The 72,089-nt window shown below is 44.8% G+C and overlaps 3 protein-coding genes across 4 annotated transcripts in view; all 3 read right to left on the reverse strand.

Moving 5' to 3' along the window:
• Positions 1–211: 211 nt before the first annotated feature.
• On the reverse strand, positions 212–9,546 carry fam83c (family with sequence similarity 83 member C). The gene is made up of 4 exons (XM_066702042.1): positions 8,937–9,546; positions 7,357–7,524; positions 6,178–6,302; positions 212–3,117 (listed from the first exon to the last, which is right to left on the reverse strand). Exons 1-4 carry the CDS (start codon positions 9,447–9,449, stop codon positions 2,157–2,159), a joined length of 1,767 nt encoding a protein of 588 aa, XP_066558139.1. The 5' UTR covers positions 9,450–9,546; the 3' UTR covers positions 212–2,156.
• Positions 9,547–15,356: 5,810 nt separating this feature from the next.
• uqcc1 (ubiquinol-cytochrome c reductase complex assembly factor 1) lies at positions 15,357–30,580 on the reverse strand. 2 transcript variants are annotated; one of them, XM_066702045.1, is made up of 10 exons: positions 30,350–30,580; positions 29,251–29,358; positions 28,911–29,018; positions 28,004–28,076; positions 27,846–27,903; positions 25,780–25,888; positions 20,336–20,413; positions 19,684–19,797; positions 17,519–17,557; positions 17,288–17,374 (listed from the first exon to the last, which is right to left on the reverse strand). In XM_066702045.1, exons 1-9 carry the CDS (start codon positions 30,419–30,421, stop codon positions 17,549–17,551), a joined length of 729 nt encoding a protein of 242 aa, XP_066558142.1. In that variant the 5' UTR covers positions 30,422–30,580; the 3' UTR covers positions 17,288–17,374; positions 17,519–17,548. The 2 variants fall into 2 exon arrangements, with proteins under 2 accessions (XP_066558140.1, XP_066558142.1); XM_066702043.1 differs by lacking the exon at positions 17,519–17,557 and having other exon boundaries at positions 15,357–17,374; positions 30,350–30,579.
• Positions 30,581–64,719: 34,139 nt separating this feature from the next.
• gdf5 (growth differentiation factor 5) overlaps positions 64,720–72,089 on the reverse strand; it is a 7,590-nt gene continuing 220 nt past the window's right edge. Inside the window, exons 1-2 of the mRNA XM_066702046.1 lie at positions 71,188–72,089; positions 64,720–67,707 (exon numbers count right to left, since the gene is read on the reverse strand). The exon at positions 71,188–72,089 is cut by the window's right edge and continues 220 nt beyond it. Of these exons, the coding sequence (XP_066558143.1) occupies positions 66,845–67,707; positions 71,188–71,908 (1,584 nt within the window). The 5' untranslated portion in view covers positions 71,909–72,089 and the 3' untranslated portion in view covers positions 64,720–66,844. The remainder of the gene's footprint in view (positions 67,708–71,187) is intronic.

The following is a 72,089-nucleotide window of genomic DNA, read 5'->3' on the forward strand; positions in this document are numbered from 1 at the left end:
CTCAAATTGTAGAGCACTGCTCTGTATGGTCCCACAAATACACGTGCTACACAGAAAAAAATACACATCAAAACATGTACACATTTAGAACACGTTATTCTTTTAAAACTTTACACACATTCTGGAATGCAGTTCTCCAGCTGGGAGGGGAAGCGCAATCGACATAACCCTGATGAATTGGGTTGTACTTGAATCACAAAAGATTACAAGGTTCTCTTTTAGTTGACACGTTTATTTTTTGGTAACACTGTCATCAAATACTTCTTCCACAATTTTCCGATATGCATTTTCTGTCATGGTTGTTATTTGTAATGTTTAGAAAAATGAAAAAACTAATACAAAAGAAAGCATTAACAAAATACAAATTCTCTTATCATTATGTTTACATTGCTTGATCCTTTGGTAGAAAATTCACATTAAGAGAGACCAGTTGTGAAGGATTAAATCAAGAGGTTTCCATTCCTTAAAACAATCTAGCAGTGACATCAGATCAAACACTGTCAGGACACCCAGGAACACAGCCAAGCGGTTTCTGAATTCAGTTTCAACCCTAAAGCTGAAGGGACACCAATGTACATTTTATTAGATAATGCAGAATGAAACCTGTTGCTTCTACTTTCAGGAGACACCAGTCTACATTTTGTAGAGAATGTAGCCAGAATGTTTATGGGTAGCCAATTACATTAATAATTAAATATTGAATATATGCATTACAGATTTCATATCAATATTTTTCATTATTATATAATTGTTTATTATAATTAGAGCATATACACATGATAATGAACCTAAATAGGAAGTTTAGTCACAAGAAGCAGGTAGTCACATGATCAAATTATTCTATTATGTATTTTTTCTTCTACAAAATCTAAACTCATCTGATAATGTTGCAAACAACAAAGCTGCTTGAAAATGTAGCATCACAATTTCTAAAACCAAAGAAATGCACTTTTTAATAAAAATGTTAGCAACATGTAGACTGGTGTCCCCTCCACTTTACAGACTCAGTCCTATAAAGGTCTATGCCTACAATTCCTAGAGGGAAAAGTAGACAATCGTGGTGCTCAGACAACAGGCAGTTGAATTCAAGGCCAACCGTAGAGGATGCATGTAGCGCCACGGCATCCAGTGACCTGTCCTGGTTACAGCATTATGGAAAGACACGCTACCAATAAATACTTCACTGTAAACCAAGGTGAGGTACTGAGAAGGACAGGGTAACCCAGTAAATCGGGGGGGGGGGGACCTAAAGCTACAGTAGATAAATCACAGATCATACAACACTGAAAACCGACACCTCACAAACAATATAATTCCGTTGCATTACATATTTTACAGTGCACTTATTTTGTAAACACACAAACATTCATGTATTTTTTTTCCAACCCCTTAGATTTATATACATCTACAGCACAGAATACTCCCACTAGAAACCCACCTTCCACTGCTCTGCATCCCTGTACAGACTTTGGTAGACTCTTACATTTTTTCTCCAAGAAATGTTAAGTTCAGATAAAACTGAATAAATACACAGAACTTTCCCTTAAATACCTATACAATATAGCATGTGTCCGACAATTGAGTGAATGCTTTGCGAAGTCCATCATGTGGTATCTATGGGATTGCATGTTAAACAAACTAAAACATGAAGCATCTCTCGACACACGCATGTGCTCTGACTCTGTGCGGTCTGGGAGCACATCCACAGCAACAAAGTGGGAGCTGATCTGAGGCAGTTGGCCACCTGTTCTACATAAAACAGATGAGTACAAATAAGAGGTAAAATGTTACCTGAGGGACGTTATTACATTCCTTCTGGTTCAGTCTGTTAAGCATATACATTTAATTTTTGTATGTATTATGCTGACAGGTGTTTCTGCACAATAAAATAACTTACAACACAATGGTAACATCTATAGAAAAGAAACTGTCTGGATTCCCTCTATGGGCATTTACAGAAAGAAAATTAAGAGTCCCTTCATTGTAAGCATCTTCACTGTAGCCACACCTAGGAGCTGACGACCATGAGAACAGAAGAAAGGAAGGTCAGGAGAAAGGTGCGGTTACAGCTGACAGCTCCTGTCTGCTTGGCCCGTCGCTGTGCAGCCCTCTGCCCTCCGCTGCTGCTGGGTTCGCTGGACTCTGCCCAGTGCTGCTCAGTTGTTGTTGCCATTGTTGTTTTTCAGCTCAAACCTGCTGTACACCTGCTTGGACTTCATCTTGTTGTAATGGTTAACCAGGTCCAGCTTGCTGTGTCCCAGCGTCATCCTCTTCTCATCGCTGCGGACCAGCTGCCTGTCCTTGGGATGCAACTCCACAGCAATGGGTGCAGGGGGCTGCGGGGGCCTGCACTCCGGCTCAGTCTGGGACAGGTCCGGCCCCCCGAAGGCCATGCTGTGAGGGGGAGACTTCTGAAATGCCCCAGCATCTCTGTCCTTAGCAGAGGGGGAGAAGAAATCGGAGATCTTGCTGAGGAGAGGAGTGGCGGAGCTCTTCTGCTTCCCAGCCAAACCGGATTCCAGCTGTGGAGGGCTCTTGGACATGTGTGTGAAGTTGGGCTTAGACTCAAACAGGCCCAGACCCTGCATCTTGGAGGACAAAGCCATGTTCCTGGACATGACATCAGGGGTTCCAGATTTGGACCACTCTGCACCAGATGTGGAATTAGCGCCCAAGTGGGACCAGTCCACAGTGGGCATGTGGCCATTGTGGGAACCCTTCTTGCCCAAGCTACTCTGGGTATGCGACAGCTGGCTTTGCCCCCTGGGGTAGCTGTTGTTTGGCTCCTTCGTATCATAGTTCACTTTGTAGGTGGGGGTGGGCATACCTGGCGACTTCTTGATGCTGGAGATGCTGTTGTTGGAAAGGGTGCTGGAGTTGTCCGAGCACACACGCTCCTGCTCGTGCTGGCGCTCCTGGTTATGGCTCACAGCCCAGTGGGGGGCCGGCGGACCAAAGGAGTAGTGGGCAAGTCCCTCCTCATCAGGGTTGTGGAAACGGTCAATGATCTGGGAGTCCGCGTAGAGACACCGGAACTCGTGGTCAAAGCTCTCCGCTATCTTGCCAGAGAAGTGCAACACCATGTTGCTGTGCACCTGCGAGGACAGCCAGGTGAAGCTGTGGACACAGGGGAGGGAGAACAATGTCAGAGGAACTGGGCTGTAATTACTGCAGGAAACTCTGAACCAAATAGTTTCTATCATGGCAGCGGAGAATATGGAGACATTAATCTTAATATAAAAAGAAAGCTACACTGGAGTACAAATAAGTAAGTAATGTAAGTCATTGAAAAAGTAATCTAGTAAAGTATATAAAATACAGCTCTGGAAAAAATTAAGAGACCACTGCAAATTGTTTTTAAATCAGCATCTCTACATGTATGGAAGCCATTCCATTCATATTTGTATTCGGAAGTTTGGAGAAATGTGGTCAGTGGTTTATAGAATAAAAGAAAAATGTTCATTCTACCCAAACACATACCTATAAATAGTAAAACCAGAGAGACTGATAATTTTGCAGTGGTCTCAATATTTTTTCCCAGAGCTGTATATAAAAATTTCCCTTCAGCTTCTAAACATTTTTTACAACATGCACAATACTGCAATAACAGTTTAACCACCACCACTGCTTTTTTTATTTGCAGTAATTCACAAGTTGGAAAGTCTACATTAAGCAACTAATTTTACCACGACATTTCCTAATTTTGAAATGCTTTGAGCATAGCATGGGTCCCACAGTTCATTTTGTATCACCAACAATATCTAAGACACAGCTGAGGCAACTTTGAATTTTATTTGAATAATCACCTTGATTATTCACAGCAGAAAGCTTCCTATTACTCCTCTTTTAGATTCCCATCTCTCTCACAGAAGTTCAGAGCCAAGGTACATATTTACTTTGTTTGCATCACCATCCATTCATCATTAATTGATTCAGTGTCATGAGTGAGTCAATAATATAATGTTGGTCATACATCAATAGGTTACCAAAGCTTGTTTTAACCTCAACCATACCAACACCTAAGTTTAAAGCTATACCCATACAAATCTACACAGAACTGTTAACTCTGAAAATATGCAATCCTAGTTCACTGGGGAAGCTAAGAACCCTATGCCAGACCAAAATGTAACTAATTTGAAAGCCAAACTTCATTGTAGTGAACAAATGACTCCCAACAATACCCTGAAAACAAACCAAATGTTAGTGTAATATCATTTCTACCTTCCTCTGTATCACGAAGTGAAATTTACCACTGCCAAGTTTTATTATTTTTAAACATGAGGAGAAATGAGACATTTTTGCATTACAAAACTACAAATGTCTTTTGGAAGTTTCCTGGACTCAACGGTGGAACTCTTTCAAACTTTTTATTGGTTGCAGGGCACATCATTCAAACTGTTCTCCAATCACAGGGTGATATTACAGAAGGAAATAAAGTGATAACCCTCTTTTGGTGAGATTTACACCATTGATCACATACCACTTCCTTGACTTATTTCAAAGCACAAGAAATTGATTGAATCACAATTTGTTGTGCAAGCCATAAAGAAAAAAAAGCATTGTAATTCTAGCTTTGTCATCTATAATATACTGCCCATCCTGGCTTAACATAGAAGGAAGTGCTTTATTAAAATCGACTTCTGCCATCTTGCCCCTGAGGGCACTATACAAAGTGGAAGTGTATCTGGTCCAGCAGGCTGGCAGGACTGTACACACGCCCATCTAGAGCTCTGCACAACACTTCAGTGGCAATGTATAAGTTGAGGGTACGATCCTGCTCTTCAGGCAAGACATTCAAAACACAGCCACGGAATAAACAAGCCATTTCTGCAGTTCAATATCTTAGCAATGACATGAAGTGAAGAAATGTACATCGGTAGGATTCTGAATCTCTCATGTCAAATAGCCGGTATTGCAGCAGGTTTTCCCTTTTGAGCTAGAGCTGCCGTAACAACCCTGCCGTTGTTATGAAGTGTTAATAACATGCAAATATCCTGCTCTTATTGTTACAGCTTCCTCATCAGTGTAAAACCATTACACTCTAAACAGGTTTTTCATATATGTCATGATTTAAATAAAATACCTTCAGCCTGCATACAGTCCACAAATATTTTCATAACAAATGTGTTGCGTTGTTTTCAATGTGCAGTGCGAAGTATGTACATGTGCACTAAGCCATGACGGCAGTCTAAGCCTCACATATGAACAAGCCAGCTCGCCAACAGCACGAGAGACTGTTTGCACAGTCACACTGCAGAGAAAACCAGTGGCCCTGCAGCGATCCCCTCCCAGAAACAAAACACAATCCCAGAACACATCTGGCACTCTCTGGGGTGAAGGAGTAGAGTAGCTGATTAGGCACCTATAACATTTACCAATGAATCATAATGGTACGCTGCAGCTGAGTTCATAAACACTTCTGCCACCTGAGCCCCCTGAACCTTCATTGCTTGGGGAGCTCAGCACACACACACGTTATGTGAGGAAATGAACAGCAGACATCTCCTTTCCAAGGTGCTTTTCTGAGAAAATACCACCAGAAGTGCAGGTCAGCAAGGAGGAAAGATGCAGTCTAGAGATGCACTAAGGGCATACAGGACAAAGCCATGTCAGTCAATTATCAAATCTGAATGAAATACCCCTTGGTGGTGGAGTGCTCCTGTCCAATGTATCACAGCACAAACTTTGAGAGGTTTATTATAAAGTATTATAGTGTAATATATTAATCTTGCTGTAAAAGGTCAGGTTTTATTTCACTGCATTTATGCTGTACTGCTCAGACACTGCATTGTGTGGGATCCTATGATCAGCAACACTGCTGTTTTATAATCCTGTCCCACAGACACGACGGGAATACAAGGGCAATTCATTCACAGGAATCTCTCCACACAGATCATCCATTTAAGTAAATGTATGGCCTTCAAAGATTTGACTTTCAAAATGGCAACAATCCATCATGTAAAAACTTCCACAGGAGCCTTCAGCCACAGTGAAAGCTTTATTAAGAAAGGACACACAAAGAAAAGCTGTAGAATTGGCAGCATTTGTCTGGTCTCCTGCCTGATTTTAAAATTATGATTTATTTACATGAATCTAAAGCCAACAAAAATACAGAGTCAGGTAGCCTGTAATTTGGAAGGATGGTCAGTTAACCTTCAGTAAAAAGTTGCTCCTTACCTGTAAGAGCCAGCGATCACATCCTGACAGTCTATAATCAGAAACTTCTCCTGAACCTGCCCTGTAAACTTCTTTCCAGACTTGGTGCAGTAAGTGTCTCCACAGACACTACGGATTCGCATGTTCTGGAAAGACAAGTAATAAATAAATATTAATGCATAAAGGAAAATGTAATCTTTAATCTTTAAACAACTTTGCTACAAAGGTGGTGTGTGAGGTGGAGGAGGGATGCAAAGCAATGAATGCTGGGAAAGCACAGATACTTATGCTTGGGAGGGCAGAAGTCAGGTACAATATTTGGGGTTGTCTTGCTCCCGAACCTCAGTTTATAATCTATATTTAAAATGATTGGTTCAGACTTTTTTTTTTGTGGATTAACAAAAGGCAGAAAGGCAAGGCATTCATAAAGACACAGGCATTCAAAGAGACAAAAGGCATTTGTGTTCCACGAATGCAAGAAAAATGTGATAAATTATAAGCATTTCTGTTATTCTTACGTATGCAAGAGTCTGTCTAAAACAATTTAGTAGCTCCTGGCAAAATCTTGACAAACTGGACTGACTGCTGCACAAAGATGCAGAGGTACTTCTTTGGAAGTTTCATTTGTGCACAACATAAGGTTACACTCTAGTCCCCCTAGGACATCTGCAGCACTGTAACCTTGATCTTTCAGAGAAAAACAGCAATTTATTAGAATAATCATCAAATTGTACAAATCTTTTCTAAAAATGTAAAAGTTTTATGTCATTAAATGACACACCAAGATAAAAAAAAACATCCAATAAGTATTTGACAAAAGAACTCTCCAGCTTTCAATATTCAGATTGATAAGGATTGCCCACAATATACAGCGGTTACAAAATGAGGACTGGATCATTTAGAAACCCTACAAATCACTATCCTCAACAGTGGAAATGGATACTTAAGTGATCTTCACAAGTGGAAAAATCCCTGTGATTCAAAACAACAGCATAAGACTGTTTTAACACTACCAGCCTGTGTGTAGATAACACTTACTGCACTACATCACCAAACTGAGGTGAACGTGAGTGCAGTAGTCCATATGATAATGTTATTCAAAGCATTAGTGTGCATTTAGATAATGTTCACTGTATGAGAATTGAGCTGGCGTGCAGCATGAGCCCAGAGTCTCCTCGCCACTTGTGCAGCTCTGCTTACACCGAGGTGTGTGTTGCGAATTTCCAGGGCGCTGCACATATCGAGGAAATACTTCAGGTTCTTCTCATCCAGCAGGATGTACACTGGAACCTTGCGCTTGTTCGAGGCTTCCATCAGGTCACAGAACAGGTCGACATCGGTGAAGAGATCCATTACCAACGCAATGACCTGCAACACAGATTAATACATTCATGCTTGAAAAGTCTGTATATACCAGGGTAGAACCATCAGCTATGGTTAGAGGGAGTTTATTTGCTGAAAACAAATAGAAAATATTATAATTTAATACTACTGATGTCTTGATAAGAATATAACTGATGTTAAATTGAAACGTCAATTAAAAAGGTCCTATTTGAAAAACGCACTCCCTCGTAACCATCTGAACACCCTAATCTTGAGTCACTGTGTATATGGCCTCTTTCTGCAGTTCCTGGAACAGTCAGACCCAGCACAACATGTTGCAGCATGTCCTTCCTAAAGCACACAGAGCAACACAGATTTCAGTTGAGAAAGTATAGCAATCCAACACAAACCCCTGTCAGAAATGCTACTCACTTAACTTGTTAGTCCTGAAGTGTAAACAACAGTTGTGTGCTAATCAAACAGACTCTTAGGGGTTCAAGACTGGGAGAATCTGAGGCACTTCTTTACACCACACTGTAGTTTGTGAAAATAATAAAGCTGCCATGTGTGTTTAAAGAATTACAAGTCCCATTGCAGTTTCTCAGTGCAATAACTCAACAGGCTGGTGCAAAACCCCACACTGCTTTGAAACTACACACCCAGCCTATGACTTAAAGGGTTTGTATTAGTGCACACGTGAAGAAGAAAAGAAAGTTCAATAATGAATGGAGATAATGTACATCTATGTATAAATCAATGTTGCATCTACAATACTTTTAAGTAAAAGCAAAAGTTAGATGTGCACGGGACATCCACTTAAATGGATATAAATATAACAGCTGAATTGTCTAAATACTTTTGTGTATCTAATACAAACTATTTTGCATTCAGGATGATTGTCCATAATGACTCAAAGTCATATTAAACAAAGGTGTGCTGCGTTTCCTCTAAATAATGGAACAAAATAAAACTCCAGCAGTGTGGATTAGTGGCCAGGGCTTTGGACTCTGGAGTGGTTCAGTCTCAGTTGGGGGACAGTGCTGTTGTGCCCTTGAGCAAGGTATTTTAATTACATTGCTCCAGTAAAAAAAAAAAAAAACATGTTTAAATGGGTAGTTGTACATAAAAATAAAGTGATATATTGTAATAAATAAAAGTCGCCTGAATTAAGAGCATCTGGTAATTAATAATTTCTGAAAGACAAAAACAGCCCACTGGTCAAAGTGGTAATGTCCACCTTTTCCTGGAACCACCAGCCTGCACTGCAGAAAACCAATGTGTGGTTTATTGTATTTTAGTAAACCATTAATGGGTAGTCATAGGCTACTCCTTTGTAGCATTCACAGATCAACTCGTTTATGTCAATAAGTTCTAGAGATCTAGTCAAATTGTTAAAATATAAATTGGATACATGTGTTAATTCCAAGAAACCGATATACCGCTCGGGTCACTCTTACCCGCCTGGATTTGCTAATGAGGGAGCGGATCAGGTCCTTCACGTTGTGCGACTTGTCTCTCTGGAAGTAGATCTGCGTCTCGGAGGGGCCGTATCGGGACTGCGGCTCGGGCCAGCCCAGCTCCAGCACAGGCGGATCCTCGTCGGACATCATGGGGAAGTACGTCCCGGAGGTGAGCTCCGACACAGTGTCCCCCTCCACGTAGGAGTCCCTGTCCGAGCCGTTGGCGCAGCCGTCGGCCATGCTGCTCTTGGAGCAGTTCTGGGTGATGTAGGCGATCTCCGCGGCGGACAGGAAGGACAGCTCCCTCTCCTCCGACAGGACGCGGTGGTACTCCTTCTCCCCGGCCTCCAGCAGCGCGTCCGTGGCCAGCCGGGCCGCCTCGCTGTGGCTCAGCTCCAGAGTGGAGCCCTGGCGCCACGGGTTCTTCACCTCCTCCACCCGGGCGGCCAGCTTCCCCAGCGGCTTCCGCCCCGGGTTCGAGGCCGGTCGCAGGGCGTCCGAATGGATCATGTCGTGGTGACTGGGTCCGAGCCGGCGCGCTGCTGTTACACGGTGAACACAGAGCACCGCGGTGAGGCGCACAGCGGGCGGGTGCGCTGTTAGTGCCGCACCTCACCTGCACAGGCCACGCCCCGCGCCTCACCTGGACTGACCACGCCCCGCGCCTCACCTGGACTGACCACGCCCCCCGCGCATCACCTGGACTGACCACGCCCCCGCACCTCATCTGAACTGACCACGCCCCCCGCGCATCACCTGCACAGGCCACGCTACCGCGCATCACCTGGCGAGGTAAACCGGAAACAGCGCAGTCGCTACATGCCGTCTTCTTTCAAGTCTTTGCATCAGCCTGATTAGCGGCTATAGTATTGGTTAATTGATTGAAATGATGTTTGGATAAACAGATAAACAAAGTCATATTGTAGAGGTGTTACAACTGCAGCACTTATAGATCAGGATAATACCCCCCCTTGCCCCATGCCCCCTGCCCCCACACACACACACACACACCATTAACAGAAACTGCACTTCCTCATCTTCTCGCCAGTAACCATCTGCCAGCTCATTACCATGTGTCACATGATTGCTCTTGACAATAACACTGCAATTCACTGTATAATCACCACGGGGTACTGCCAGTGAGAACATCAAATAAATATCAGCATCCCTGACTAAGCACTTCTCACTGAATTCCAAGGATCACTTGTTGCGGTTGGTTACACACACCAGTCTCAGGTTCATCACGTAAAACAAAACAAAATATACAAAAGATCGGATTGATGATTTGATTTCTTTTGAACAAAGCTTTATTTGAATTAATATAAATGCACCCCAGTAGTGAAGACAGCTAGTAGAATGATGGTAATAATAAACAAAATCATAACAATAATAATAATAAACCCTTTATTGTCAGTCCAGGCCATATCAGTTCCACTGAGCACAAGGAAGCTCAGGACAAAGTTCGTTTTGCATATCTCTATTGCCACAGCGTAATTCACAGTGTTACAGGAATATTACAGTGAGCTGTGAAGGTCAGGAGGTGTGAAGTGATTACCAGGAGAGAAGTGCTAAACCACATTCCTTTGCAGACTCTTGCAGTTTAAATCTCAAGATGCACCAGTGTCACAAAATCCTTGTTTAGTTCTTTAACGCAGCACTCAGAAGGCAGACCCCATAATCCTGCTGGTGGAGGGTGAGAAGACCGCCCAGGGTCACAGTGAGGTGTTAAAGCAGTTTAATCTCCGCAAAGACTCTCAGCGATCGAGACTGGGGACAAGCAGACAAAAAGATTGAATTAACACCCCTTCCACAACACAGAGATGCCAGAAACTTGCAGAAAAACATTTAGCACGTGGCGTTTGAGGTGTTCAGCTCTGGTTCAGCTAGTTTTCATTACTGTCTGTGGAGAACTTGGGGGCATCACTCTCCAGCGAGTCTCCACAGAGCACATACAGTGGCACTCAAAAGTATTCACCCCCCTTTGACTTTTCCATCTATCATTGTGTTACAACATGAAATCAGAATGGATGTAATCAGGAGTTTTTGACACTGATCAACTCAGAAAATATCCATAATGTCAATTTTCAACATATTTTGACATATTCTCAATTGGATTGAGGCAAATGGCTTTGACTGGCCACTCCAGGACATGGACCTTTTGGTTTTTAAGCTACTCGTGTGGCTTTGGCTGTATGTTTGGGGTCATTGTCCTGCTGGAAGATGTCCCCAAACATACATACTTTTCTACATCCATTTTGCCCTCTATCTTTACAAGGTTTCCAGGCCCTGACACAGAGAAGCTCCCCATAGCATGATGCTGCCACCACCATGCTTCACGGTAGGGATGGTGTTCTCAGGATGATGTGTAATTGAAATAAACCCTCACTGTAACTTCAAAAACCATTTCCCTGTTCCATTGAAAGCCCAACACAGACAGATTTAAAGTGTGAATGCTGAGAGAAAATTGCTTTCTTTACAACTTACTGATTTACATGCTTAAGTTTTAAGTATCTACATTTTGCAAATATTTACTGACACTATGTCAAAAATGAATTTGCATTTCATGGGTTCACTGACAATGTGCTCTGCACCCTCACGTATGACTGGCAGACCTAGTAATAATTTAACATTTTGACAATACAAAGACACACCCTGTTCTCTTCATTCACGGCAGACGGCTGCAAACATACAAAGATAATTCCTCATTTGTACACAATGTTAAGCTTGAGTTGCAGTCCTTCATTGGAATTTACCTTATGATAGAACAAACATGATTGCAGAAACCTAATCTTGTGACCTGTAATTATGCATCACCTGCCTCAAGTAATAGCACACATATTGCATCCAAATAACCCTGAGACTAATTACATAAAACCTCTCAGAGAATGAGGGAACCTGAGCTCAACGCAAACAGCTGCCTGACAGTTTAAGATGATTTGTTAGAGAGAGTCAAACACTTTTGTTTTTGAAATCAGTATTTTATGAATTTGTTAAAATAATGTTTGGGCTCAGACTGTGTACACAGATGAGAGTCTTTACTCAAGAGCAAACTATTAAACTATTTTGATGCTATTTTTGTTGTGCTGTTGCTTCACATTGTACTTTAATAACAAAAAGTAATTGAATATAGAAGAATCCTCCGGTTGGTCCTACAATCATGTGACTCTGTTTTAATACAATCTCCCACAATGAGAATATTATCCTGGCAGCTGATCTGACCTGTGAGGTCTTACTGGCCCAACATCAATACACAGCGCTGCGTGTGTCGCTGTCCTCAAACGATTCAGGAACTCCCAGCAGCGTGTTAATCTGTGATGGAGCTCTCCTGGAAGAAAAGCTGCACAGTGTCAGATAGGTTTTTGACAAGATTGCTTGTGAAGGGTAGAGCTAATAAGCGCTCATGTAACGTTAGAGTTTCTTCGGTGCTGTTGTTAATTCTCATGACAGAATGGGCCCTGCAGGAGGGGCAAGTACAGCTCCCATCTCAGATTGTGGTGAACGTGTGGAGCCTAACCAGCCCTGGCAAGCAGGACAGCCCTGCAGGAACACCAGGGCAGAGTTATCAAGAATTTTCCACACGTTGTAATTCATTCCTTTACAAAGGAAAACCGAGTCTGTTTATTTTAAAACTTAGGAAATGTCAAATTAGTTGTCCTTTGCAGTTTAAAAGGTAATCCTTCAATCTGTTTGTTAAACAGTTTTCCTTTCCCTTTCAGAACGCGAGCCCAGATTGCACTCCGTTTCTAAAGACCTTCGTAACTCTGGCCCCGAGTCTGGAAAAATATTGATTCAAGGAAAGAGGAAATAAAAAAATGAAGCTCAAAGCAAGTGCTGTTCTGCTACGAAGGTCATCTTTGTAATTGCTACCAGCCTTGGAGAAATTGCTGCGACAGGAAAATCACAAACAAATGCCCACTTATCAAATTGACATACTTAGATATGGCCTCAGCAGGTGGGCAGACTGGTCATAGATACGGTGATGGAAGGAAACTGCTATTATGGAAAGAAAGCTCCTGAGTTTTATAACAATGAAGAACACAGACTGAAAACATACAGATCTTAATACAGTTCTTAATACAGAACTTAGGCAAAGCTGTATAGAGTTGTTGTTTCTCCCTCATCTCCTCATCTGCAGACGTTAGCTCTGGTTGTCAGCATATAAAGATAGCTGTCGCAGAATCAGCTGCACACCTGAGGCACGGCTTTCGATTGGTCAGATCTCCATTGTGTCTCTACAGGAAACGCTGGTCGTGGACGGTAAGTCCAGAACAAGCTGCTGGCAAAACCACAGAGCTCTCACAATGTCATGCCATCCTGTACAGGACCTCACTGCCCTCAGTGCTCCTGACAATGTAAAGGCAATTTGTGTGATGCTGTTTTATATTATTGTACAGACCTCTGCTGTGGATTGTGGAGCATACAAAGCTTATAAAGTCCCCAGCTGAGGAGGATGGGTACGGCTCACCAGCTCTCTTGTATTCAAAACAAACCCACAATTCAATCTGATGTCACATTACCTACTGGCACGTGAAACATTGCAGAACTCTGTGCATTTCCTGTTGCTGAAAGACATGCATATTTACTGGACTAAAGTCTATTTATATACATTAGGAAATCAGTCCCTTACACACCCACTGTTACACAGAAACCTTTGTAGATGAATCCAACTGCCTGGGGAAATAATGGAAGATGAAGTGAGACTCAATTGCCTCTGTCCATTCTGGGGGGTAAAAACAAATGAACACCACACCGTCCAGAGTAATTATACAAATATAAATAAACCTTTTCTTGTTTTTCTTTCCAAACACAATTGAAATTTCTTGGAAAAGACAGCACAGTCGCCAGTGTTTTGTTGTTTGTTTGCTTGTTTTCCCTGATTGTGTTACTGTGTTACTATGGATTGCTGGGATTCCAACACATTTCCAACCTGTTCATTTGGCGAGTGTGTCAGACTGTTTTTCTTATTTTAAAATACTGCTGTAATCCCAGTTATAAAGCCCAGCCGGCATTATCTTGTTAAACAAGTCTCTCATAATTACGTTGCAGAGTCGGTGATTTATGGCAGGGGAGAAACGCTGGCTTGGGCTCAACAAACACTGGAGCAGTCTGTGGAGCCCTCACAGTCCTGGAATCAACCTGTTATGAAAGAGCAACCATTAACAATCATTCTATGCCATATTTGATATGTTGTTTCATTTGTTTCCCTGCAAGCTGGGGGCTGAGCCTCCTGGACAGCCAGACCCAGACACCCCCACATTGCACCCTGCCCGAGGACCACCGACACCACTCAGCCTGCCCCAGCCTCTGAAGCCTGAGGTTTCAGAACGAATTTTACAGCAGCTTATAACAAGAACAATACTACATACTTTTCATCTAATTCCAAAGACATATTTTAACCGCATCCATCAATCACAGCTTGTCAAGATGGTAATCGGTACACCACTCAGTACAGCACAACCTTTCATATTCTCACGTCAAGGCTTCTCTCCCCACAACCAGGCTGCTTAACCCATTCAGTGAGTGGTATGTAGATCCTCCATCACCTCTCGAACAGGGTGTGTCTATAGGAAACAGGTTCCCAGTATGAAAAGAGCTCAACTCCAATCACAGCTGACAGATTCAGAAGTAAATGAGAGGCGTTACTGTCCAAGCAACAGGCAGGCATCTTAATTTGCTCTGCTTCAGCTGTAATATTTCCTGCAGTCTGTGCTCTGTGCTGTTAGAGCGAGGGTGGTGTGCGCAGGGAATCCGTAAATCAACACAAAAACATCTGATGGAGAACCGGGCTGACCACAGACTGAATTAATAGAGATCGTGTACCTGGAAATTTTCTGAAAGCGTGCTTTATGTAGATTCAGTCCGATCCAGATGCTGTTTGCCTAATTCTACAGTAGTAAATATGTGCTTTTAATTTCAAACGAAGATAAACCCAGTTGACCGGGCTCTCCCGGTGGCCGATGGGAAATGTGTCGTGTTTTCTCACCATTTAATAAGGGCGGGACTCGCTGTGATTACTTGGATGTTATGAGTCGTGTGCGTCAGCGTTGAACACAGCCAAACTCCACTACTGTGCATTTCTCCACCTGAACAATCTCTGGGTGCTGTGGTTCTGACCTGCCCTTAACCTCGTGCCTTCATATAAAAACGATTTTTTACTTTTTTATTTTTATTTTAATGTGAGAAACATTGTGAAGCAGTAGACAGAATGAGAGTGAATCGATTTTGTGTGCGCAAGGTAAGAAAAAAATAACTCCCCCAAAGGTACGGTGGTATCTGCAGGGCGCCTCTGCCGTCCGCACAGTGTAACAGCAAGGCCAGACCCTTGGTGCACAGTGCCAGCGCGGTCCAGAAGGGTGACACCCCAGTGCTCAGGATTGCACACACAGCAGCACACCCTCAACAACACAGGACACAGCGAACTGGGAACACAACTTTATTTGCCACTAGGAAACCTTCAATTAAATCATTATAAAAAGAACAACAAGAAACAGTATTTCATACAATACTGATAATGTGAGAACATTAAACAAATAGGCAGCTATCCATCTATCCCAATAACAAAATAATTCTCTACCAACAATAGAAGTAAACAGAGCCCCCTGCTGCCTGATCTAGGCTAACACATTGGAGTCGCTCACTCACTTACTTGAAAAACAGTTTATTTTAAGCAATTTTAAGTTTAAAATTACTCTAGAACTCTTAAAACTCTGTCTGTGCTCCATACACCTGCAGGTCAGTCCTCCTCAGCCTGCAGGAGGATACAAAGCACCAGACTCAAGCAACGTCTGTAGCGAAACCATGCACTGTTCTCACTTATCAATAACATTTATTGACTTAAGAAGTTATAAATAAATTTGTACTGGTCGGTTTAAGTGTCTTGGCACTTCCACAGTAACTGATTCTATAAGCACAGGTGGGAAGGAAGGTACTGTGCATTGCAAAAAAAGAAAAGCTTATCAAATCAAGTAAACCAACCAACCCAACAGAACTAAACCCCTGCAGCAATAACTTATCAATGTCAAATATCAATCCATGGGACAATACATGAATACTCTATGGTCTGTGAAAACTAAATCCTAGAACAGTGTTGTGGTGTTTCAGGCAGGTCAGAGGGACACTGGGCTGTTCGAGTGTCTGATTGGTTTCTCCGCAGATCGCCTCCCTGCAGCCGGGCTGACCGCAGATACAGAGAGGAAAATGTGCCTTTGCTGAATTGACAACTTTCAGAAACGTTTGGGGGATTTTACACAGTTCAGATGCACACAGACAATCAAAATAAAACATGGCTTGTATTCATAAATATTTTAATTTTGAGAAAATATTTGTATTTATATTAAAAAATGATTGAGGAAACTTTGGTAACTGAATTAGAGGCCTTGTAATTCTTATTCAATACGTTTTTCTTTAGTTATTTTTAATAAAAGCTCCTGTGGGAGAAGCACTTTGGTGTGTGTTTACTGGGCCTCTGCGAGTGTGATGGTTGGTTCGGGTTGTTCAGAGGGTTAGGGCTTCTGGGGCAGAACTGATTTCCTCCACGCATGGGATGCAGTTGTGAGGTAAGAGTAAAAAATTTGCAAAAAGGATAGTTCAAACAACATATATATATATATATATATATATATATTTAGTTTCTAATCAACGGCTGCGGATCACACTGAACGCTGCAGTCTTGCTCTTGGAAGCACTGTGCCGTAACCCAACACCACGCACCCCCGCTGACCCCGGCTCCGCACAGGCTGGAACACTGCGCACTCCAGCTTTCACACTATTCACCTGCCACCGAGCCACATGACATCATCGCTGGATCATTCGTTCAATTCAACCGATACGTTTTCCCTGGAACTGCTTGAGGAAGCACCTTCAGCTCCACGTGAAACAAAGCAGAATTTACTGTCAGTGAAATAGTATTTATACTTTTACAAAATATTTTATTCGTTACCATAAAAAGAAGATCCATTCACCTCGAGACGGTGTTGCACGTCCCAGAAAACACTTAGAAGCACAGAAAAATAAGTGTGCAAACAAAATGTGCACCAGAGGGCGTCCACTGCATCCCTACGAGTGTGCAAGTATGGTAGGTGTACATTACAGCATCTTTTCAAAAGTAAAATCCCTCGTTTCAGAAACAAATGTGCAAATGTCCACAAATAAACCCACGGACTTTCTCAGGGTTCTCTCAGAATGACTTTCCCTGCTCGTCATGAGTGGAGGGGGCAGGGGTTTAAGTAGGAGTGAAGGTAAGTGGGTCTCTGTGGTCTATACTGTCTACAGAGCTGCACACTGCCTGGGGGGGGCAGGGATCACAAGCCAGCATCATTGTAGGTCGGAGAGACAGGCTTCAGGATGCTCTGTGCGTTCTCTTCCACCAGGGGGCGCCATTTCACCTCACCAGTCAGCAGCAGGTCCTCTCCATCCAGGGAGTCGATGTACTGCATCTGAGGGAGAGGGGAGAGCAGCAGGGCAGTCACTCAGAGAGGCAGGGGTTCGGAGGGCAGTAATGACTACAATATATTCTTGTGTATGAAACCACTCTCTACATCAACAGCGGCACACACTTTGGTATTACGAACGATTCCTACATTCTCAGTGTCGTCTCACTCGAGAGCCAGTCAGTGAAGCTGTGGGGCACAGAAAGGGGAAATCACCATCAAACCCAGCTGTATGCAAAGATACAACAATGAAACAAAGACAATAACGCAAGGATTGGGGTGACACAGAGAAGATCTTAAACAGAGAAACCGCCTCAGTGAGCGTCTAAAACAGAGCCCAAGAGTCAGGGCTCTCCTGCCAGACTCCCAGGCAGTGACAATGTCAGTGATGTCATCAAGCTGCACAGGGCAGCTCCGCTCAGGCCTATGGGAGCCCTGCACTTTTAATTAAAGACGTTATATTAGCTCATGGAAGGAGTGTTTGATGAGAGTAATTAGCATGAGTAACGATGCGGAGTGGTGCCAGCTCTGCGGCCTCTGTACGTGATTTCAGTGTGGCGGAGGGGCCGCAGTTTCCTCCTCTGCGCTGTGTCATCAGGCACTGCGCTGGTTTATGTGCTGCAGCTGCACTATAGCAGGCCGAACCGGCATCAAAATGCTGCTGGGTCCGTTTCTCCCTCTGTCTCTCTCGAATTAAGGCCCCTGGAACACTGAAAACGCATTTTTTTTTATTTTCTTCTTCTAAGCACTTGCTGGCCACGCATATCTCGTTAATAATAATGTCTGTTCTGGTTGGGCCTGCAAGCCCGTGATCCCCGGCTCTGTCAATACCGAGGGACTCAATCCATCGCCCTGCCTGGGTGTGGACAGCAGCTCGGCCTGTGTCGCTCACTGGCTCTGCTCCCCTTCTGTACGCGTGCAGGAACGTCCAGTACCTGAGCCTGTCTGACAGACCTGCATCCTGCAGCTTGCTTTGTTTTCATGTTGTGTTCTTTAAAAATCAAAACAAGCGGAGAGCTGGACTCCTCAGCAGGTGAAGTTTCCCAGCCATGACAGTTAAAGCACACATTTATCCTCCTCCTTAATGAGCCAGTTATAAATCACCCACTCTCAGCGCCTGTGCCCCCACAGCCTGGGCTCCCCGCTTCCCGGCCTGACAGCCTGCCACTCAGCGCTCGCTGCTCAGTGAGCCTGGTCTGCTCAGGTTTCCCAGAGATTAAATTAATCCTGAATTTAAATCTTTAGACTTTCCTCTGCTGCTCTGGCACTGTTTGGGAGCCCTGTACCAAATGCATATGATAGCTAGAGAATTAATCACCCCTGTCGTGCTGGGCGGCTCGTCAGGGCCCAGGCGGCGATGGTTGGTGGCGTGTTTCGGGTGACGTGTGCGTCTCTCGGAGGGAGAAGGGCTCCTGGAAAGCTTTCCTGTGGAATCTTTAGTAACATGTGGCACAGGCTCACGCAGCCTGCAGGTGTTTCTGTAGCTCTGATGTTTTCAATCAAACAGAACAAGAACATATACAACATAAAGGGGACTTCTTCTGGGAGCTGTGGAAATTAACAGAGATCTGTCCCAGGGGAGGAGAGGCCAGCCAGCTCTGGCTCTCAAGTTACCCCCCCCAGGTGTGAGAGCAGGAGCTCCGGCCCGCAGCCGGCCCGCAGCCGGCCCGCAGCCGGCCAGGCACGCTACGCCTTACTGAAAGACCTGGAAACAGGAACAAGCACTCAGAAAGCTGTGCTCAGGACCCAGGGCTGCAGAAGTGGAGATGTTTACTGTTGGGATCCGGGTGACCCTTTCCCCTCCACAGTGAGCACCCTGTGACCTCACACTACCACCCTGTGAGCCACATGGTACAAATGAACGCACAGGGGACTGCCCATAAAAACCATTCCCACCACTGGGAAGCACTGGACTGCTGCTGAATACTTTGAGGCTTCTTCTCTCCGGGTCGCCCTTAGCAACCAAAGCAACAAACAGCACATTTGGGTTTTCTGTCCGCAGTGGGATGGCTACGTAAGCCGGCTTCATTCCTATATACAAGTGCTGAGTTTTTGGTGTGAGGCACCTAGCTGGATAGCGTGGGGATCACAGGTAATCCATATGCATTTCACTCTGCCGTTTGGCAGCCTACATGAAACCGAAAGACATGCAAGCACTGCAGCGTCGGCACCCAGTCTCAGTCTGGTCCTGTTGCCGTCTTTATTAAAACATGTGGCACATAGCATGAACACATTGATGGGTGCAGGCAGTATGCAGCCGGGGGAAGAGCGTGCCAGTGTGGGAGAGTGTCAGGGGTCAGGCGCGGTGACCTCACCTGCTTGCGGACATACGCCACCATGAGCTCCAGCTGCTGCGGGTCCTCGCACTGCTGGTTGAAGAGATTCCTCCACAGCGAGGCGGCCAGCACTCGATCATCGGACAGGATCCCCTGTGAGCACACCGACATTGCAGAGCTCGCCCTGGATAGCGTGTGCATCTGTGTGCATGTGTGTTTCTGGACCCAATCAAATTTTCTGGCCAAGAAGACTAACGGAGCAGATTGATCTATTGGCATAACACTTCACTTGACTGGATGTATAGCAAGATATTGATGAAAACAGGCACCTCCACATTCCTACGTCAGCAAATGCCCCACTTCAGACGAGGCAAAGAGCTCGCAAATTGACACCTGTGTGCAGAGTCGTCATGAAGAAGGAGAAAAACTAAAAGACGCTCTTCTGCTTGCCAGGGTTCCAGTGATTTAATATAATTATATATTTCTTCTTCTTATACATTTCTTCTTAAACCCCCGTCTGCTGAACATGACACACTAATAACTGCTCTCCACAGGGCACATATCCTTGATTAGGTTTATTTCTTTTCCCCCCAAATATGAATTGTACTTAAATAAATATTTTTTATTTCCAAACTAGTAACGCATTGTATTTACAATACCTTGATGCAAACAAGATAACTTGCATACTTACCTCATCGTACCCAAAAATAGCAGCATAGAAATTCTCCGTCATGGCCCTCATGCTTTCCTTCAAGGCAAAGGAATTAATCTGGAAGAGAGGAAAGAGCCGGTCACTCGGTGGGCTGCAGCCCCGGGCCGGCGGGCACGAGCGCAAGCGGCTGCAGTGCGGGCCGTGTGTTGGTTACACCACTGTTTCGAATAAACAGATGAAGACTCCTGCTTTGCTGCTCACTTTTAATCATATTTTCCACATCAAATACATGCTTTTTTGTGGTAAAATAAACACCATTCTCCAGGCTGGTGTTTAGCATCATTTCCTGTGCAGTGGTGCTCTAGGCACAGACTAAACCGGCTGGCGAGGTCGATCACAATGCCAGTGCTGGGCTTCACCAGGCTGTTTATTATCCCTGGCACTGTCCGCGTGATTGACAGCTTGCACTGAGGGTTACATTCTTGCCATTATTATCATTATTAATTTAATATTTTACTTATTTATTTGTATTGCCCTGTGGTATTGAGGTCCCAGCGGGCAGCAGCCCTAGCGCATGCAGTAATGGAGATGGAGCGGAGAGGGCAGCCTGTCCCTCACTGCAGTGCCAGCATCAGCACCCATACTGGGAGGAAGTCACCCTCCTGCTGCTGAAGCTTTAAAATCCTATTTTAAAGATCTTGATGTGCGGAGAGCAGACCTCGTCCCAGCACAGATTCACCAGCAGGAGGAGCTCCTCTTGGGCTCAGGCTTCTGCTGTGTGCCGTCTGCCCAGACTGAGCGGCTGTGGAGGGTGCTGCAGGTACCAGGCTGAGGGGCCAAAACTGTCCGACAGCCCCCATCACCCTTCCAATTACTGACCGTGCACAGTGTGCCATGCTGGAGACTTCACTGCACTGCGTGTGTCTGTGCACTGAGGGCTTGGTTTGCCCAGAGTCACGTTGAGGACTCCAGCCCTGAATCAAAATTTAAATCTGTTTCAATCCGTTTCAATCCAGTTTAAATCCAAGTTACTTCTCAGGATAAATCCACTATGCCTTCTGCTATTTTCTTAAAATGGTTTTCGTGTGTGTGTGTGCATGCGTGTGTGAAAGAGAATTCGCAGGGGTTGCCGTTTCTGTCATGCTCCGCTCTCTGACAACGTCCAGAAAATATTAAGCTGGCTGACGCAACTTTTGGCTGTAAAAAATTAAAACAGAGACTAAGAAGATAGCGAGTAAATCTGATTACACTTAAAAGCTTAATCCCAATCAAAACAGAAGTGAGACGCAGACGAGTGGAACCCCCTTGGTCTTTTGATTATTTTTGAAAATCAGTTTGTTTATTCAAAATCAGTTAGGGTCTTTACTACAGGACTGCATTCGATATCTCCTGAAAGCACCTGTGCGTAATTAGAGACCTGTACGTAATTAGCCACATGTGGCAGCACTTCGCCCCGAGTACGGCTGACACAGCTCTGCCCAGCGAGATATTTAATATGCTTCACCGATCACACAGAAAATGTATGAAAGACAGAATATTGCCCTTTCACTTGCAATTAGCATCATATCTCGCTTCTGTTATTTTACAAACATAATAACCCCCTGTGCAAACTACCTGGAACAGCTTTCCCACGCCACACTGAGTCTGCACATGTGAAAACCTGGCAGATCCCACTTCAACTGACAAGTGTTTTATTTTTCTGCTCAGTTAATAAAAATATATTAAACACAAAACCGAAAAGCTACTCTGACTGCAATTGCTACGCTCCTGTGAAGCCTCGTGTAGGAGTCAGAAGTCTGAGGCCGGGCCGTGTTCAGCAGAATAAGATGTTCGCAGAGAGATTTTGAAGGCGCAATGGGCCCAAAGTGCATCAACAAGAGCTCTGCGCCACATGTGGAAAGTGAAATCTGATCTTGGGCAAGTTGACTAGAAATCACCACAGCCTTGCAATTAAATTAGGTCAGATCCAACATACGAAAACAACGCATTATGTGCGAAATGACATTTTTATAATGATTAAAAACTTGGTCTATAAATGATGACACTTCCAGACAGGCTGACAGAGGACCTTGCATTCACAACCTGAGACGCAGTAATGGCAGAACTTTCATCTCGGGCACATGAAGTAACGCGAGGCCTGCACTTCAGGACAAGCTGTAGAAACCCTTGCCCATCATATTTTTCATAATAATAATCATCATCATTGTCTTCGTCTGCCCCGCCAGAGGACTGATGGCTAAGATCTTTAAGTGCCAAACTCTTTAATAGCTCTGGAGGCTTTAAATTACGGGTAAAATAAACAATGGTGGAGCTGTGAAAACTGCTGCCTGCCATGTCCTCTCATGCTAACAAGGGTCTCTTTATTACAGTAACCTCTTCGAAGTCAGACAAATTATAGGCTTGCCCTGGTTGTGCCCTCAGGCAAAACGGGTGGAGGGCTGGAAAATTAGGCAAGCTGTAACGCTGCAACACTGCCAGAAAGCAGCTGCCCAGCACAGCGACTGCGGCTCTCACAGCAGAGACCCCGGCCCTGACCTCTGCCTGGCCATTGGGGGACTGCGACTACACACAGAGAAGGGCAAGAATCATGACACCGGCAGGGGTATCAGAGCCCCACACAGAGACGATGCACACATCAGCAGTAAGCATTTTGAGATGGAGAATTTGTTAATTATTGCTCTTGTGATACATTTCACACTGCATTTCCAATGCCACATTAAATACCTCTATTATGTATATATTTTAAAAATATTTAATTCAGGGTTCATACCGCTTTTATGTCAAATTCCAGCACTTTCAAGGTGCATTGTCAAAGATTTTCCAGCACCTCTCAACTTTGGTAAACTAAACCTTCTTGTCTAAAATTCACTTTTCTGCACTGAACTAAGCACATTAAATTATAATTTCACCACATTAGATTAGAGGTTATTGTGCTGGCGCTGTAACAGCCAAAATGTTCCATGAAAGACTTGGAATTGTGTTATGTTACCTGGATTAGGCCAATATAGATCAGTCACGCAATCAGTCAAAATCAGTGAACAGTACACAGTAACTTCAGTTTCAATTAAATCTTTAGTGACTTGTTTTAAACATGCAACAAATAAATGTTTATTGTAAAACAATTTACGTGGAGAAAAAAAAAAAAATGTATGATGGGAATTGTCCATGTAGCCGGTGCGGTCGGAGCTCCCCACTCGGGATTTGATCTGCGCACCACATGCGCCCCTCCGAGCAGCACCTTCAGCGCAGTAGAGTGTCAAGCCCGTTATACCAAAAGACTGGGTCTCCTGACATGGAAGGCTTAACACTGTACTGTTTTTTAGAGGGGTTACACTACTTGTAACATGCTCATTTTTACCTAATGAGCCCTGTTACATACGCAGGGAAAAAAAAAAAATACATGCGAAAAAAATGTAATCTACTTCCAAGCAGTTTATTCAAAATTCAAGCACTTTCACACCCTTGAAAATACAGCATTACAATTCATGCATTTTCAAGGATTTCAAGCACCTGTATGAACCCTGTTATTTTAATATTTTGCAAAGCGAGATGCATTCAATCTCCAGACAAGCAAGTAATTTTTTTCTGCAAGATTCAAGTCAGATGTGGGGAGAGGTTTACAGTGACCTGTGACCCATTAATGCATAAGCTGGAGGCTGTAGCACTCAGAGGTTTCGCGGTGTCACCAACTAGGAAATAGAAATTCCTAATACAAAAACTGCAACTTTAATTCCAATCTGTGGTCCCCGGGAGTTCCCCCGTTTGGCTCGGGTCAATATTACACCATGGAAAAAGACGGACCATGGCACTGACGCACTGGTGACTTCACTGCCTCGCTCAGCTGCCTGCACTGCTTTCAAACCCTGATTAATCCAATTAAAATTAAAATCATAAAACAATCGTGGTGACAGGGCAGGTCAACCATTCTAACAAGGCCTATAATTAAATGGTTAAATAAAAAATAAAAAAGCTATACACTGAAGGTTTTAAAATTCATACTAACACAACAGACATGGGCTGGCGTTGGGGGCAGGCAACACAGGGGCTGTCTAAGGCCCGATCCAAAGGGGGTGCTTTTCTTATACAAAGACCATAAATATAAAAAATGCGTGCCCTGTAATAGGGGCGCGTCATGTATATTTTTGATAATATATAACTATTATTAACGGGAGCATCACAGTTGCATCTTTCAACAGAAATTATGCTATACCCAGACCTAGATAACTATGCACCACAATCCCCGCCGGTGTAACGCAGTTGGAGAGAAGGCAGCACGGTGCGCAGTGAGCGAGAGAGAAAAAACGATAACTCTAAAAACAAAAACCGCCTTAAAATAGGTAATAAATGAGCTACGAGCTTAGAGAAAGATGAGCAGATAAGGACAGATGAGATGAAGGCTTAACAGGTATATTTATGGGCAGTATATGAACAGTCTGAGGCCAGATGATGGCAGCAGCTGCCCATGAGGAAACCAACTGCAGGCCTAGTTGTCGTACTGAGTGTCAGCAACCCACACACACACGGCAACACAAAATTGAGCATCAACAACGGCATGACACGGCAGAACCTCATATAGCTCCTTAACGGGTGAGTGACCCTGCAAACTGGCCCAGAATACCTTCGCCCTAGATTATTAACAATAATTTCTTATAGTAATTTGCAGTTGTTCTGCACTGTCATTCTGCCGGCGATGCATGTCTAAGGTGTAAGACACGTCCTCCGCTGCCCTGCTGTTCTCTACGGACTCTGTGGAATAACAACAGAGCTACAGCCTGGGAACGATGCTCAGCCGGAGACACGGCGCCCCAGAAATACCTAGCGGAATCCCGAGAGATTCAGTGCAGGGAAAGCTCAGGCCCGTCATTCCTGATGTGTTCCCGAGGCCGGGTCAGGAAAGGTGAACAGTCCGGGAGAGGGGCGTCTGGGCCGGAGGAGTGGAGCTGGGGCCTGTTTTCACAGCTGTGTCAACGCTGCCGTCCACACTCCCTGCGCTGGGGAGCAGCCTTGCCCAGCCCTCACCACACTCCCCACTTCAAACACGCCTCGGCGATCTGTTCATAAAACAGCCACTTCAATAAGAAAATACTGAGGGATGTTGTGTTTTAAGGGGGGGGGGGAACTCTCTCTCCAACTGGGAATGTAACCAAAAAGAAAAGAGCTGCCCTTTATTTTTCAGGAGAATGCCAACGTACAAGAACTGAAGTTCCGGTACCTTCTGGCCAGGTCCTTACCTGACCTCTTCAGAGCTCTTCCTTCCCTCACAGTCACTCAAGAGTCTCGTGAGCAGTGCTTGGCTGCTATCAGTACTAATTTGTTGCTTGGTTACAGGAGATCACTCATAAGCAGATTTCCTTATATCAGATACAGCACAAAAGCCACTACTGCAACCTGCTTGTGACCGCAGGGGGTTTCAGTGTAGGCATGGTGACCCTTTCCTCTGACCTGGGTGGGAAGCACGGCCCTTCCAGTTGGCACAGACTCACCCCCATGATTTTCCCGCGTTGCTCCACGTCCTCCCACATGGAGTGCACGATGTATCGACACATGTACTTCCCCGCACGGCCCTCCTGCCTCATCCGCACCAGGCACATCCTGCAGGGGACAGCAGACACAGCGTCACAGCAGCCCAGGCCCGATTAATCCCTGACACAGGTTATCCTTGACATGACCCCTCTGCCCTCTCTCTCCATAGCACAGACATCCACCTTCACAGACCTGAAGGAGCCAGCACAGAGGACAGAGAAAGCAGGGCTCCCGAACCTCCACAGTGAGGTCAGATATAACCCAGTGCATGTGCTGAGGATCACTTGTTGTTGCGCACTTTAACTGTCAAATACCGGTCCGTCATTTAGATATGTCTTTACTGCACACACTGTGCTCCGAGTGAACCGGTGTGTTTTTGCAGCATAGTGACGTGGTGAGAAAGAGGAGATTGAGGAGAGATGTACCGAGAGCAGCAGGTCAGCAGGCTCTGGGAAGGCCTTTCGGTTCTCATGCAGCCTTCCCAAAAAAAGCCTGTCAGAGCAGGCAGCGGGGCCGGCCCCTCAGGAAGCTGCGCTGGTTTGATGTATAGCACTGCGGTAGACCAATTTATCAAATAACACCATGAGGTAATGGACTCACACTCTATTCAAAACAATAAGAGGGAGAAAATAAGTGTAATATTTTTTTTAACTGTCACCTGAATATTAACACAAATCGATTAATTAAAAAATATAATTACAACATTTAACAGTATTAAAGCAAACCATAATCAAATCCAAAACTGAAAAATCCAATGATACTTATCTTGGCTGTGACTGCCAGAATGAAGGACTGCATTCAAATTCAAATTTACATACATACCCATTTACATCTACATCTAAATATATATGCACACATACATATACACATAGTGAAATATAGCATGTGAATGAGACCTTTCCTCATTCTACATGCTGTTGTGCATTCCCACAATTTTCTCCCACTAATCTTCTGAAATATATATCTTCTGATATATACACACACAGAACAGGTTTGGGGAAACCCTGAAATTACCTATTGCATCCTGACGTTTCATGAACGTGTGCAGACTGCGGCCCAGGCCTGCCAAGGAGCACAGGTTGAGAATAAAGGGGTTTTTCTCCTGCAGTGAGAGGCAGTGGGGCCTGTGTGTGTTGGCAGCAGCAGGTTTGAAATGGGAACCTGTGTGTAGTTTGGCAGCAGCTGCACGGCAGCAGCTAGAAAGTACCGCCGGAGAGGGGGAGGGCGTAGCGCTGCAGCCCTGAGGTCCCCGCCCGCGCAGGAGGAGAACAGGGGAGCATTGAGGCTGGCCGGGCCGGGGAGGCACTTCCACACTCAAGGACAAACACTAACACACTCTAACACAGCAGCTGCACCGGGAGATTACTGCAGCTGTCAGCTAAAATCACTCAAAACCGCTTTACGCAAATGTCACGCAGAGGAAAACCGAAGCACGAGCCCACAGCGGCTCCTTAACAGCAGAGACGAGAGTGTCACCTGGCCTGCGGGTTGGGGCGGGGGGCACGACAGACATGCTCGTGAAAGCTGATCAAGAAACGAACACGGTGTGGCATTGTCAGACTTTTCAAGCTTCATTTGGTTAGTAATTCCACCACAGGAGCCTGGAACTACTTAAAGCATCAACTGCAAAACACTGAAAGACTCCATGATAGGTCATAGTCCGCAGGGGAGCGTTTCTGTATCTGGATCCTGACAGCAAGCCACGCAAACACTGCACACACCTGACAACCCCTGGAAACATGAAACTGAAATCTAGAATGGCAAGAACTGATCTGTATGCAGGCAGCAACAAAAGTAATGATGTTGTCGTACTTTTTTATAAAGCATGATGCATGACATATATTGCTCCAACTACCATTGAAATGACTACAACTATTAATAATAATAGTAAAGTAGTAGTAATAGAGAACCCAGGAGCATCTTCAAGGCTGTACTGATAGCCTTATCAAAGCTCTCCAGTGTATTGAGGTGTCAGTGGTGCAATGTGTGTGTGTGTCCTTACTGCACCGATCGGTTCTTTACTCACCAGACGTGTAGCTGGGCCACCAGGAACCAGGAGTTGAGTGTGTCTGGGAGGGAGCACTCTGCAGGGAGAACACAGGCCTCAGGCAAGCTGTACGGTTTCCTCAGAGTTTAAACATCTTGCAAACAAGCACTTCGCACCGCTGCGCACTGTGTACTCACTTTCAAAAAAGTCGTCGTAGTTGATCCTCTCCACGCAGCAGGTGTACATGCGCAGTGCTGCGATCTTAATTTTCTGTTCAATAACAACAGCAAAAACAAAAATAAATATTTTAAACAAAACCAGCGAAACGAGTTTCTGTAGAGCATTAATCTCTAAAACTGGGAACAGCCAGGAGCAAGAATGGGTCTCTGCACCTTGTGTAATAAACACATTGGCTCATCCTCATGACACACATCGGACTAAAACCAGCTGAAGTTTAACACTTCTGAGAGTATGGCCCTTTTGATGTCACCTCTGTTACATTTCGAGTATTACGAACACATAACTCAAATTCACACCTTATAAAAAGCAGAGGTTTTGGCCTACACAGACAATGTCATAATGAAGGAGGAATGTGCATCATGGATAAATCACACTTCAGGCCAATGGGCAAACAACTGGCTTGGCTGCTCGTCTGTGAGCTCAGACCCAGCTGCACTGGATGAGGTTATTTCAGGAACTTGTGCAACTTGGAACCTGTGAACCGGCCGCCGCCCGTCCTGCTGCAGGGGGGTGCGAGCAGGGGTGGCCGGAGCAGGTGGCCAGGCTGGGGAGACTGTGATCAATACCTGTGCCTGAAACCTAGAACGTTGACCCTTACCGCTCAGAAATTAAGGGATAACTGGGGGCACATGCTGTCTGAAACCCCAATATTAACCCTCAGCCAGCTCTCAACCACCCTCACTTCCCATAACACAATGGTCTGCTACCTTACAGCAGAGAAAATCTAACAAACAAAAGACAAATTGTCCCAGCTATACAGACACCACTCCTGCCCTCTACTGAGCCTCACTCCACAGGCTCTGTACAGCCACTGCTGTCTGTACACTTCCAGACGGTGTAATAAAGAGCTGTATGGTCATTTACCCATTTGTTATATTTGAGGGGTCCTGTGAATCCCATGGCTTCTATTAGTCTGGTGAAGGCTCCCACTTCTTCCTCGGACGCCTGTGGTGTTTCTTTTACTGTGAACAGCTGTGGAGAGAGAGCATGTAGGCTGGAGTGGATACAATGACTGAAGAGAGCAGTTACCCACATCACAATTACACCTTAAACACTGCTCCTTACATAACTTATTACAACCCAGTGGAGACTGTACACAAACATTTATTTTCAATTCTACAGTCCTGCCCATCACTTGCTATATTTCGTTTTACTTGTCTGACTAATTATAATATCGATGGTCGAGATGCCCGTTTGCCATTACCTCTCTGGTGGAGTGTAGAGCTCTGCTCTGTGATGGCGAGCTGGAGGGCAGCCCTGTCCTTGAGCACATGACCAGGGCTCTGGAGATACAGGCTCCCGCCTCCCGTCTCTGCAAGGCAAAGGAGAAGTGAGCATTTCTGAAAGACCTCTTGCAGCCACATCCCAGGACTGCAAGGGAACTGTCTGTGTATTTCTAGAGCACTTCTTTCCTAATAAAGTGCACAGTGCTGTCACAGCTGGCGTCCTGCTTAAGGAATCCCATTCAAGCGATTAAAATCTAAACACAGCGCTAATGTTCTGTGCTCCACTGAATCATCTGTGTACAACATGACAGGATCTTGACAACCCAGTGTGCAGTGCATGCTGGGGGATGTAGTCCGTCAGGATACTCTGAGACACTGTCATATTAGAGAGAAATACACCTCTTCATTTCTAGACACACAGGATCAGCTGACAGAATTTCACAATGGTAAGACACCACAGAAGGAAGCTTATAATTCTCCAGGCCGGTCCAAACTCCAAAGCCAAGCCATCGAAAACTGTGCAGTTACGTCACAAATATGCACCAAACCACTGTAATCAATTATAGACTTGTTGCAAATATCGTTGGGGTGGTGGGGGATTTTGTTATTATGAATCAATACAACATATTCCCTGGAGAAACTATAATATATATGTGTATAAACAAAGATGTCAAAGAAATTAAAGAGAATCTCATAGTGTCGGAATCAAAAGGATATGTCCCACAAGATATTACTGCACATTCCTGCTCCACTGCACTGCACGACTGTTTCATTGTCTGGCTGTGCAAATCTGTGCAAACAACCCGTGTCGAAAAAGCCAAGACATTGTGTAGTTGTTACGGAATTGTATCGAAGCAGCTGTAATGTGATGTCAAATGTCTAAGTTAACAACAGTTCGTTTCCACAAATGACGACAGTACAAGCTACACTACAGACAGTAAGCGTGCGTGTTTTTGCAATAGTTTTCACAGTGCTGCCGATTTTTTGACCCCAACGCCAAACCCGGTGCATGAGTGTTTATATACTTCAGAAACTGTCACAAGGCACTGCTATCACCTCCCCGGCCTGAGGGATTACCTTCATAGCCGTCCCGGAGGCTGAAAGAGTCGCGCCGCTCCTCAGGGCACACTGCGCCGCTCGCCGGTACATCTTACCGGATCGGAAAAGTCGTACAAGAGGGAAAAAGAAAAGGAAAACCAACGCTTAAAGTAACTATTTTAAATGTAAGATTAAAATATGCACGTTTTGTAACACTGTGTCCCCGCCTCCTGCAATGTCAAAGGAACCCGTCCCACCGCGATCTGTGTCCGGGTTGCACATTTTCTGAGTAGTTTGTGTCCGGCTTCACTGAACACATCACAGACACACTTTCATGTCAGGTAACCCGTCAGTGGCAATGAGACTGTTCCCCACCGTAATCAGAAATAATAATTAGATTATACACACACAACAAGCTCAGGTTCCTCAGTAAAATTGTTCGTTTTTAATTAGTTGTGTTAAGACATTATGACTTTGTCTTAAAGACATTGGAAACACTGCTTTATAGCCAGATCCCATAATCTCCCCTCCCCACTGACATGCTCCTGTAAATCCCTGTTCTGTTAAATGGGGTAAAGGTGCAAAAGGTATTCCTCCATTCTTGTACATTAGATTGTGGCACAATTTATAAGGCATGTGAGCTAGAGTGAGAGAGAGGGAGAGAGTGAACATGACAGGCTGTTTTCTCTTTTGATCCCTGCTGCTGAGGGGGAAAGAAGGGTGGCCTGCTTTCTCTGCTCACTGAGCCCTGTTAAGCAGTGGAAACACGCCTGGGTCAGACCTGACATTTCAACACAACTCCACCACCTCCACCCCCCACCCCGAGCTCCTTCATTGAGTGGTTGACAGGCCTCGTTTGCAGGAGTAGCGAGTGACAGGCCAGGTAGAGAAGCCCCGAGCTGCTGGAGGGCTGATGCAATGCAGAGACCTCCTGTTATAGTCTGAGCTCACGGCAGCGTGGAAAATATGAGACGTGTGCATGACAGGCAGCAGGTCCGGCTTCAGTGGCCCTACATGAGCAGAGCAGCCTCAGAGTACAGCTGCTGTGTGACTTAGTGCTCTCAGAACCTAACATCACCGCTTCTCTTTTCTCATAATAAACTAGCTCTTACATTTCAAGACATAACCCAGTCTCCTGGCTGTAGAAACTGATTGAATGAATGAATGAATAGCTGAAATAAGAAAGAAAAACATATGCAAGTTCAATGCAAAGTACTTTATTCCTTCTGTGAATAAAACTATGCTCTCTAACAACTCCCTGCTGTGCTCACAGTTTCTGAATCTTATAGATGTGAGTCGATAGGAACAGCTTTTGAATGAATCGAGGTTATGTTTGTTGTAAGCCCGTGTGACATGCATGGAGTTCTCCTCGCCTGTGGATTTTCTGTTCCTAGCTGTACCTCTCTGGCCTCTCACCCGGTCCCTAATGGGACTGTGTTGCTAGCTTCATCCTAAGTGGTCTTGGAAACATTTTTGATGTATTGTCATTTACTGAAAATTAGGCACCTGAAAAAGCAAAGTAGTTAACTGTCTGTACAGATAGGAGGGTGTTAAATACATGATGTCATGTTTCCATACTGCTCAACTTCCCCCCCCCCCCCAGAAGGCAGCAGGATTACTCCACCACTTTGATTTAACTATGTTTATTTTCTCTTACCCTTAAACTCCTAAATCACTATATTCCCTACATAATCATTATGTTTTGCTACTCAGAAGTTCGGTAGGCTTACTTCATTTCGTGTTCAGTTACCGTCTGTCTTCATGTTCTCTGCTTTTGAAAACAAACACAGTTTCCGTTTCTCATGGCATGGCACAGCACCTCTCAGGCCTTGCTTTGTCAGACATCTGAAGACCGTTTCTGTGTTAATGCACCAGGCACAATGGCTAGTATTCCATTTTTTAAATCTCTTGAATTACAGAAACTATTTGCAGATAAATAATTCTGTGTTTTCTACTGAGACAGCCCTTTGGCCGTCCTCTGTGTGTCCATAGTCATTCCTAGAACTCACAGCACTTGGCTACACACCAGTATGGCCCCATAATTCTCTATGGATTGACAAACAAGAAAGTTGTTTATGTGGTTTGAAGTAGAATAAACACACACACACACGGACACAATACTGTTTCTCCTCAAGCCAGACTGTGCACTGAGAAGAATGCAGACTGTGCTTCTCACTAGGGGCCAGGCTCTGTCATCGCTGCTTCTGTCTCCTACACTGTGGAAAACATTTTATAAAAACGTCTGCTCGGATTATGCCTCCGTTCTTCTTGAAAGTTCTTGAAAAGTGAGCTGGAATTCTCTTTCACTACATTAATCATTGTCTTCCCTTTGCTCTCAGATATAAAAACTCTGCATTTCAACAAAAGCCTTTCAGAAGTTCTGCTCACTGCTCCCACCAAGACACACACTCACACACATACGCACAAACACACACGCACATGCACACGCGCACACACGCACACACAGAACATTCACAGATGGAGAGATTCTGCATTCTTACACTGAGGAAATAAGCACTGCCCTAGAAAAACCCTAACATTGCTGAAGAATGATAACTACTGTGAAAAAGAAATTTAAGTAGTTTTTTTCACCTGCAAACTTAAAGGACAATTATGACCGTTAAAAGTCACACTTCAACCACAGTTCTTTATTTTAATACAATGGCATGGTGCATCATACACCTATGGTTCAGAGGGGAATCTGCCCCCTACTACCACTTCAGTAGTACTGCATTCTCACCGAGAACAGAGAGGACTCTGGGTACTAAAGCTCAGCTCACTGGTCAGTCACCATCCTGAAACTTTCTATTCAAGGCTGTGACATTCACTTCATGAGCATCAATCCAGTCAGAGGAACCATTTGTCATTCAGACTGTGGCCTCTGTTTAGGTTTCACCAGCTGCAAACCAGAGCTGTTTAACACAGCCGTACCAACATTGATGTTAATATGCAAATTAAAAAAATAAAACATGTAACTGACAACTAGCTGGCAGGGCTCTGGTATGAGATTAATGTTGGATAAGTACCTGATTTCACAGCTCCCAAGATGTAAAGTAAGCAAGGCCACGCATCGCTGCGTCTACAAATTGTTCAAAGGCATCCAAGCATCGGGCGGTTTCCTGCCCAGCCTCGTTCCAAAAATCACAAAATATGTAACGCACTTCTGCATGAAAGACCGAGAAAAATAATACATAAACCCCACAGTATACACACGTAAAAGTACCGAAAACACTTGGCACTTTGAAGTGGGGATGTTTTCACAGAGGGGAGTGGATGAGGTAATGTTTGAGTTGTCTGTGAGTTGCTCTCGAAAGGCTGTTTATGGTAGGTGAGAAATTTCCTCCATGTTGTTGATTTTCTTTTGATTCCCCAACTCCCATGTTTTCTGTTTAAATTCAGGGAGAAGGTGAAGCTTGGGCTTGTGGAGCAGCAGTGTCTGACGTCCTCAGCAGTTCAGAGACACGCGGCACAGTGGAGTGAGGCAAGAAACACAGGTGCTGCTCAGGCAACAGATTTGATTCAAATGACTGCTATCGCTGGTCCTGCCATGTGTATTTTAATTAATATTTAGATGGATACAATTCTTCAGATCTTTAAAAAGAGATTCCAAGATTCTTCAGTTCTTCAGATTTTGTATTGATAAAACAAGAACAAAACATGTATAACCATCTTTTGACTAATTTCCATGTATCCCAGGAGAAGCAGGGTTTGGGCATCGTCTGCAGTGGCACAGTAGGTGTTTGGATGAGATGGAAGACAGAGGTCAGTGACTCTGTGGCTCTCTGTATGATGCTTTGAATAAATCCTTTGCTTTGAGGACCATTTGTAATGATTACTCTTCTGGAGGGATCATCGGTTTCCTCTTCCTATTCTCTTGGGGGTCTCTCTCAGGCCTCTTCCCACCTGTGTCTGATGTAGCCCTGCCCCACGCAGACTGAGGCGAGCTCACCTGCTGGCACTGATCCACCCACTCATCCATCACCGGGCCCCCGAGAGAAGGGCCATCGAGCCGTCCACAGCCCCGTCAACGCTCTCCTCCACAGCTCTGAGCCAGGCTGCTGGAGGTGGCTGAGCGGGATCATGGAGAGGAAGACTACAATGGGATCAAGGCCTGTCTGGAAGAAAAGGTTTTCAATGATGAATAGAAGCTAATAAATTAATATGTTGCTGATGACATAAAGCAGAATAAAGCAACGGTAAATAATGATAGTACTGTGAAAGTGAGCTGCACCCCTGGGATCCCCTCACTGATTTTGCAAGCATGCTATGCTCTTTTGATTAATTTATCATCCAGTGCAGGGCTGTCTTGTATATTTACCAAAGCATTACTTTAGATAAGCTGTTTACTTAATCGTGGTATTCACTAAAAATACTATTACTCATCCTTTTACTGGGATTTGCTGCAATTCAGAAAAATGTTGATGATATTTACCACAGTGGAAGATTTGTTTTTAAGGCAGTCAATATACAGTAGGCATTTCATACATTCTTGTGAGTTCAAGGGTATCAACACAAGACTGAGACAGATAGGTTAACATATTCAAGATTTAATGTACTTTATCTAAAACAGAATGTGTTTTTGAATCCATGTTTTGTACTGGCTATTAAACATAAGAGGTGCATGTAGAATAAATGGTAATAATTCAAATCACAAGAGTTTGGGGTGCATCAATATTGAGACTGAGACTGATCTTTATCTGTAAGTCTGTTCCTCATGCACTGATATGTTGTGCAGCAGACAGTGGCAGCCAGGTCTAGGAGGAGATTTCAAGCCCAGACTCTCAGCTGAGTAGAGCGACCTTGGCAGAGGGAGAGGAACAGCTTTATTACAGCACACGCGGCTGATAGATGTTGTGCAGGTGTCAGGGAACCCAGAAACCATTAGCAAGGTGAGGGGTCATCCACCAGTGATGGGAGCTGTGTAGTCCTGTTAACACTGGTGCCCAAAGCAAAGCCAAATTCTGTGTTAATACAGCATTGTACTTGTGCCAGAGAGCTGCTCGGAGCCCACTGTATCCGGCACTTCGTTCTGTTTGTCAGAGCTGTCAGAAAATAAATGCTGTAAGATTGCTCATGGAGAAAGGGGTGCAGAAAGAGACTAACGGCAAAGCCAGGAATTCAAAACAAATGAAGGGAGAATCCTCAAGAGGTAAAAACAGAAAAGAAAAGAAGAAGAAGAAAAAAGCAGTCAGTTCTAGAAATCTGTGTTATATTTCAGCAGCACAAAGACTCTGTCTGGAAACAATAAACGTGAACATTCAACTGTATTGTCGTTCATCATTTCATCATCGGCTACAGGTGTATCCAGAAGGATTTAGCGTTCAACACAGTGCCGCCAGGCCTGGATCTCGCTGGGAAAGGACAGAGACTGGAGGACTCTCAAAATACTAACAGCAAGATCAATTTCAGGGAAAAGAGACTCCAACGCACTGTATCCAGAAATATTCACAACAATCTCATAGTATTTAATTTTCAGGTTTTAGATACTTTATGTATACTATTCCAAGTTGTTTTGGAAGGCAGGGACTGGTTGAAATTCCAACAATCAAAGTTATTTTAAGCAAAGTTTCCTGGAACACAAATAAGCATAACATGTAGAAAAGAGAAAGACAGTGTGAAAAAGATTAGTTCTTCAAGTGAAAAAATGATAGGTTTCGAATGCAACCCCAGTTATCTAAAAAGGAAGCACTGCCCAAGGGGGAGGGGTTCTGTGCACTTCCATAGGAACCCGATTGAAAACATCACTCTATATACACCACGGGGTGCAGGAACCAACTCATGCGCCACTCGCGGAACACAGGAGAGAGTTGACGCCTGCTGATTAGAGCAGCTAACGCAGGGCAACATTAGCTCTACTGTGCTGACAAATGAACGATGTACACAGTGGAACACGAGAGCCCGCTCAAGTGCTTACTGCTGAGGACAGCAGCAGTGGTCTCTTGCTCTATGGCACACAGCCAGAGCGGGCCACAGACCTGCTGACAAAGGAACTATATACACAGCGAGAACAACTTGAGCGCCATCAGCTGGGAACAGTGGCAGTGAGATCCAATCTACACAAGCTAGAACGGAGCCACAGTCCTGCTGTTTACTTGTTATATATATATATAGTGGGGTATAAGCCAGACGCATGTACCACTGCAACACAATGCAATAATGAACAAATTATATACAGGGTGGCCTCATAAGGCAACATACATGTAGGCTACATGACAGACCCTGGGAACAAATCGAAAGGTTGTCAGAAAGTCCAGGAGCAGCTCGCGTGGGTGTTCGACTGGAAGGCATAGACCGGTGGAAGGGAAAGACATGGTTCAAATAGCTCCATCCCTGTGGGCTACTGGGGCTCGATTGGAGCCAACACCGGATTGCCAATTGAAGGGACTGGTCCCATCACATCCAACCTGTAGAAACAGACAAATGTAAGCGGCGAAGCCCAAGCTGCAGCCGCACAAATGTCTGCCAAGTGGGTGCCTTGAAAAAGGGTCCTGGTGGACTCGTAGGCCATGGTAATAGTGACGCTGCTTTGAAAGTGCCTGGCCCTGTGTCCGCACTCCATGAGACACAAACAGTTGGTCCAAGCACCGAATGTCCTTAGTGCATTCCAAATAGCACCTGAGGGCCCACACAGGGCAGAGCAGGTGAAGCTGACTCTCTTGCTCCGAAGCAAAAGGAGGAGGATGAAAGCCATCAACTCAATAGGCCTGTTGACATGAAATGGAGACAGCACTTTCGTGAGGAATGCAGAGACCCTGGAACCATCTCCCACAAAATGGACACACAATGGGTGTACGGACAGTAACTTGCTTACGCATTTTGCAGAGGGAAAGTGCGTCCAGCACTACATCAAGGTGCCATGTGGGCAGTGAAGGGGTGCGAGGAGGCCGTAGCCGTTGAGTTCCTTTCAGAAACTGCACAGCCAGGAAATAAGACCCAGGATACATTCTGAGCATGGACGGGGACTTACCCTGGTCCAGCAGCTCTTGTAAAAATTGTAATATGACCCCAATGTGACAATTAATTGGGTCTTGACCGCTGTCTTGGGACCAGGTGCTAAACATCCGCCAGCGGTAGGAATACTGTGACCTTGTAGAGGGAGCTCTCGCCGACTGAATAGTAGCTACTACCACGTCTGATAGACCCCAGGCAATCAAACGTTCCTGCTCAAGGGCCAGGCCCAGAGCTGGAGGAGGCCCGGATTGGGGTGCCAAAGCATGCCCTGCACCTGGGACAACAAGTCCGTTCTCATTGGGAGTTGCCAAGGATCTCCTTTGAGGAGGGTGATCAGGTCTGCAAACCAGAATCTGCGAGGCCACCGTGGGGCTATCAGCAGAACTATCACTCATTCTCTCCTGACCTTCTCCAGGACCACTGGGAGAAGGGGGAATGGTGGGGACGTGTAAAGGAGACAGTGCGGTCACACTGTCACGTCAATCCCTAGGGTTCCTGAGCGGTCTTGGATGGAGAACCATAGTGGGCAGTGTGTGGACCCTGCTGAGGCAAAGAGATCCACTTCCGCTCTGCCAAACTGGCTTCACAGTTGTTGTATCAGAAGTGTGTGGAGGTGCTATTCCGATACCAGGGGGCCTCCCCAAGAGAGGAGGTCCGCCGCCGTGTTGGATGGAGCTCGCCCACAGAAGCAGACGGCGTGCTAGACAGTACAGTCTGCACAACTCTTTCTTTTTTTAATTGAAGACGTGGACCCCCTGGCAACACAAGGGGGAGGAACATGATGTCCATGCACTTAGAAAAAGGCCAAAGGGGAGAACAGCAACTGGACTTTCAGATCCACCGTAATGAACCAGTTGCCGGGCTTGATGGCTTGGGAGATGGTGTGCAGGTTGAGCGTGCTGAGGTGGCGGTTCAGGTGTCTCCAATCCAAGATAGGGTGGAAACCACCATTTTTTCTTGGTTACTGGGAAGCGTGGGGATTAGAATCCCCCGTGCTGCCCCAGTGGGTGTGCTTCGCAAATTGCTCGCTTCTCCAGGAGAGCGCCGATCTTGACGTGACGCAAAGTGCCACACACTGCAACAGGTCCCTCACTGACATCCACACTATGCCTCAGAAGTGGGGTGGACAGGCCTGAAACTACAGGGAGTAGTCAACTGTTATAGTTTGGAGTTGCTGGGAGGTGTATGGGAGGGCCAGAGACAGCTGGAATGCCGAAGCGCAGGAGGGGAAGGGGGCGGAGGTCTGCCAGCCGTCCTCCTGACCCATGCCATGCCGGATCGCCAGGGGCCAGGACGTAAGGCCTGGGACTGGGCTGCTGTGGGGGGCTCCTGTCTGCCAGTTTGAAGATCGGCAGGGGGGCGGAACTGCTGCCTGGGCTGCTGCCTGAGAGCCGAGGTCGGAAGACGTTGAGCTCCTGAAGGCTGCCTGCTAAGCTGGGCCGAGGGTATAACAGGGTAGACCCTGACTAGCTGCAAGGACTGTTCCCTCTCCTGGGGAGTGCGCATCAGAATCTCCTTCATGGAGGGGCCGAAAGTAAAGCCCGGCAATATGGGTGCATCTATGAGGCGGCATGCACCATGGGCACGTCAGGCAGGGGGGGTGCAGCTGCTGTGGGGGAAGAAGCGGGTGCGGGAGGCGTGGCTGTCTTCGAAGTTGCATGTCTGGAGACGGAGGGGCTCGGGGAGAGGCGGAGGTCCAGAGCCACCAAACCCCTACTGTCACTCACTGGAGTGGGAGATTACCTGGCGATTGCAGTGGCGCCCGGTGGGAGTCTGGTGCCCAGACAGACAGGGCAGAGGACCTTACCATTCAGCGTCGGTTGCAAGCGGCACAATGGTGGGGGCAAGAGGAGCTCATCGTCGAGCGCACACCCGTGTGACCAGGGAAACGTGCACCACAACAACAGGGGGTGCACAACAACTGAAACGCTGCCGCAACAAGTGGTGCATCTACCGGGTGCTGGACAGAACACTGTATATTCCAAACACCAGGTGCAGGATACAAGCGCCTCGTAGGCCTGTAGGCTTAACCACACCGTGTGTGCCAGGGTTTCCGGGGACACTGGGTGACACGGGGTCCGGGGTCCAGGGGGCCGAGGGTAGTAGGTCACCAGCCAAAGCGGGGCCTAGAACTGAGGCCGCACCTGTGGACAGTGGAGTGCAGCAGAGCTCGATCCAAGCAATCTGAGAGAGCGAGATCTCCTACAGCCGCAGTTGCGGCGGAGGAGCACCTCTTGCAGGCAAGATCTCTTATGACAGACCAAGGCTTAGGCCGGGCAGCCGGGCCTCGGATTTTACTGCCACTGCTAGCGCTCCTGCTGTGGAGGAAAAAGCCCTGTGGACAAAATACCAACACAGCAAGCAATCGGATAATATATGGCACTATATTAACACGATTATTATTTTTAAATGCTCTATTTGTGAACCAAAACCACAAGTGCAGCTGGAGCTCTGGTGCGCGGACGGACAGAATCAAAATTAGCTATAAATACAACTGATAAGACACACAACAGAGACAGAGATGTAGTGAAACCGTGGTGAACAACACTATTAGTGAAGCCAGGCAGCCAAAATATGCAGTTTTTAAGGTCTAATGCAACACACAGACTCAGAGAGCTCATTTTCTCAGGTCCAGCAAAATGGCAAAAGAGGACGAACCTGCGCCAACCTCACGTTTTATAACAGGAAGTGGGAAGGGACCTGTTCTGAGTGACAAGCGCAGGGGCCAATGGCAGCTTTGATAGAGTGATGTTTTTGATCAGGTTCTTACGGAAGTGTGCAGAACCCCCTCCCCCTTTGGCAGTGCTTCCGACTTGAAAGATAAATGTAATTTGTATGAAAGATAACTGATGAATAACTATTGAGCTTAACCAGGAACAGCCAACAACTTAAATATTCTCTCTCCTAATTTAAAGTGCAGTACAGAAGCTGCAGGAATGAATTCCTCTGTGTCCACACAATGTGTTTTACTTGTTGTACCAAGATTTAATAATTGAAAACTTAAAAAATCATAGCCAAATAAAATGTCTTTCTCAGGAAACTAACTACCCACATCCTTTCCCTTGTGCGAAACATGCTATCGCTTTTCACCGGGGGCTGATTAATAAAGAGTGATTAATGAAGACAAGAGAGGAAACGTCAGCTTCCCAGCTCCGCTCCCGTTTCTGTGAGAAAGGGCTGGGAAAGAAAGCAGCCATAAATTATGGCGGCACTGCAGTCTGGGGAGTGCTGTGCCCCCGGCGCACAGTGGAATTTGGCGGGCTGTCCAGGGGCTCTGAGGCTCACACTGCACCAGGGCTGCCGAACAATAGGCAACAAAAACACCAGCGACGCAAAACAAACCCCCTCTTAGAGTTGCCGGGCACCGCCTGCACACACACTGACTGACAGACCCGTCTCACCATACAACCTTGTGACAGCAGCGTCGGAGCTGGGGGCTAGAGCATTTCACAGGCTGACACTCTGGACAACGAAACAATAAACCTGCTGGTAATCTGATTCTAATTATATAGAATGTCTACAGTGCTTTCCCATAGAAAAATAAACATGTTCACTTGAATGTGTAAATGGAGAAGGGACAGGTTTAATGTCAGAAGGGAGAAGGCTCTTTAGCTGGGCTGCATTATGAATTACACACCCTCCTGACACACTGTACAGCGGAAAGGAATCGGACGTGTGTGTGTGCCCCAGCTGGAAGGTCACAGGCCCAGGGTTCATTCTAGATTCCTCTGATGTAATGAGTTTAGAGGGGTCCTGGGGGTGCGGATGGAAACAGCGAACAGGAGACGCCAGGATGTGTCAGTTTGTGAGGCTGGAGGACTGTGGGGAATGAACGGGCAGAGCAAGACACTCCGCCTCTTGGTTTGTCTTAACACAGATGTTGCAACATTTGTATCCTGCAGAAATCACCTTAATGAATTAAAGAGGAAATAAATAATTGACAATTGGAGATGTTCATTACATTTGTAACTCTGCCCTCACTCTGCCCTGCCCTGGCTGCCCCCTGCAGGTGAGAGTAAACAGTGTAATCCTGGTCAGCTGTCTGAACATGTGAACATGTGACCTGAAGCAACATTCTCAATGCCAAAGTCTCAGCAGTATCACATCTGCATCGTCTTCTGCCCGTGTCTCTCCTCCTCCCTTCTCTCTTCTTTCCCCCCAATTCTCCGCTCCCCTTGGGCCCCTTCTCCTCTTCCTCTCAGCTCCTGCTCACAGCCGCAAGATCCTTCAGCAGCCATGGTGCTGACACCCAGCCTCAGCCAAAAGGAAAAAGTTAAAGAACAAAGAAAGAAGGAAAGGTATAAAGAAATAAAGTTTCCATGGTAGCCAGCTGGACTGTGGGACAGCCTGTGTCTGCAGTCCAAAAATATAATATAATAATAGAGAAAGAGGGAGAGCCTGATGGTTGTACAGCCTGCACAACCATCCGAGAGCAGTGTCTCCTCACCCCGCCACTCACGGCTGTCTTCTCTCTCTTCTTCTGCTGCAGGAACGAACCCACGGGAGACAGACTGAAAGGTCTTACGCAGCACAGGGACCCGATTCACCCCTAGTCAGGACCAGTCTTATAAACATAGAAAAACCTGGAAACTAAAACTAATACAACAATTAAAAGAACTCTATACAGGAACCGATCAAAGCCTAATGACTGATTAGGATAATTAAATGTGATGAAATTCAATACAGGGTTTACACCAGTTACTAATGGGAGCAAATTTGCAGAACATTAAGGCTATACTGCTGTGTGTGTTATTTTTTTGTGAAGTTGTTTCCACATTTATTTATTTTTTAACAGCTTGCCATTTGTAGAAATGTCAAATATTTTAATTTAATTTAAATAATATCAGTCTTCTGATAGGCAACACCTGCCAACACTAACCTGTGCTGGCCTACCATTAACTGCAGCCCTGCAGCCTCCGCAAGGCTAAACGCTCTGACATCAGGCTCAAAGTCTCAATTTTTGTGGGATTCTCGCAAATTGCTGACACTGATGATCTTTAACAAGGTTCTGACAGCGGGGGCGCGGACAGGCCCCGGGCCGTGTTTTCTTTTCTTATAATAGTGAAAGGCTGTGTAAGGTGGAGGGGTTTAGCGGGAGGCTGGATCTGGAAGACGCATAATAGATTTCTGTAAAATTGTTGCTCTGACCTTTACTGGTACATGGCGATCAGCGGATACCTGATCCTATATGAACATTTACTTTAAGAGCCTTCGGCAGGCTGCAGCGAGCAGCCAGTAATTGCAGAAACAGAAATTACACATTTTTTTTTTTAACGTGGAAGAAACCCAGCAACTTTATTAGGACTGAGAAACACAGGGGTTAGGAAAGACTGGATGACACATTTCACTCAGGGTTTCAGGTGAAAGGAAAGTCTCTAGTGCCTCCTGTGAAGTGATTCAGGTGGGTTATTTCTGAGTGCTCCTGCTCTCTGTACTGCAGACCCTGTCTGCTGTGGCAGGGTACTCCCTGGGCTCTTACACAATGTTCTTCTCTGGAGGTTGATCTATAGTCTGTAGGAATGTAAAGGTATCTCCTGTTTTGTATGAACTCTTTTTCTGCGTAGCTTTCATATTATCTTCCAATTTTGCATATTTCAAGTAGAAAGGAATCCTTTGACAGCAGTAATCTGGTGATAATGTTGTGGTTGTGTTGCCCAGTGGTGCAGAAGCCATTTTTAAGGTGTGTGTGTGTGATGTACTATAGCACAAGCACAGGGAAGTGTAGTAAAGCACAGTGAGAATATGATGGAGGGTAACGTGTTATGGTAAACCATGGTACAAACAATGTGAAACCTTGACAGGGCCAATCTAATGCAGTGTAACAGCACAGGACGAACGAGGGACCCTATAGAGTCTCTCCACATTGACAGAACACAACACACAGGCCTGTATTCTAGCCCAAGATGTCTCCTGTAAGGATACACTGTTTAACAGCACTCAAACAGGGCCTTAGGCTTAATTGTTGCTTTCTGCAGAGTAACTCTGGTTGGGTTTGTGATTCAGTCTTTTGTCGGGTGGGTTTCATTAAATGTGAGCGCAGTGTGTAATGTGCCGTTTCTGTGTATTTATCTAGATTATTGAGTGAGGTGTAATCAAAATGCTTCTTGAGCCAAGGTGTGAAAAAGAGGCCCAGCTGCAGGGAAGCACTCAATGTTTATGAGTGTTTTAAACAGGCCGCAATGGGGACCCCGGCCTGCTGGCTTGAGTTTCAGCATGTTTGCATCATTGGGGTCAAGGGGGACTGTATACCGAGCTCGGCTGTGCATCGAAAAGATAGCAGCATGAGTTACACTAAGCTGAGGTACAGATTTAAAAACTTGAACAAAAAAATAAAACTAAAAATGTTAGAGCTCAGGCTGCGGAAGGAGCACCTTGAGAAGCAGTTTTCAGTAGCGCTGTTGCTCTCCTCCTCTTCCTCCCGCTCTGCCAGGCTGTGCTGAGGCACCGGCCTGAACTCGGGTTGTGAGGGAGTTGTTGTTTGGCTCGCTCAGGAGGCTGATAGATTGTTGTCTGGTTAGGTAAGCAGACAGGGGCTGCAGTAATTACTGGGAGAAAGTATGAGTCATTGGTTCATGCGATGCCCGCCCCACTCGCTCACACACTGGCATGGCCATCAGGCTGCGGCATGACGGGTTCCTCCAAGCCACTCCGCATTTGTTCAGCGTTTCCTCGGCAGGGCTGGGACGGGTCGCGGCCAGGGGAAACTATGACAGGACGAGCAGCACAGACATGGCTTACGACAACACACACAGGGCCATCACGGGCCCCCAGCAACCAGCCACGCCCAACTATACAATTCCACTGGGCTTTATAGTTCAGGACCCTCCGTGATGTGCATAACGAAAGTCAACACTACAGCCTGACTGGTTTATTCGTATGTTGCTCTTAATGTGCAGTGACTGTGCCGATCACAGAAATCAGAAAGGAGCAGGTCATGAGCACAGAGCTGTGTCCATGTGGGTCAGGTCCAGGACGTGCTGGACCTAGCACCGGGTGCCTGAGCCACGAGCATGTGCCCCTCTGCCTGAGGCAATGCAGAATGGGAGGGGGTGGGGGAGGTGGGGGCATGGTGTTTGTATTGGCACACAGCTCTGGACCAACACGCAATATGCACTGGTGACATCATATCTTTAAAGTTTCTGGCGAGGTCTAATCACTCCCTGAAGTGCAGCGCCCCCCGAACACCCCCATGTTCCAGTTCAGAGAGAGCCGCTGGAAAGCATTCCCAGATAATGACCTACTGTTATTAAATACCGCATTTCAGTACCGTGCAGGATTTGCAAAGTGTCTTCATGTTCCTGACAGATCGCTTTGGCGTTTTTTTCACAAGTAACTGCTGACCTTCAGGTGTGCAACTGTGAAACCATAAAAATACATTTGAAATCCATCACGTGAATTTAAGCAAAAAGCAATAGCGCTATACTTTAGTTTTTTTATGGTGTGAACCTCAGTTGCATGTTACATCCCAACAAATTGAACTGCCTCATAACCCTGAGAGGCAATTACCCTGGAAAGTCTATGTGGTGATTTTGCTTATGGTTGCTCTCCTGTGTTTTACTCCTTTTATTACCAGGACCGAGTGGTTCTAACTGCATTCTCACTGGGCTGGAGAAGTTGGTGCTCAGCACACTGCCTCTGCACTGATGGTTTCTCTGCAGTACAATCATATGAACTGGTGGCACGGTTAGCTGGTGGAGAAAAGGCAATAAAAAGAGAAAGGCGTTGCATTATTGTGAGAGTAGGACACGGAAGTGTACTCCTGCACTGGGGTGTGAATCAGGGCCTGTGCAGACGAGGTGTAGTGACAGTGTAGAGTGGACAAAGGCCTGCAGTGTTTCATTGCCACACTAGGGGGTGCTGTAATGCCTGGTTCGGGGGCTGACTCGCTGCTGTTTCGGCTGGCTTTATTCTTTGAAGGTGGACTGTGATGGCATGTATGGTGACCTGAGCTTTGCCTTCTCCCTGCATGGCTCCATAAGTAGGCTGCTCTGTCTGCAGCTCTCTGTGGCAGATAGAGTGAGTGCCCAGCTGTCCCCACGGCGGGTATTGCTGGCAGGACTGGATGCCCTGGCTCTGCCACACGGCCAAGCTGTGTGTGTGGGACACCGCAGTGAGCTGCTCTCGCTATCTGTGTGATCCAGTGTGCTGCAGCCCATCAAGTGGCCAGATGTGTCCTGTCAGGTTTATCAGCGTAGCTCTCTGCAGCCAGGCCAAAGCCACAGCTGAAGATTTTAATTATTATATAATATATATTTTTTATTTTTTTTAACTTTCCATTCACATTTTAAACCATTCAGCTTTTTTGTCCCACCATCCTTGGTTTAGGTATGAGGAAGTGTTTCATGAGCCAATGGACTACATCTGAACTCCACACAGCTTTCAACTTTCAAACCACTCTTCTCTGAAGCTCTACTGCTCCCAGTGCCCAGACAGTTCTGCCTCTCACCCTCAGTCCCGGTCTCCCCCTGTCCTGTCCACAGCCCCCAGCCATGGTGGGATCCAGCTGTCTTGAAATTAGGAAACAGCTCAATATGTCACTATTGGTACACAAAGGAAATCTATTGAATAGCTTAAAAAGATAATTGAAGTAGACTACATTTTGTTACACATATTTTCCTTGCTTCTTATGCATCCTGGATATCTTACAGATTGTCCTGTCATGCTGGCTGTGACCCCCTGGCTTTTTAAAAATTCTGTTTAAACAAGCCAGCTTTCAGTACGTCTGTGCAGTATTGCAGTTACCAGGGGGTTATTTTACAAGGCTGCTTTGCAAATGCGCTGAGAGGCAGGGTATGAGTCTTTGCAGGGGGCAGTTGAGATTCTGTGCCACAATCTTTTATTGCAGCAGCCTGGTTTTCACAGACCCAGCTGACTCTTAATGGCAGCATCTACAGCAGCTGCCCGCTGGCTCTGGTCAGCGTTGTTCCCAACTTTAGGCTTGGTCTTTAGGAACAACGCTGACCAGAGCCAGCTAGCGAACCCCAGCCATGTGAACCTGCTGCTGCCGAGCTGCTCCTTTTGTGTGTGTGTGTGTGTGTGTGTGTGTGTCTGTGTGTGTTGATGTTTCTATTGGGCAAATGCTGAGCCAGAGCTTTTCAAACTCAAGCGGACTGGCGTAACAGCCCAAACAGAGGCCTCATTCTAATCTAATAGTAGTTTCAATAATAAAATTTATATACCCAGTCATGTAAACAACTCCAAGGTGCAATAAAGTGTGCTCGATGAGTGATGTCAGCACAGAAGGTTCAAAGGCCACGCAGCTCGTAAATTAAAAATTACAACAACATGCTGGAGTTGCTGCAGGATGACAGAGAACGTCCCGGCTTCCTACAGCACACTTTTACTGGAACTGGAGGAATGCTGTGAGAAAGTGTGCACCACACAGCTCTGACCGAGGAAGCTGTTTAATAGTTGAGGCAATAAATGTTTCGCTTTGGTTTTCCTTTCAATGAGCATTGTGCCTGACTTTAATGGGAGGATTCCAGATTGGGGGATACAAGGGGAAGGAAATGCCTCCTTCTCTTGCTGATCAAGGTCCCGAGGTTGAAGCAAAGTGGACAGTGTTCTGTGGCCTGATCCAATGACAGAAGAAGAAAGAAGAAAGGAGGAAGAAAGGAGAAGAAGGTTTATTTACCATCTGGAGAACTTACTCCTATAATTCTAAGACACTGAAATCTCCACAGTGCAGAACTATGAAGGAAAATCCGACTTCACTGAATCAGCTGTTCTACAGACTAGTGACAATGAAGGTTTGCCAGGAAGGATTTAGTGTGTGTCAATGTTTAATTTTTTCTTAAACACGTTTCCAAATCCCAGTGTTACTCTGGCAGACACCATGAAGTCCATTAGGGCTTTATTATTTCAGAGAGCGTGCTGAACAAGGACACCACACTGAACCAGGGTGCTCTTTCCAGCACCTCCAAACTACAGCCTATCATGTCAAATCGGAAAGAAACGCGGAGAGAAAGAAACCTTTGGAATATTGAATTCCCAAGAAAAATATACGTGGTTGACACAAGAGCTGCTCCATTCAAATAAATCACCAAAGAGATAAATAAATATTAATAAAACAGCGCAGCCTTGATAGTCTAGATAATATTTATTTTCAGAAAAATGTGCGACTGCAGAGCAGATCTCGTGAAGGAGAGGGAAGCGAAAAAGGAGAGGGAAGTGAGTGAAGTGAGGTCTGTTACACTGTGGTCAATCCCTGAGTGCAGCCTGGATATCTGTGTGGGATCAGAGAGGAGGTTTGAAGCACCGGCAGGATGCCCTGTAGCTCAGGGCCCAGTCAGCCACCTCAAAGCTGCAGGAACAGGAGTACTCACTCAAGGAGGGCACTCTTGGCCTTGCAGCTCTACAGGTCTACTCACCGGACCCCCACCTGAGCTACATATCTCATCTCACTGGGCCCTCACCCCAGCTCCAAATCTCATCTCACTAGGCCATCACCCCAGTTCCATATCCCAGCACACTGGGCCCTCACCCCTGCTCTATATCTCGCCCCTGGCTGCCATCAACTGGCCTGACCAGCAACAGAACTTGAAAGGGCCTCGACATTGTGACCTTTCACCTGAACCTGAGAGAAGGACATGGGTTTGGATCGGCTCCCAGGAGCTCCAGGCAGTAGGTGGCAGAAAAATAGTTATAAAGAAAAAAGCAAAGAAAAAAAGGAAAGAAGTAGGTAATAAAAAATTATTATGCATAGCCAGTCTAGATTTATTAGGCCTGGGTAGGGGATCATAGCCTCGGTTGGGCAATAACGGTGGAGCTGATAGGTTAAAACGAGTACTGGGACAATGACATCATTGCATGGCAAGGCAAAGTTTTTTTTGTGAGCTACAGTGTGCCCTTTATGTTGGTTTTCATGGGCTAATTTTTCGACCACAAGGAAACAAATAATTTATTAACCTCTTAGAAGCACAGGAACTGGGCCTTTTTGTGTAAAAAGTGTAACAAGCTGAGGAAATTGAGTCTGAAGTGGCTCATCGCTTACCTGCAGGGTAAACCTTCCTGGAGTCGTCTCTCCCAGCTCAGGCAGGCTCATTGGCGGACAGCTTAGTTTCCACCCCGATCCCCTCAGGTGATGTTGCCAATCCTTCAGCCTTTGTATGTCCACCAAGGAGAAGGACTCCAGAAAGTTCAGTAATGCAGCTTCCACAGAATCCACATTGTGTTTCCTCTCTTGTAGTGTTTCCTAATCTATTGTGCTTACTCAATCACAAACTCAAACACTGTCCCAGAATTACACTGACATAAACACACATCACAATCTTTGCTGATTCTCCTGCCTGAACGCTTTCTTCCCCTCTTTCTTCCAGCATTTAAAATATTTATTTATGCCATTTAATTATAATTTTGAAAGTATTCAACTGCTTTCATGAGCAATTAACACCAGCTCAATATATTTACACTGTGGTTAAACCTACTGCAAATAACAAAGTTCCAGATTTTCTGTCATAAATACATTATGGACAGATTTATTTTCTTGAAACATGCTTTTCTTGTGAAATTAAAATGTAAAGGCTGAAAACTGAGGCAACTATATATCCAGACTACGGTTTAACTTCTGCAGTACAGACGTTCATATATTAATTTAAAATGAATGCAGAAAATAAAAGATGAATAGATGAATAATCCTTCAACCTTTATCTATAACCATTAATCCATGCTGACAGATCTCAGGTTCAATTTGTAGTTTATATGAACATGGTGTTTACCTCCAATGTAAGTTCCTTCTTGAATTCATTATAGGCTCTTCCACAATGCCCTGTAGTTTGCTATTTTACTATTTATTTTCAATCTTGTGGTAAATTGTGTTTGACAAGGGAATTCAACTAAAATGTAAAGACTCATTTTGACCAGACCTGTTCTGCATTACATTGACACACAGCAAAACATGTCATTGAAGAGAACATGCATTTAGCGTTGTGTGCCCTAGACATTTTCATATATCTAAACTCTTGTTACCTTTATTAAAATATAAGTTGCCAGCACATTCCTAATAACCTGCAACCTGATGATGATTTTCAACAAATTACAAAATAATGAAGTGACTGTGCACAATGGCTTCGAAATGTGGGCAATTAAACTAATTTTAATAGCTGGGCAATGCTAATGACAGAAGTGTTTACTCTTTTACTGTTTAACAAGTCCATGCCACAAGGGTCATTACACACAGTTTTGGAGAAAAACAGCTGGCATTCGCTGAGATTTTAATTTATTGAAGTGTAATGGAGATGCAGGTAGAAAAAAAAAAAGTTTTTAAAATAGTGCAGAGTGACATTGAGAATAAAATCAGAGGAAAGTTCGCTCTGTGGGGCAGCCCAATTCTCTCTGACTCTGAACCCAGGGAAGGCCTGTATGAAGTGAGTGATCTGTACACAACGTTTTGTTTATAAGATTTGATCTAAACTCTTAATTACTACAAACCTGATTAGGCAACAGCCATGTGGATTCCAGCTGGAACTGTTTTAGTGTCCAGATACTCCTTTCGAAAAAAACTGGACAGCTATCAGGTATGCAAATATGTCTCTCATGTTTTTAATTCCTGCTGATGAGCTCCCCTGCCAAGTTGCATCTAGGTCTGTTTCAGAGTTATGAAATTGTCAGTGTACAAGTGCTGGGCCGTCCCCTCCTTGCCCTGCAGTTCATTTGTGAAGCGCTCTTTGTATTCAGCGCTGCCTCCTATGGGGGCGAGATGAACCAAGCCAACGAGAAATCTAATTGTTTTTTTTCCTTCCCTTTTACCATCATGTTTTACTCTTATTTTTTTGCGATGCTCTTCTGGAATTTTACTGTTTGCGTAAAGACTGAGGAGGAAACCCAGCTGTGCGGTGCGCGGAGCTCTTTCCGCTGCGCTGAGGAGCCTCACCTGCTGCAATGGCAAGCACTCGTTACTGCCGCGTGTGGGCGTGTGCTCGTGTGTGTGTGTCTTTCATTTGATGTCTTTATTTGTGTGCCTGTGTGGGCCTGTGTTTCTGTTTGTATATGATTTCAAGTTTCTGGAGAGCATGTGTTAGGCGTAGGTTTAGGGGAACATTAAATTGTCCCACCCAATAATCTGTGCCAGGCACCATATGCATAGTGGACGCGTCAATAAGAATATTGATGAATTCCCCCCCCTCCCTGCTCAACAACTCTGATCTTTCCTGGAAAGAAAATACAATCCCTCTTGCATCTTCAGTGTAAGCTTGCTTAGAGAATGGCTTTCAACAAGTACATACAGGATATCTGTGGGGGCACTGTAGGATGAAAGAATTGTGTTTCTAACAAAAGAAACAGGCAAATTTTCCAACATTATAGGTGGAAAAACAAGTATCTAATTATTTCTCCTTGCCATACCTACTTTGTCTCTTGCTAGACCTTTAGTTTTGATACTTGCATCAGAATAGTGAAACCACATTTTGCTTAGAGAGACATTGCTTTATAAATTAACCTCAAAACTGTTAAATAAATAGACCACTTAGAGTGCAAGTCAGTATAGGCTCCACACAGTCCTGTGTATTTCTTAACAACCTTCAGTTCTGTCAGGAGCTGCTGTCCTTTTAATTATGCAATAATTGTACATGGGCAAAAGTATGTAGACACCCCTTTTAATTAGTGGATTCAGCTATTTCAGCCACACCCATTGCTGACAGGTGTATAAAGTCAAGTGCACAGCCATGCAATCTCCTTAGACAAACATTGGCAGTAGAATGGGCCGTACTGAAGAGCTCAGTGACTTTCAAAGTGGCACAATCATAGAATGCCACCTTTCCAACAAGTTAGATCATCAAATATCTGTCCTGCAAGAGCTGCCCTGATCAACTGTAAGTTCCCCTAGTTCCACTGAAAGGAAATCTTAGCGCTACAGCATACATTGACAATCTAGAACTTTTTGCAATTCTAATTTTGTGGCAACAGTTTGGGGACGGCCCTTTCCTGTTTCAGCATGACAATGCCCCCATGCACAAAGTGAGGTCCATACAGTAATGGTTTGTTGAGATCAGTGTGGAAGAACTTGACTGGCCTGCACAGAGCCCTGACCTCAACCCCATTGAACACCTTTGGTATGAATTGGAATGCTGACTGTGAGTCAGGCCCGATCACTCAACATCAGTGCCCGACCTCAATAATGCTCTTGTGGCTGAAGGGTACCAAATCCCTGCAACAATGTTCCAACATCTAGTGGAAAGACTTCCAAGAAGAGTGGAGGCTGTTATAGCAGCAAAGCAGGGACCAACTCCATATTAGTGCCGATGATTTTGGAATGAGATGTGTCCACAAGCAGGTGTCCACATACGTTTGGCCATGTAGTGTATCACTGCACTGGATAACTATATTCCAGCTTTATTGATATGTAGTATTGTAGATTTGGCAAAAAAGATTGCATCCTGATAATAAGTCAGCCTGTGTATTGCCCATTTTCCCAGAGATTTTGTAAGACCGGTTCCACACCTAGTTTGGGGAGGGGAATCAATCACACAAGACCGTTTAATTTACCGTAGATCAACAAACGTAAACAATCATATGAACACAATGATTGAATAATTACACCTAATACGCACGTCCTCCTCAACAGACTTCCAATCCCAATACATGATAGATCAGCTGAAAGTTCACAACAAACAGGCCAAATCCCTGTGGATGCCAAGTTCTGATGGCAAAGGTATCCAAAATATTATTAATGTCTTTTAAAGTAGGTCAAAGTACATTTATTTTAAATAATAAACAGAGTTAAAAAAAATATTTAAAAACCTTAAGTTACTGAATTAGAAAAATGCTCCTTTTAGCCCAATGGCCCTGCTTCTGCACCTTGAGGCACATGGTTTTCATTAAAGTGATATATTAATATTCAAAATGTTTTCATATCTGCAAGTACTTTAAATAATACATTCAAGTGATCTGTTTTTGCCTAGTTACCAGTAGCAACCCCATTAGCAGCGCGTGCGGTGTGGAGTGTGGAGCGGATGCCCGAAGCCTGAGTCAACAGCACTGAAACGCTCCGCCACCAGACGCGGCTCTGTGTGGTTCGGTAATGGAGAACTCACTGAGCAGCTTCTTCTGCTTCGCCATCTTACAGGACCCAAGTTAAACATTGAGCACCAGTTTGAGACGCTCCATTTAAACACACACACAGCAGAAAACCAAGTGTCAGTCACACTCATACCCAGGCTAGAGGTGAGTGTAGCATTGCAGTCTAACTGAGGGTGTGAATGTATATTCCTCAGTCCCCTGCCCCACCATTAGCGGTGTAATTTATAAATTCACCAAAGTGTGGCAATGCAGGCTGAGGTCTCTGGCTCACAGGGGGCCAGTCAGCACCTCTGACAGACCGGCCCCCCCAGCCCCATCGCTCAGCCCTGTTGCCCCCCACTCCTCCCTGGCAAAAGGCCTGTGTTCCCCTTCCCCTCAACAGCCCCCATCATTAAATATCTCCTCTCCTCTTGAGGATGCCTGCACCCCCAAAACTGAAACAAATGTATATATTTTGTTTCCAGGTTCTGAATGTTTTCTGCTTCTCTCTCTCTCTCTCTCCCGCTCCCTCGCTCTCTGGGTGCAGAGGCATTGTGCTGCTCCCCATCTGTGTTCTATTTGCAGAGCTGAGGAGCCTAGCGTGGAGCACTGGCTCGGGTCCAGACAGGCCCTGTGTGGGGTGTCGCAGCAGCCCTGACCACAGAGAGCAGCACTGTGACACCGGTCTCCAGAGAACCCACGTCCCATCTGCATTACTAATACATAGTATCAGGTTCAGGTACACAATCCCAGTTTAGATTACACCATAACTTTTACGGCATTTACAGTGAATGCTGACTGAATGAGTGGGATACCCACATGTAAAACAAACAGTAGCTACACTGCTGGTTGCACAATGGTGAGCTATGTTTGTCACAATGTGCTACTCACTGCTGGTGATTTATAACTTTGTTTAGACATTTTGAAGGCTCCATATCTGATGCTGTGATCTCTATAGGATAATATAGCACAAGGCCTGAGGATTGGCGTATCATGTAAAAGCTATCTAAAGATGTAACTTTGCAATATTAGATGTGTTTCCACTGCCATTTCTGATCCGGATCAACTGTCAGCAGCCCCAGAGGTCTTCAGATGTGCACTCATATGTGAGTCAAACTTATTTATATGTACATACACTCACCTAAAGGATTATTAGGAACACCTGTTCAATTTCTCATGAATGCAATTATCTAACCAACCAATCACATGGCAGTTGCTTCAATGCATTTAGGGGTGTGGTCCTGGTCAAGACAATCTCCTGAACTCCAAACTGAATGTCTGAATGGGAAAGAAAGGTGATTTAAGCAATTTTGAGCGTGGCATGGTTGTTGGTGCCAGACGGGCCGGTCTGAGTATTTCACAATCTGCTCAGTTACTGGGATTTTCACGCACAACCATTTCTAGGGTTTACAAAGAATGGTGTGAAAAGGGAAAAACATCCAGTATGCGGCAGTCCTGTGGGCGAAAATGCCTTGTTGATGCTAGAGGTCAGAGGAGAATGGGCCGACTGATTCAAGCTGATAGAAGAGCAACTTTGACTGAAATAACCACTCGTTACAACCGAGGTATGCAGCAAAGCATTTGTGAAGCCACAACACGTACAACCTTGAGGCAGATGGGCTACAACAGCAGAAGACCCCACCGGGTACCACTCATCTCCACTACAAATAGGAAAAAGAGGCTACAATTTGCACAAGCTCACCAAAATTGGACAGTTGAAGACTGGAAAAATGTTGCCTGGTCTGATGAGTCTCGATTTCTGTTGAGACATTCAGATGGTAGAGTGAGAATTTGGCGTAAACAGAATGAGAACATGGATCCATCATGCCTTGTTACCACTGTGCAGGCTGGTGGTGGTGGTGTAATGGTGTGGGGGATGTTTTCTCCTTAGTGCCAATTGGGCATCGTTTAAATGCCACGGCCTACCTGAGCATTGTTTCTGACCATGTCCATCCCTTTATGACCACCATGTACCCATCCTCTGATGGCTACTTCCAGCAGGATAATGCACCATGTCACAAAGGTCGAATAATTTCAAATTGGTTTCTTGAACATGACAATGAGTTCGCTGTACTAAACTGGCCCCCACAGTCACCAGATCTCAACCCAATAGAGCATCTTTGGGATGTGGTGGAACGGGAGCTTCGTGCCCTGGATGTGCATCCCACAAATCTCCATCAACTGCAAGATGCTATCCTATCAATATGGGCCAACATTTCTAAAGAATGCTTTCAGCACCTTGTTGAATCAATGCCACGTAGAATTAAGGCAGTTCTGAAGGCGAAAGGGGGTCAAACACAGTATTAGTATGGTGTTCCTAATAATCCTTTAGGTGAGTGTATATTAAATTAGTCATTTAGAACACAGAGCTATGTCAAGAACTGTCGTTTTTTCTTATTACAAAATATTCTAATAACTAAAGCCAATGCGCTTGCATATCTTTTCACAAACCTCAAAACATTTTTGCTAATGTAAAATAACAAGTCATTTACTGCTAATTTTAAGAATATTTTAATTATGGTAAAGGAAGTAGGGAAGTGTTCTCTTAGCTCCACTGATTCGAAGGTTTGTCCACATGTTTATCTCCCGCCTGCCTTTAAAATAAACTCGGCTGCAGTGCATGCCTGAACTTGAGCTGATCGAGTTTTTACACTGCCATGATCAAATGCTACCAATGCATTTGATCCAGATCTGTACCATCTCCTGGTACATGACAACCATCTCATCTACCATGAGAGGTACATTTGATCTGATCACTGAACGTTTTCACTGCCATTTCTGAGCAGGATCAAATGCTACCGATGCAGATCCGGATCAGAAATAGCAGTGTAAACGCACCTATTGTTTCAAGTGCTCTGATGCCCATCTGTACTGTTACCCTGGCTCTCGGCCACCTACATTCGCTCTTTAACTTAATGGTAATCTATGCAGCTACTTCCTCTGTGTGTGTGTGTGTGGGCTGGCAGGAGAGCAGAGCACGGAGTCAGTGTGTATCATCTACTGCAATTATGTTTATTATCCCCATCGTAGTCACAGACACAATAGAGGCAGCATTTTTCTTCTTGTGTTTGTTTGTTTGTTGTTCAATAGCATTCCTCCCTCTGTGTGTGCAGTGCTCCCCGGGCTGCAGCGCTGTGCTGCAGGATGATGAATGGTCACGGAAACAGGCAAAGTACTAACAGGCAGAACGCAGGGCACGCGACCCTACCTGCAGGGGCGTAGAGACCAATTACTGGGAAGCAAGAGAATTAGCGCACTGTAAAAAATGCAGGCGAGTGGAGAGAAGACAGGAGGGAGCAGAGAGGGCCAATGAGAGAAGGCAGACTGCACTAGATTGCACATCACGATGAATAGGAAACAAATGTGTCCAGACTGGAGAGGACTGCCACTGACCAGTATGTCTCCCAGACTGCCCCACAGGGCACTGAGATGAAACCCAAGAAAAAGCTGAATGGGATTCTGGTATCATTGTTCTCCAGCCCTGGTCCCAGAGAGCCCCAGCCTACTTACTTATTGAATAATTGTTCTAGTCACTTGTTCAGTGAAGAGAACTGTGGTATTATTATTTTTTTCTTAGTTGATGCCCTTATCCAGGGTGACTTGCGGTTTACACAGGATTCTTGGTATTTGAAGGCTGGAGGGTATTGAGGCATTTGTTCCAAATTATTAGAAAATTACCACATTTAGCAGAACACCTGCATAACTGATCCATTTGAAACATTTATTTAATAAACTGTTTAAATGTCGATGATTTAAGACAACTCATTAACCCTGCTAGACTGAGGCTGTCCAGAACAAGGCTGGGTTGCACTGCCCTCTCTTGCCTGTAAAATGCCTTATGGTTTGTATTCTCTCTTCCTCCAGAAAACAGGTCTCTGCTCATATATTATTACACAATCTTTCTGGCTTGAGAGAAACACACAGACACACTGCTGGCACAACAGGAAGTGCCCAATGGAAATCATTATGGTTGTAATTTACCAACATTGCAGCCTTTTAAAGTAAATCTTGTTTCTAAATTGCAGGCACAGCTACAGAAACCCCAGGCCATTCCTCACAGCCTCCTCCTCCAAACAGAAAAGAGAAAAAGCTTTAAGAAGATGAACATCTATTATTAAAATAATGAAGAAAGCAGCTGTAATTGAATAAATTAAACAAATTATATGCAATCATAAAGAAAAAAAAACTTCACATTCACAGAAACATTCTTTTTCATGACCTTTTCTAAAAATGCATAAAAAAACCTCCACTCGAGTGCCACTTCAGAGTGAAGCCGTGCGAAAGGAAATGGTTTCAGAAAGAGCACATATTTTCTTACTTCACAGAGCTGTATTTGCCTAGCACCTTGCAGAGAGAGACACAGTGTTTTCTTAATGACTAGTAATGGGTGAAAATGTCAGCAAGATCATGTGGCCAGAGGCCCTGCGATGTGTGAAGTTTACTTTACATGCCAGATGCAGAGCCCTTCGGCGAGCTGCGCCTGAGCCCGGCTGGGTACGGGAGAGGGGGAACAAAGGCTGCCTCTTGCCTGGGAGCCCCAGGGACCGCAGTTCAAACTCAGCCCCAGATTAGCAGATAACAGCACACACTTCGGGGGCACTTGCCCTGGTGTTTTTAACGTGCCCTTTCACAGCTCTCTTTAAATATTGACATTTCCACTCACCGGGTGGACGCAGGTGATGCACATATTGAGTTTGTTCTTCTCCCCGTGTGCAGCGTGGGGTGTTGGGCTGCACACTGTCTGAGCTGAGCCAGCAGAGCAGTGATGTGTCTGCCATCCCCACATGCCCACACTTCACCACATACATTTACTGTGTTGACTTCCTGCACAACACTTACACCGACTGCCATGGATTTAACACAAATACTTTTTCAGTTTTCCCCCATTCCCTCCTCACTGCCTCGGGTCTGAACATCCTCTCTTCTGCACTGTTCCAGGAGGGGCCACCCCTCACTGGTGACACAGGGGCTTTAAATACTCTAAATTTCAATTATCCGATTGCTTCGTACTGCATGGGGACTGGAGAGGCAGAAGAGACGTGCATAGCGAAAAATGTGAATATAATTAAAGTAAACAAAGTAGAAAACCATGCAGTGGGCTGAGACCGACAGAGGACATTGATCGCAGTAATAAGGCTGCCTCTGACAGCAGAAGGAAATTGAAAAATATCCTCAATAAATCTGCAGAGCTTCCGACAGTATATCTACACTGGCTGGGTTAGGGCTGGGGCAGCAGGGGTGCAGCGCAGCATGGGCGACACAAGACGGATTGCTTTAATATTCCTGCATTGATATTTACGGCCCTGCTGCCAGTTGGAGGGAGAGTGAAGCGAACAGCTGCTGCACCTGTTCCTAATCTGTTAGTCTTTTCCATTTTCATTCTGTTCCTCAGATACAGCACAGGGCGGTGGCTGCGAGGTCAGAGGGCAACTGTTCACAAGAGTGATGGCGCTGGCCTGCTCGCTCTCCCTCTCTCCCCCTCACTCTCTCTCTCTCAATCTCTGTGCAGTGTGTTGAGCTCATATTAAACACGCACTTCTAATCCAGCTGCACTGAATAAATCACCTGAACACATGCAATGTACAGTTATGTATTTAAATGTATGACTGGTAACTTACTGGCAAACAAACAAACAAAAACTTGCAATATCTGCAGTGTGTTATATTTAGTGTGCTGTGTCCATATCTGGAAAACAGACCTGGACGTGTCGCTTGGCTGTCCAGTGCCGTCCCTCACTGTCACTAATGCATTGCAAACAGAAGCCTGTTTCAGAAACCTTCAGTGTCAGGCCTGACCATGCGTGGCAGCCTGCAGCTCGGCCTCCCCTCCCCTCTCCAGCAAAGGCCGGCACTGCGAGAGAGAAGAAAGGGCTTTTTGTGAACTCTCCTGACAATTGCAGAATAGCTGGAAGATATACGAGTATAATATCTTTGTTTCAATCTGCAGTGTGCAGAGGAAGTTTAATTTGCCAAAAAATCACTTTTGAGGTCTCTCTCTTGCAATTACATAACTGTAAATAGAGCGTCGAGGGACAGCGGCTGCCCTGGCCAGTTTGAAAGCCAGCCTAAGTGGAAGGAATCAAACAATCTTCCAGCGCTGACATCTGACAAAGCAGTAGTCCTATCAAAGGCTTAGCATGTATATTGGAAAAAGATTTACAACCCAGTCAGTGGGAAGGGGTGGCTGGAGGTGTAGGCAACATGTGGGAGAGGAGGAAATAGAAACAGGCAACACAGAGAGACCCATTCTGAGATAACACATTATAAAGCATTTCTAGTTATAATAGTGTAAACACACTGCTATCAATACGGCTGTGTCTGTCCTGACAGGGAGTGACGAATGTTATTTTGAGAACCTTTCGGATGACATTAAATTGGAGCCTAAAAAACAATGGGCGTCTTTATCTCCCAGAGAGCCCATGAACTCTCGCGGGGCTCTGAGGCTGAGCGTTACTGGCCTGTGGTTCTGTCACCTGCACACCCCTGTTATTGAACCCCCGCTGCCGTGCTGTATCACACTGCCAAAACAGGGGAGCAGCCTGTGTGTGCTGTGTTTGTTTGTGTGCTGTGTGCTTTCTGTGCTCTTTGCTGTGCTGACAACCCAACAGCACAACAGACAAGAAGTACGTACCATTCTGATCACAGCTTGACTCTCTCTCCAGTATCTCCTTCCCATCTGCCATAGCTGGCCAGTGAATGGAGTCCAACCCCACTGGAACCCAATAACAAGATGAGCACCCGGGCACTTTGACTGAGAGGAGGCCGCCTCAGGGCCTCCGAGGCAGAGCATTCCACCGCTGCTCCAGTGACCACCAATGCTGCGGCTGGACCAGGGGCCACCTGCTAGTGGGGGGGAGGTGGGCACAGTGAAAGGCTGTGTGTTATTTTCTCATGGCTAAAAAAGAAGCTCAGGAGGTTTGGAATTTAGAGCAAACCACCAATCGGCCCCCTTCCCCCCGACCGCTGCCTACCTCAACCTAAACAAAACAAGACAAAACAAAAAAAACATTGTCCCGTCCCAGCACACAACGGCTTCTCCCAGATGGGGCGGGGTGTGGAAGCAGGCAGTTCAGAAGTGCAGAAGTGGCTGTAGAAAAACACTGAGGTGGGAATCTTATTTATCCAGGCAGGGGACAAACATGCAGTTCACGGAGGGACTCAGAGAAAGACAGGAACTGTTAACTTCTGAACTAATGGGCCAGAGTGTTTGTATTTCCAAATGTATCACTTTTAATAGCACTCCTAAATCTTCCAGTTACACTTCAACCTGTAGAGCCCTGCTGTTTCCTTTCACAAATTTACACAGGTTTGAGCGTTTGAAGTAACATTCGCTATAGATTTAGATCTGCATAACATTTTCTACTAGTTCTTTACTCTCCCTCAAAGCAGGACCTTATTATCGGCTTAGGGCAACACAATCAGCCCACTGTAAGTTCCAAAGACTTAGCTCTCTCGGCTATATGATTGTTTTCTTTTTTTACTTTAATAAATACTGCTGATTTCTTTTTCTTCTTCTTGGTTACTTCGGTCTGGCCGGCATTCAAGAGCAGATTCCCCAAGGTGAAAAGACCAGTTCATTAGAGTACAGCATTAATCTATATGACCCCCAGGCTTTACAGTTTTTCTAAGGCCTCCACTGAAAATAGTGTCAAATTTGTCTGTTTTTCTGGCTTGACGTTTTTCTTAAGCCATTCCAGATTATGTTATGGAAGATGAAAGAGTGGAAGAAAGAGAGAGAGAGAGAGAGGTATAGAGAGAGAAAATGATTGAAACTACCTCAGTGCCGTGGATTAGGAACTGGCAGAGCAGTGGGCAACCATTCTCCAGGTTTCCTGAAGTTCAAATGTGACAGAACTGTACTGACAGAAAATCGCAGGATCACTTTCAAAGGATTTCAAAGGAAGCCCGCCACAGCATCCACTGAATTGGTTTTCTGGAAGAACTAAAATCATTTTAACATTATAAAAAATACAAAACTGCAATATAGGAAACAAACATTTGGACTTCCAGTCCATCTGAGAAAAACTGAAGTGTTGACATTTTGTAAATCATTGAAAGCTTATTTCCCTGATGAGACGTGTTTATGTAAAGATAATGGTCAATGACACTCAGAGCCGGTACGCTCAGACTCTCGGCAGATGATTCCAAGAGAAGATTTTTTCCCACATCTCTTTAAATGCATCACAGTCCTTTCTCTAGCAGACTGCTGGTGTTCATCCTGGGAGTAAGCTGAAATGCAAGCCGCTTTATGTTGCACAGTTGGGCACAGTGGGGCAGAGTGGGGCAGATTTATACCCAGTGTGGTCCCTCAGACTCTAGTGCTCCGCAGCTCTCTCACTGCTCTTTACTGTGCTGTCCTGCTCTCTGCTCTGCTGTGGCTAGACATTTTTAGCTTTAGTGCGATAAAAACAGATACATTTCAATTAATTTTATCTCTAATAAAAATGCATCATCAGTTGTGTTTTATTATGCTAAAGATTAATCATGCTTGGAGCAATAAAGATAATAATAATAATAAACCCCTGTTTACACCTCCAATTACTCTATAAACAATGTTATTACAATGTTATTACACATGATTGCAACAGACACAACCCTTTCAGTACAATACAAGTACTGAGGTCTTAAAAATTATAAAATATAAAATAATAACACACAACTGTTTAGGCTGTAAAAGCAGTGACTTAAGCAGGCATTAGGCAAGAGCATCTGGAGAGGAGAGGAGAGGAGAGGTCCGGCTGTGGCTGTGCTCTTAGAAGTGTCCAGATCAACAGGTCAGGCATGTGTCCAGGGCTGGGGGGGGCAAACAGTTGACAGTTTGTAAGTGCCCCTCACCCCCCTGGTTGAAACCCTGCCCCTATAATGCTCACTGCATGGTTCCGCAACAGGCCTCCCCTACTGGAGCCCCTCAAGCGTGTGCTGGGGGGATGTGGTCCTGGCTGAGGGCACAGCCGGACACGCTGAGGAATTGTTTGTGGAAGAGCTGCAACCTTCTCTACACTGGGCAAGTTTGCCTCGCCACAGACAGCACTGTAGCTATTTTAACAGGAAAAAAGGGGAGTATATAAAGAAGTCACTTGTAAAGGCATTCTTTCTCCTCACAGCTGTACACTTTCAGTTCTCACATTCCCTCCTACACGTCTTCATCAATGCATAACATTCTGTCAATTAAGAAATAAACTCTTATTACAAACCAGATTAAATCACAATATATTATTTGTTTGCTTTTTCATTTGTTTTTGTATTTTGTTACACAGGCGAGGGTAAACTGACTGTCACTTTAGCCTAGGTCTCTCTCTCTTTCTGAATATAAATATAAATACGTATTTTTTTTTCCTGTATGAAAGGTCTGCCATAAATTTATATTAGTGACATTTCTGATATTACTGATGGTAGGGGAATATCATGCCTGAGACTGAAATTCCTTACAAAAATATACACTCTGTAACAGGACACTCCTAATGAACAGTAAGAAATCTCATACTTCCCTGAAATGTAACACAAAGAAAGACACTCATTGTTTCTAATTTGTAAGTAGGATCAGATCCAATTCTTATCTGCTTTAAATGCTGCTAGTTGACCATTGTTGACAGTAGCCTTGTAAGGTTTCTGTAAGGCCAGCTAGGTTTTATGGTCGGGCAAACAGTCATCAAAATGCCACTGCAACCATTGAACTATAGGTAACACTGCACACATGCATATTTTTTACAGGAAATGACATAATTGTGTACATGGAGTTTAGGCAGTTATTCAACTACTAACGGGCAAGCATTGTTTAAAATGGCATAACTCTCTGTTTACCCACTCGGCTTAAGTTTCATACTGAAGCCAAGTGCAATAAAATTTAACAAAACATACCTGTATTCTATTTAAATCCCAATACAAGCTCCAGTCGAGTTCATTTGAGATTTGATACAGCGCCAGCATCTCCCAAAGGATGCAATCCTGTCTGTAGAAAATAAATATCGCCAATTCTCCCAGCTGCATCACCACTACACACCAGAACAAGATTGTGTGTAGAGTCATCGGGGAGACAGTCCTCCAATCCACTGAGGAGCACAGGAACCACACTTCAGCACCCTTACACTGCCACAGAACTGGAACCCTCCAATCACATTGTTCTCACTGTCAGGCTGTCATGACATCAGAAAGGAAGCAAAACTCAAGCTGAACATTAGACTGGAAGGGCAGAATGAGAGGAATTCCTGCAGGTGCCCTCATTATATAAGTTTTAATTAAAAGCTTATGTGAAAAGTGGTAGTTCTCTGTTTATTACTAAGTAATTACATAGTTATTAGTGGCATATAATCTGAATATAAAGCAGCACATTTTGAAACCATCCACCTGGAGAATGAGTCACACTTTCTGGTTTTGCTGGCAACCGCAGCACCAGCATTCACTGAAAACACAACGAGATGAATTGACAGGGATGAACGGCTCTAACATGCATGTGATATATGTTAACACAAATCATGTGTTCCTCAAGTACTTTTTTATGAAGTTGTAATGTAGTATCACTTTTTACCCCATTTTAATGAACACATAAAAATAGCTGCTGTATTTAGATTGCATTGCTGTTTGAATCTTGAATCATGTCCTCTGAGAGCTACTCCTCTTATGTGAATGGGCCTGTGTTCAGTGCTGTAGACAGCCTGCTCAGATCTTGCTCCAGCAGCAGTCCCACTGCCCCAGTCCTGCCCAGGCCTGTCTGCAGCGCTGTGAGGATGCAGCAGCCCGCTCTCAGCTGCACAGGGTGGGCCAGTGACATACAACAACAAACACAACACAAACATGTAAATGTGCAAATAAATACTGACTCAGAGGGGCCTGCAAATCTACAGCTGAGCTGTGTGAGGGTGTGGGTTGTCTGCAGGGATCATGACTGTACAGGTGTTGACCACATTGCCAATCAAGACAGGAAAGAAATGAACAGAACAGAAAGACAGGTACCTGGCAGAAGCACATGAAAGCCTGAAAACTTCCCCTCGCCACCTCAGTACAGATGTGAAATTCAGAAATTATAGGAAAGCTGCATCATCTACACTTTAAACGTCTGGCATGTTGAAACACATGATGAGTCTGTTGTCATTTGAAGAATGTAAATAGAAGGAAGCAGTGAAATTGGCCGTCATCGAAAGAATGCCTCGATACAAGAAAACATCGGCTATGTGTGCAGAGCCAAATTCAGAACATAAGGCTGCTGTATCTGACTGGAGCTCAAACACGATAACCTGTTTGGATGTCCATTCCAGCTTGGCTGTTTATGTTTCAAGACTGAATGGAGATTTTTTGTGAGCGTGACATTTTATGTATTTATTTTAAAGATTTCTGTATTCAGTGTACAAGTATGAAAATTAGAACAAAGCTGGTTTATAACAATGCAGTTGTTGGATTCTATGTCAGAAGAAATGAGGAGAAGATTCACAGTTCCACCCTGACTCTATGTAGGTGTCATTCCCGCTGCCAAATATACTTGTGTATAATAGATTATTTCTTTTCTCAAGCATTGGCATGCTCCATGATAAAATTCCAACAACATCTGTCTAGGAAATTCTACACTGCATTTACAAAATGTTAAACATCGGTCATGGAAGCAAAGCCAGATCTGATAATAAAACCAACAAGAATGCTAAACTGCAGGAACGTCAGGACAGGGCAGACGGCAGGGCTGTGTGGGGCTGGCCAGGACAAGGACTGGCCGTGGAGGGGTCCCAGGACAGGAACTGGCCCTGTAGGTGGTCCCAGGACAGGCAGCCCCCTCTCCATGCACTCAGACCTGCACGCTTTTTGTTTTTTTTGGTTACCTAACATCATTGTGAAATTGTCATGGAATTACGGAGCTGCAATTAAAGTAGCAGTAAATTAGGTTACTCTTAAAGACTCTTTGAATGAGATCTTGCATATGTTTCAGATTATATTTGGAAACACAAGACTTCACTTTAATACCATTTGATCCTGTACCATTTGATTCAGTTTGACACTTTGCCACAATCCAGGGCTGCTAACAGTGACAATGAAACATAATCCTGTAAACAATTCATGTTTTTGCTTAAGCTGCAGACATTTCTGTGTTCAAAAAACAACCCTATACAGTCCAGAGAGCATAATCCAATTAAAGGTTTTTCCATTGGGAATGTATAAATTCAAATCCTATTCCTAAATCAGTTCAAACTGCAAAGTATATAGTAGTAACTTAAATTTTTCAGATACCAGTGTCAGATCCTTTATTTATGGTTGGTATATTGCATTTTAAAAACATTATCACATTAACTATGGTTCTCTGTACATTCTTACAAATCCATATAATAAACTAATCAATTCTTGCAGTTTTTAAGAAACTAGTCATAATGAACTGAATAGAATATGAAAGTTGTGTAGTTTAACTACCTCATGATAGATATGGTGACCACAAAAGAACACACAAAGAATAGAAAAGCAACAGTCAAGTGAAGGAAGAGGAATAGGTTGTCTTTTTTAGCTCAATATTTATTATCCAAAGGCAACATCAAACAACTTCATAAAAAATACAACTTGGGTATCACAACCTATAGAAAAAATATATGTCATTCAAATATATTCTTTGATATATATCTTTAGAGTTCAAATAAAATAGATTTTATTTTTTGCTTTTCGAAACCGAATCTCTGGAATGTTTATGGGAGAATGTTTTCTAACCAGTGCACCAGTAGATTGGCCCAAACATGGCATTTGTCATCACTTTCACCCCATAAGAATAATTTGCTGGCTCACGCACAGTAATTTTAAAGCATCGTGGTCCTTCTGTCTTCTCTCCTTGCCTTGCTCTGTACTCTGACCAGCCTGCTGCTCCTAGGGTCAGTCAGTGTCTGGACTCTTCATAGACGCGGGGACCAGCACCAGAACAGCAGCATCAGTCGCCAGACCAGGGGTCACTGAGCTGGAAGAGCCAATTCCTGTTATACAGTAGGAAGGTCTCACCCACAAACAACCCTAACAGGTAGGCAACTTGTGTCCCTCAGCCCAGAAGGTCTTACAGAAGAGCCTTCCTCTGCTTAACTGTTCATGGAAAAGTTGAAAACCATCAGGGGTTATACTGAGACTGCTCTGTCACAGCCAACTTCAGGAGGTCTTTATGTTACAGAATAAACAGGAGGGCATCGGGGAATGATAACAATCACTTGGGCAGCTTTCTGTTTCTCTACGGTGAGTATTCTGTTAAAGGAGATTTGTGTGCTCACTGTGGGTGAAACAGAAAATGCAATAACTGGTTCCCCACAACTGGTGACCTTGCTGGCTTAAAAACACCCTGGCACACAAATGCAGCAGTGTGCAGGCTATTTGGTGGAAGAGGTTGTGTGTGGTGTGTTACCCCCTCAGACCGGCCGTGAAATCAGCACACAGCACGCTTCTCACATGGTCAGCCCCAGGGCTCCAGGAGCGCACAGCTCAGTGCTGCTCGGTGGGAGCTGCAGCTCTGGAATCCGGGAACTCTGCTCCTTGTTCATAAGGTAGGAATGCAGAGGGCCCTGTGAGAGTTGTGGCTTTCCTCTGCCACAGCCCCTCCTTTTATGGCATCTTGTGTATGCTAATGAAACTTCGAAGTAAGAGTTTTTATTTAATGAACACTGGGTCCAGATGTGATTCTGGTACTAAGTAAACCTCAAGAACAGTAACAACAACAACAATAACAACAATACAAAATTATTTCCTTCTGACTTTACAATGACATTCTGAGGAAAGGCAACAGCTCAGAATAACAGAGAGGGAATCGCAGTGTGGACAGGCAGGGCAGACTTCGGTAAGATAACAGGGTTGTCGGCAAACCCAAATGGAGAAGAGCTGCTCTCACGGCACAGGGAGGTCTTCTATGGCAGACACTTCACCCACTGCACGCAGGTAACATGTTACATTGGATTACATCTCAGTTTAATATGGACAACCCTTTCAATTTCAAACCATTAAAATATCAATTCAAACAAGTATAAATATATAAACAGGGAATTCTGAAGTTTACATCTTCTAATATATAAATCGTATGAACAGTGTTATACAATACTGATGTCTAACGTTTCCAACACAGAAAAGTAGGAAAAACTCCTTTTTTGTTCCTGCCAGGATCTCACTGTAACACTGTAGTGTGAGCAAAAACCTCTGTGGTTAAAATACCCCAAACTTTAGATTAAAGATGGCTTTTAGATTCCTCATATGGTCAGTTCAAGAACAAAAAGATTACTGATAAAGTCTGTGTTTGCACAATAGGGAACACGATACGGGAATTACAGGGTTGAAATAAACAGGAATACACAGAGTTACTCATTCACTTGAGTCCGAAATGTCTTTCTGAGAAATATTAAATATTCCAGTTACTGCACTTATCCTTGTGGGCCACAGAAACACGACACAAGACAACAAAATTACAAAGACATATTTATGGAATGATTTAGCTTCCTGCATGGAATTCCCTTGGCTGGAATTGGCTGAGCTATCCAAGGTACTAAAGGGATCAAAAAAGTCTGGTGTCCTGGCAGTAGCACCTAGGCAATGTTTCTTCATACAATCCGTCCGAGTCCTGGGATTATGGGGCGCCTGTCCCTGGGCAGCTCTGGAGTTGCTACCTGCAGCCACAAGACTCCACCACCATGTCCTCATACTGTTTGTAGACCACGTTGTTGGCAGAGTCAATGTACAGGATGCTAATGGGGCTCAGTCTGGTGGGGACACAGCAGGTGGGCGGGGTGGAGTCAGGGTCCATAGAGTTCATGAGAGTCTGAATGATGGCATGGTTGGTGGGCTCCAGGTGGGATCGGATGGGGAAGTCACATGCGCCGTCGCAGTGATAGGCCTCATACTCCAGGGGTGCGATAATCCAGTCGTCCCAGCCCATCTCCTTGAAGTTGACATGCAGGGGCTTGCGGTTGCAGCGGGGCTTGGCGTTCTTGGGTGGTTTCTTGGTGCGGGATGTAGGTGCCCGCCTCATCCTCCTCTGGGTGAACAGGTACTCGTACACTGTCTTATTGTCGTGGCCGGACCTGGCTTTGATCTCGTTGTAGAACAAGTCCCGCTTTTTGGTCCTGCTGAACACCAGGAAGAAAGCCTTCTCCTTGGTCTGTCGGCCCAGGCGGCTGAACCCCAGGCTCCGCAGGTCCACCAGTCGCCCCCTGTCTGAGGCCTCCAGCTCAAAGCACAGCTGGGTCGAGTTCCTGAAATTCTTGAACAGTTTCCAGATGTCGAACACCTCCCATTTGGGCGTGTCCTGGTCATCGATGGAGCGGGAGTGCAGGAGCGTGGCCTTCTGCTTACCTGTGGGGCAGGTCAGCAGTTTCAGGGTGATGGCCCCCCCGGCAGAGCGAGCCTTGCGTGGGTCAGTTGGCCGCTTCCTCAGGATGCGAAGCTCGGTGCCCAGCAGACCCTCCTTCTCCAGTGCGCTGATGTTGAAGTTGTACTTTTGCCTCCTCAGCAGTGGGAGGCGCTCATCTATGAGAGTGAAAAGAGGAATGTATAAGAGCAAAGCAAGCACTGTAGTAACACCAGCCCCCTACATGCAGTCTACAGCCCTATATGGTAACAGTTACGAGTCTGGCATCTTCTCTTTGTAGATAGAAGATTATTCAGATTGACACCAGGCAAAAGCATTACCTCTTTCATGTGAGTGCATTCATCCTTTAAAAAAATGCTGAGTATTTATCTGCTCAAGCACAGTACCTCTGATCTATGTGCATGTGCTTGATCCATTCATTCAAGGCATTGATTGATCAATGAATGATCAGTTGATTCTTATAATGACACTACCTCCATAGGTGCCCACTTCATTTAACAATGATGCACTTTGTATTGCTCTTATGTTTTGTAAGTCACCCTGGATAAGGAGTCTGCCTAGCCATAAATAATAATAATAATAATAATAATAATAATAATAATAATAATAATAATAATAATAATAATAATAATAATAATAATAATAATAATAATAAGTTAGAATAGCAGAAGTAATGATAGAAGCTTATGCAACTAGTCAACAATTACACTACTCTATCAATGTAACTCAAGAAAAACCTATTCAATATATGATTTATTAATGTATGAATTAATTTCTTTTTATTCCAATTCAAAGAATGGAAAACAAGAAAATCAACAATGGCTGAGATTTCACATTTTCAAATTTTGAACCAATAGAGCAGTTTGTCTTTTTGTGTTTAAGATTTATGGTATTAAAAAATGCAAAGTTTAGACACTCACTAAAAGGTCAGGCCTTAAATGCACAAAAGACAAGTTGTATAAATACAGTGCAAATTAAAAGTACATTAACTACTTGAAATATAAACAGTTAACAGCTAGGAATATTAAACAAACATTGCTTAACATTCTTCTAAATTGTTTTACTTGGTAAAGAAAACAATACATTAGAGGGGGCCACCCACCCCTAATAGCCTTTGTTTATTTACATTTGGAAGGCTGTACATTAGCCTGTGAGGGCTACAGTACTGACATTGTGACAGACTTACATTCAAAATTAGGAGCTAGTTACTCTGAGTCTGGAGAAAATCTTTTCAGCCACATCAAATAAGAACTTCTCTGCACCTGGCACTCACACCCACCTCAGCATACCAGTGTCAGAATAAAGGCAGTACAAAATTTAGTGCTGAAACCTAGAGGAGCTGTGAAAAATGATGCATGGTAACTCAGGTAATACACTCTGATTTAATAGTTCATTAACTGTTATTGAAGCCTGGCAAAGAAAAACATACAGGACAGCATCAACATTTCAGTTCACGCTGAGAACAACAAAGCAAAGCCATGTCTTTCACCAAAAACGAACACACTTCTGGCAGAGTTGCAACTCCTCAGAACTCTCTGAACAGGCTGCCCAGCATGAGTGCTGAGTAGTTTATTTAATTTGTGCTACTGAGGGTTTCGGATTTAATATTTGCTGCAGAGGTTTGGGTACAACATGTGGTTGTGCCCTCAACAATTGAGGATCTCTTGAATTTTGCCTCATACATTTTTTGTTCTGCATTCAATATGAATGGAATTGTACCACAACGTTGCTGGCGTCTATCTGTTGAAAGTACATTGTGTGTGGGGGGGGGGGGGCGTGTCCTGACAGATCTGTAAGCCTAACCACTTACTCTAAGCAGAACTGAATTACTGAAAAAATCTTTGCTGAGATCCAAGAAGATTTTGTCTAGCACGTTGGTCCCTGTGTTATTGTGTGCATTTATACAGCATGGGAATGCAAATACTGGGAACCATGAAGTGCTTTCCATGTGAGTGTGGAGCAGTTCTGGGATGGAGACAGTCTAGTGGGGCAGGAGGAGAGACAGTTGCCCCCTGACACTGCACTCCAAGACCACACTGAACACCGTCCACAAGTCCAGCTGCCGAGTTGTGTTTTCCACCATTGTCTTTTTCACAGCTACTAGCAGAAAATACACAAAATATGAAATCGCCTGTTTGTCACTCATTGACAGCTCAAGATGGATATGATTGATTTAAAAATGGACTGCCCATGATAGACCACTGCTATAGTTTCAACAATTCAGTTTTGTTTTCTTGCTGCCCCTGGCCACAGCCAATAATGACGGCTTCCTTACCACTGAGAACATTTTCTGTGTTAAAAATTCAACCATTCACTCTGCCAAGTAGTGAGTGCACTGTGAAGGTAATGTGGTTTAACCAGTATATTAAACTTAAATACTTTATGCTTGATTTATTTATTTATATATTCTACAGTATAATGTTGATAGATTTAAGGTACTATGATTGTAAATCTCTTCTCCCATACCTTTCCTCCAGAGCCCAGTCCTTTTCCACCCTTGCCCCTAAGTGGTGGAACGACCTACCCCCCGAGGTCAGGACAGTCCCTGGCCACCTTCTGGCATCATCTCAAGACACATCTGCTCAGACTGTACCTGTGATGGTAACCTGATCTCCTGGGCAGTACAGCACTATTAATGTATGCTCCCTCATGCTCCTGTTTACTTCTGTATTGTTAGCACTTCTCCTATGCCTACCCCACCGCTTCACACATACCTGGGGCTTAACTGTATTATGTCTGCACTTGTTAGCTTATTTGCACAAGGATATATCATTATTGTAATTTGTACTTTGAAAATATTTATTCCGGAAAGTGTCAATGTCGCCCTGGATAAAGGTGTAATAATGGATAATAATAATAATAATAATAATAATAATAATAATAATAATAATAATAATAATAATAATAAAATACATTTACAAATAAATAATAATAATAATAATAATACTTCTACTACTACTACTATTACTACTACTACTACTACTACTACTACTAATAATAATAATAATATATAAATTGTAACTGTTAATAAATTAAATCAATATATTAATATAAAGGTTTAAATGTAATGATTAGCTAGGTAACACATAAGTTACCGGTATAACTAATTAATTAATTTATGAATACTATAGGATTTAAACACCAATACATCATGAATATCATCTGAGTTCTGATGTTGAGCACATGAATCCGTACTTACGGGCTAACCCTAAGCCTAACCCTGTTATACATATTATTAACATAAGAACTCAGATGAAGTGCATGACATATGCATGTGCTTATCCTGTGGTATTCATATATTAATTCATGAATTATAACGGTACCTTACTGTAAAGTGTGACCATTAACCATTAACACAATGAATGATGACAACACTGTTAAGACTGGCAGTTGTTCTGTTCGTTATCCGATAAAGGAGCGAAATGACAGAAGCAGCGCTGTGTCTGAAGTGAGATCTTCAGCTGCGCATACACCTGGCACAGCAGCAGCAGTGTCTGCATGGCATAATAATAATAATAATAATAATAATAATAATAATAATAATAATAATAATATGTATATGTATAGTGTGTGTTACAATAATAATATGAATAACAAAGTGTCAGTAGCAGCAGCAGCAGTTCGGTGCTGTTCTGTACCTTGGCCTTTGTCCACGAAGCTGGTGATTGTGTTGGCCATCCCAGCCTCATGCATCGCGCTGCTGTTGACCTCCCCGGTGGACAGTGTCCAGTAGAGGGACAGCATGTAATCGTGCGGCGTCACCAGCGGGTGTTTGGAGGAGTCCCTGTCACCCACAGGCTTGCCCGCCGCAGGTTTAGCGCTCCTCTGCCCCAGCCCGGCGCCCTGCGTGCGGCTCGCAGCCTTGTGCTGCTCGGTCCTGGCTGGCACAGTTTTGGGAGCTGCCCTCGCTTTGGTGCCAGTCTGCGCGGTTAGGGCTCTCGGGGCCGCAGCGACCGCCCTGGCACCATCCCCGGGCACCCAGGAGCGCGCTGCCTCCTTCCTGCCCAGATTGATACCCCCTCTAGTGCTGCCCGCGACGCTGTGCTCCGCCACTGCTGTCGCGGGTTTCGCCTGGACCGGCTCGCCCTTGATCAGCGGGGGTCCCGTCCTGATGCGAGTGATCCGAGCTCCGTTGGTGGGTGCTCGCGTCCCGGCACCATTACTGCCCACCATCAGTTTGACTGCCCCGCCGGCCCTGGGCAGCTGGGCTCCCTCGCTCCCACCGCCCCTGCGACCCTCCACCCTGCTTACTGATGCGCTGTGTGCGGTCCCTGTATTGCTCGAAGCTGCTGGGATGAAATCCAGGTAGAACAGAGTCCAGCACCCCAATAAAAGAGGGAGTCGTTTTGGTAATTTCATGCTCTGATCTTCCTTTGAATCTTGACGAGAAAGAAATCTCCACAGGTTCTTCCAGCTTTAAATAAGAAAACATGAACAAGCTTGCAAGAGCGCAGATGCAGACCCGAATTAAGTTTTCTTTGGACAATCAAACTGTGCAAACCGTGTTCCCCAGCTCCGCTATTCTGGACCATAGTGATAC

The sequence above is a fragment of the Amia ocellicauda genome, chromosome 4 (genome assembly GCF_036373705.1).
Source record: "Amia ocellicauda isolate fAmiCal2 chromosome 4, fAmiCal2.hap1, whole genome shotgun sequence".
In the NCBI taxonomy this organism is placed as follows: domain Eukaryota; kingdom Metazoa; phylum Chordata; class Actinopteri; order Amiiformes; family Amiidae; genus Amia; species Amia ocellicauda.

Bases quoted from the DNA above. Each gene is read 5' to 3' on its own strand.
- fam83c (XM_066702042.1), bottom strand. From the start codon at position 9,449: ATGATCCATTCGGACGCCCTGCGACCGGCCTCGAACCCGGGGCGGAAG. The intron at 7,525-8,936 runs GTAAGAGTGACC...TCTGTGTTGCAG, and splicing joins TCATTAGCAAATCCAGGCGG to GTCATTGCGTTGGTAATGGA. The intron at 3,118-6,177 runs GTAAGGAGCAAC...CTGTGTCCACAG, and splicing joins GTGATCGCTGGCTCTTACAG to CTTCACCTGGCTGTCCTCGC.
- uqcc1 (XM_066702043.1), bottom strand. From the start codon at position 30,421: ATGTACCGGCGAGCGGCGCAGTGTGCCCTGAGGAGCGGCGCGACTCTT. The intron at 19,798-20,335 runs GTAAGTATGCAA...GTGTGCTCACAG, and splicing joins CTATTTTTGGGTACGATGAG to GGGATCCTGTCCGATGATCG. The intron at 17,375-19,683 runs GTGAGGTCACCG...CCTCTCCCTCAG, and splicing joins TGGCGTATGTCCGCAAGCAG to ATGCAGTACATCGACTCCCT.